We start from the raw sequence: 72,089 nt of genomic DNA on the forward strand, positions 1-72,089 counted from the left end.
GCAAAAGGAAACTCTCACATTACAAAAAGAATCATAAAATACAGTCTTGAAATATTTACAATTATTTATATTTATGTTTTTAAAGCATGTTCTCTGGCACCCTCTCTAATTGGAAACAAATCATGTTTAAATTTGCAATCAATTTTGGGAGAAAATATTTATCATATGGAAATATTTTTGAAACATCAAGATCTTTGGCACTTTTTCCCCAGCTAGAACATCTGTATAAAAATTAAAGAGACAGCAAGTAAGAATGACAATAGACTAAATGACTAAGTAGGTGCTGGCATTCAAATAAGCTTTTGGGTATTCAAATAAGCTCATCTTTGATATATTTTTTAATTGATTGGGGTAATATATTTTTTTCAACACCACCATTGTTTTCATGGACTGAGGACAGATAATTTCTAAAATCTATTATTGAAAACACCTGGATTGTTGGCATGACATGAGTAAAAGGCCTGTATATAAAAGGTGAGCTTTTGCTCTTACTACTCAGATTTTTCATGTTGGTACATATAGCTACAATATGGTAGCCTAATATGTGCAGAACTAAACAATCCATAATTGTTCTCAAGCTGATTTCATCATAAAGTAGGAGAGAACCAGTTAAAATAAATTCACCAGTTGCAATCAAACAAGGAATGGAGCTTCATCATATGCCCCCAAAACCTTGAAAAATAACAAACACCAAAGTAAAGGGAAAAAAACTTCATGCTTTTATAGGTAGCTTCTGGCCTCCATCCCACCCCAAAGAGAGACTATTAAGAAAAAAATATAAATTATTTTTAAAATCCTAAGTATTCGTACTAATAGCCTTCAATTCTGAGATAAGCTGACAAATGCTTCATGGAAAATTACAAAGAAAAAAACCGGTGAGAGTAGAAAACCCCTGGGAGCAGAAGTTCTCAGTGTTCACCTTAAGACCTCAGCTTTCACAGGAAGATCACACACAGCTTTTCATCTTTCAGGGCACTAGGCTGAGTGGAGGATGAAACTTTGTTACCATAAGAACCGAAAAGACCTCTAACTGGGATAGTTCTGACTGGTAAGAATTTAAGGATGATATGTATTTTGTTACTTATATTTTCCTATCAATGTTTACATTTTTGAATAATAAGCATATATCATTTTTATTATAACAATATCCATTTTTTAAAAACAGGAACATAAAAAGGTATAATGGGGAAATCAAAGGTATTTCTAAAATATATGCACAAGAAGATTTATCATATCAAGTGGTTATTGGCTCATTTGAACATTGACATTCTGGTACACTCATGGGTAATCAACACCATAGAGCACTCATGTCTCTCTAATGTTTACCCTTGCGTCATTATTAAAATAATCCTTTAAAAGTTCTTGGTTGACATACTCTCAAAGTGACCCCTTTATTCTCGAAGGTCTTATTTGGACAAATTTTCATCCATGAAGCACTTCTTAAGTTAATTGAAAAGGTAATTGGAGGCAAAAACCAACTTTAAAGGCTACTTGTGAGGATATTCCATAATTACAACATTAATTGGGTTGATTAAATCAACACGATTTTGAAAATTACCTTCACAAAGACAGTTCCTATGTCCACATATATTTTCTGAGAAGAAAAAGTGTCATTCCCTTACAAATAAAAATGCAAGAAATCTCTAAAAACATTAAAGACGGATTTTAAACATGAAAGCAATGCTACTAGGTATTTTAAATTAAATTTTTAAAAATAGAAACAAATACATCTTTTTTAAAATCGAAAGCCCAATAATTTTATGACTTGAATGAAATGTAAAGGGTATTTGAATTACATATTAAAACATTTGAAGTATTATATATTTACCAAGCCTACAGGGAAATCAAGCATAAGATGTTTTACATAAATGCTACTCCAGTCAAAAAACATTTTATAAATACTTTCTATGGGCAAATGCTATCATTGAGCCTGAGTTATTAGGATTTAATATCTTCCTTGTGGCTCAATAGGGAATAAAGCTAAACTTTTGGGCATTAAACAATATATCCTTTGATTTTTGTTTTTAGTCCTAGCACATCTTTTCACACATAAGATACCAGAAAATGGGTAGAAACATGAAAAAAAAAAAGAAAGAAATTATTTGGTTGGTTAGGAACTCTGTAGAATTCAACATGAGTAGAATGGCAAACTAGGAAGCTCCAAACTCTCCTTCCTTCATAGACACATTGAAAAAACAACCAGAAAGTATCTAAACCAACTTTGCAGGAGCTCTAAAAAACAAAGGTTTGTAGCAACCAAGCAAACCCTAATCAAGAAGTAAACATCTCCTAAATGGTAAGGAAGTTTGTAGTGTTTTTACTTTCCCATCCTCTCCCTGGCCCACAGGCCATCTTGGTCTAGAGCAGAAGCTGCCTAGTTCCCAGTTCCCCTCTTCCTTGAACCACAGGGAGCAGAACATACCTTATTGGCAAATTATTATATACATTGATTCTAACCTGGATGGCGAATATTTGAAGGACTGACATATTAGGCTCTATCTGACATAACTTAGAATGCAGGGAGGCAAAAGAGGTAGGCATTCCTCATAAAAGCTACAAGGGGCTATGAACCCACACATGCCTGGGATCAGAGATCAGGAGTGGAGACATGCAATGGGCCATCTAAGACCCAAAAGAGAAGCTGGGGTGAAACTCTTTGGGAAATCAGGAATTTCAAAAGCAGTGGCTTATATACATGGGGGATTTTAGAAAGTCACAGGTGCACGCCCAGGCAAGATGCATGCTCAGAAAAGTCCCGAGATGACCTCGAGCTTTCACCTCGGGGCGATCACTGGGTTCAGAGCAGGCTCAGCTCATCGATGAAGTGAAGGGCTATCCCTACACAAAGCCAGTTTGCATATACTAGGAGAGGTAGTTGTTTTTCTTTTCAGTCTTTTTTTTGGGGGGGAGTGTTTTTGTCTGTTTCAGTTCCTGGCACACAAGGAAATCTCCATCAAAGCATTTGCTTAACACAAGCTAAAGGAACAGAGACTTCAATGAGCACTTATAACAAGAATAATTGCTTCATAGTTTGAAGTTGTCTCAAAACAGATGGACTACTACAGCTTTTAACAAGTAAAAAGACAGAAAATCCTGGAGAATGGGGAAAATCTGATTTTTCAGAGTTAGCGCATTATAATCATCAAACGCCCAATTTGCAATAACAAAACAATAATCACAAGGTATACAAAGACCAGGAAAACATGACTTCAAAGGAACAAAATAAATTGACATAAATTGTCCCTGAGGAAGTCTAGACATCAGATTTACCAGACAAAATAATTTAAAATGACTGTTTTAAATATGCTTAAAGAGCTAAGGGAAAACATGGATGAAGAACTACAGTAAAGTAAATCAGGAAGATGACATATGAACAAAATGAGAATATCAACAAAGGAATAGAAATTATAAAAAGGAACCAAATAGAAGTTCTGTAGCTTAAAATGCAGTAACTGAAATGAAAAATTCAGTAGAATGTTTAAACAACAAATTTGAGCCCAAAGGAGAAAAAAATCAGCAAACTTAAAGATAGGACAATTGAAATTACTGAGTCTGAAGATTATTATCAAAATATTTTTTCTTATATAGACGAATTTCTTAGTACCTTTCTCAGTAGATAGTCTATATTTCTAGGAATTTACCTGGTTATGGACTGAATTTTGCCCCTCCATATTCATATGTTGAAGCTATAACCACCAACGTGGCTGTATTTAGAGATAGGAGCTTTAAAGAGATTATTAAGGTTAAATGAGGTCATTAGAGTGGGGCCCTAATACCATAGGACTGGTCAGGAAGAAGGCATCTGTAAGCCAGGGAAAGAAGCCTCCTTGCAACCCTGCTGGCATTGTGATCTTGGACTTCCAGCCTCCAGAACAATGAGAAAACAAATTTCTATTGTTTTAGCCACCCAGTCTGTGATATTTTTGTTATGGCAGTCTGAGTAGACTGATATAGACCTTAAATAGACTCTGGGGCTTGAACTTCAATGCATTATTTGCAAATTAGTAATTCATGGAGAAAAGTTATGTCAAATGTTGGTATCATCACCTTCTGCTTGCCTTCTCTATGGTCCCTCAAATATTCTCTGACTTGATACTCTTAAAACAAACGGTTTAAAAAATACTGATCTCTTTAGTTGTTCTAATTTTTCCATATCTAAGAGTTGGCCTGTGTCTTTGCCCATTTTGTGTTACTATAACACAATACTTAAGGCTGGGTAATTTATAAAGAAAAGAGGTTTATTAGGCTCACAATTATGTGAGGTCCAAGATTGGGCAGCGGCATCTGGTTAGGGCCTCATGCTGCTTTAACTCATGGTGGAAAGTGGAAGGGGAGTGGTTATATATAAAGAGATCACAGGGTGAGAGGAAGCAAGAGAGAGAAACCAAGGAAGCCAGATTCTTTTCAACAACCTCCTTTCTTGGACACTAATTCATTTCTGCAAGAGTGAGAATGCATTCCTAACGAATAGATTAATGCCCTCGTTAAACTATTCACAAAGGATTTGTTCCTATGACCCAAACACCTTCCATTAGGCCCCACCTTCCAATACTGTCACATTGGTAATCAAATTTCAGTATGAGTTCTGGCAGGAACAAACCACATCCAAACCACAGCAGTCTGCAACACCCTAGTTACCCATTACTGAAAGTAAAGATATCTACATTTTTTCAATATAAAATAGCAAGCAATGCCAAGGAAACTACCATTTTTCAAACTTCTAGAAAATAATAGATTTCAAGTTTCAGTTAAACAATAATCACTTGCTGAAATTATAGCTAAAGCACTATCAGCAAGAATTTTATATTTATGAATAAACGTGTATGTATTGAATATGTAAATGTTATTTTAACCAAAAAGTAAGAGTATATAGATATGAGGATTAGAGTAATGGAAGTATTTTCATGTGATGAAAATAAAGAGGCAGGAGAGATATAGACCATAGAAACACTTAACAAAAGAAAACTGACGTAGCTGTATTACTATCAAATTAGAATTTGAGGCAAAAAAATGTTATAAGAGATAAAGAGAAAAATCTTATAATGCTAAAATTATCAAATGAACAAGAAGATATGAAAATTTTAAAGTTGTATAAAATTGTCAAAAAAACAAGAAACAGGCAAATTCATAATCATTATAGGAGGTTTTAACACACCTCTCTCCATACAAATGTGTGATAGAATGAGCAAAATATGTGGCAAGAAAATACAAAACTTAAACAACTTGATTATTCAAATACACGTACCTAAAGGGCATCTATAAAACGACCACCTGTAAAAACTTTAGAATGCACACTCTATTCAAGTTTGAGGAACAATGACATAGAATACCCCATTTTTTGACAATTTCAAATAATGTTTACCGTAGTGATCTGAGAAGTTTTCTACATGAATTTTAGCATTGTAACCATTTAGGAACAAGAGAGGGACTGACTGGGCCTTCAGTTGGGGAGGTGTCTCCCCAACTAGTTGACTCTGGGATTTACTCTTCCCAGAAAAGGAAAAACGTCGTGAGTTGCTTGAAAAGAGTCAGAGATATTTTAGGTTAATAAAAGAAATTTGATCAAGGATTACTATGAAACATAAACTCTATCATGTAGAATATAGCATCATTGCTTAAAACAGAGCATCTTAAGCTGTATGCCATGCTACTTAGGCGACTACTCATCAAATAGGTTTTTTGTTTGTTTAGATTATTGGACCACAGATGCCAAAAATTTATGAAGACTGTGGTTCTAAATGTACCTTGCTAGTTTATGCCCCTTGATATATTTTTCAGATAGTCCAGATTCATACAAATGAGGGAATCTAGTAAGGTGTAAAACTGGGAATTGAAACCCAGTTTTGACTCTAGATCTGGTAATATTAAATATCCAAACAAATGCTGACATTTCCTGAACACTCACTCTATGTCAGGCAGTGTTTTAAGTATTTCACATGTACCAACTCAGTTAATTTTTGGATCAATCAGTGAGACAGGTACTGTTATTGTAGCTCATGTCTTTCTACTCATGAAAAGCCACCAGTGGGCTGTCATTTTATTCAGAGTAAAATCCCTGACAAGAAATTTACAAGAGTTGTTTGTCATTGCAAAAAAAAAAATACTTAGCAAACTTCCTCTGAGAAATTTCCAAGTTCAGAAATCATGACAATTTGCTGTTTAATATCACCATGAAAGAGCAGAAAGGGGCCTATCAGTTAAAAGTATCTCAAATAATGTAATACATTTGATGCCATTAATAATTGATCATTTTTTTTCTGACTCAGGGTTTGTAGTGAAATTAGTCAAATACATAATTCTACTTAAAAGAACTCCCCATTGATCCTTCAAAATACAGGGATTCTGGAACTGCCCAGGTTTGGGGGGGCGGGAAGTCTCCTTACCATAGAAGTATGAAATGAGAATGGACAATATCTGCATGTTTAATAAGTATTATTTTAGATAGAAAATATAGGGACAGGCTTTTTTTTTCAAAGTTATTTACATTGTTTTCTATCCTGAAAGCTTAACCTCATCAGTTTTAACATAGAGTTTTTAAAAAATAGGTCTTAGTTCTAAACTGGGATTTTCACTTAATGTTGGCAAGGTATGGAAAATAAATTAATTTTATCACAGAAACCATCTCAAGCACATTTATTTGATTCATGTTTGATATAAGCAGCAGCAGCAGGAAGAAAGCACTTATAAATATCTATCCACCACACATGAATTGCACTGAGCTTTTATGGTGTGTGAAATAAAGCATCTGGTTTTAAATGGAGAAGGGGAAAGGAAATAAAAGGAAACATCGTGTTAACTATAGATTAAGGTACAGACAATATAGTTAACAATAAATAAAATTGATTAATAATTACCACATCATACATTACTCATATTTGATACCTTCCAAAAATTATCTAAAATTTGTTATTTGGACATGTAAAGAAACTCAGAGGTAAATTTACTCTGTAGCAAAAGAATTTGGCAAATGACCTCACTCTTTTCATAGTAAATGCCAGTAAACACAATTGAGATAATTTATAATTTATAATAAAAGTTACATGAATTACCAAATTAAATCACCCTTAAATCTTTGTTATAATCTGCTTAATCATCAAGATCGTTCAGTATGTTTGTTTGACAAGCTCCTTGGAGCATGAATATTTATATTTTTTTACCTTTCTTACCAGCACGTAAAATTCTAAAACTATTGGTACAGGGATGAAAAGAAAACCTAAACTAAGAAATATAAGCATGTCAAAGCATGACATAAGGTTAGTAAGGACACGCAGGTCCTGTGTAAGGGAGATATTTTCCAAGCACTGTAACAAGAGTAGATTGACTTGGGGTGGAGAGAAAATATTCAAAGGTAATGTAAGCTGGCTGGAGGGCAAACATCAGATGTGAAATCAGATCAGACTCAGGGCTGTGAAGACATGTTAGAAGACAAGTTAGAGTCCCATTGTTGGAAGGAGGAACAAGATGCCAAGTATTGATCCTGGCAGCTTAGGTTCTCAAAAACACTTGCCGGTTCATGCTTTTTGATGTATTTTCTATGATATTCCAAAGTCATTCACATGCAGGCCTCCACTGTGGCATGCAAATAAGACATGTGGCAAGTGGCAAAGGCAGAATGCAAATTCAGTTCTAACTTGGGGAAACAGTAAAAATATGACAGAAGAAGGAGGGAGAAAGAGGAGGAAGGAGAGAAGGAAGGGGAGGAGAGGAAGGAGGGGCAGGAGGAGGAGAAAAAATGAGAAGAAAGTAAAAAGAAGAGAGGAAGGCAAAGAAAGAAGAAGAAAATATATGTACTAACTGATTTAGCCTATGGCGTATGCACTATTACAACTCAGGTCTCTCCTCTGCTCAAAAGCCTCCAGTAGGCTCTTACCTTATTCAAAATAAGGTCTGGCTTCCCACTGTGACCTCCCATAACTCTTCCCATGCTTCCTCTCTTCCACTCAAGTTCAGCTGCACTAGCTTTATTGAACATACCAAGCAAAATACCACCTCAGAGCCTTGTGTTAATTGTTTCCTTTCCCCCAGAATGTTCTTTCCTCTTCCTGCTCCGTATCCACATGGCTTGCCCCCTCACTTCTTTCAGGTCTCTACTCAAATGTCACCTTATTATAAGGTCCTTCTCTGACCACTATGAATAAAATAAAAATCTCCTGTCATTCCCTGTGCTCTTTACTGTGTTTTATTTTTCTTCATATTATTTATTGCTGCATGATATATTTTACATGTATTTGTACATTTTGCTTATTATCTGTCTCCCCTCCTTTCCTGGGATGTAATTCACAGGAGAACACAAATTTGGCTATTTGATTTGCTGCTATACCTAAAGGTATAGCAGCAAATCAAATAGCCAAAGCATCTAGAACTGTGCTTGGCAGGTGGTAGTTGACCAAGAAATGTTTGTCAATGTCTGAATGACTGAGTAACTGAAGGAATAGCCTCATTTTAGACAATGAACTGAAACACAGAGAAATTAAGCAGCTTATCCAGGTTACTTACCACATTAGTTAAATATTTTTCACCTGCCAGGCCAAACAATTGTTGTGCCTGTTCAGAACATAAATTTCATTAAACTTGAAGCTTATCCTTTGTTTGTGTGTATGTATTTTGTTTTCTTGTCCTTCTCTTTGGATCATTGTTCTTTTGTTGTTTTATCCTCATCTATCGAGATAATGATCTTATTCTACTGTTAGTGTTTGATGTACATGTTGAGGTGTAGATTGGAGATAGGAAGTTACTTTCTTTGGCTGGCTAAGATAATTGGTTTAATTAGATTACCTAGCAAACCTGGTCAGAAAAAAATTGGCTAGATTCAAAAGTTACAATGTCTTAAAGTGTTAGTAAAAGGTACCCTTACTAAAATAGCCTGTCTAAAAGAGGAAAATAAACAATATAACAGAAAGTAAGGGAAAAAACTCACAAGGCAACTACACCCTTTGTTTTGTTTACTTAAAACACCTGTGTTCTGACTCATTACATCTGACTTCATTTTCTCAGCCTGGAAGAGCCCTAAGTGAACAGCAGGGGTGCAAGTTCCCTATTTTAGTTCTCACCAGTGCCAGATTTCAAGGACTCAGATAACCCAGCCTCACAGAGAAAAGAAAAATATAAACACCTACAACAGTTTCACTACCACTTCTGTTATCAGTCTGCTGAAGCAGAGAGGGAAGAAAAGCCATTTTTACCCTTTAAAACTCCAAACAACTTTCCCTCAGGCTCGGCATTTTCACTTCTTCCTGTGTGCCATGTTCGCTCCCTCCTTTTCTCTCTCTCTATCTCTGGCTTTCTTTATTGGAGAAATAAATAAACTTTTGCTGTGTGAGAAATCTTTCTCAGCCTGCATATGGACTTCATACCCTTTCAGTTAGTAAAAAAATAGTATTAAAAAAAGAAGTTGGAGACAAGTCCTGGATCTGAAGATCTCAGGAACAGAGACCCCTCACTCTGACTCCTGATTATATGAAGGGGCACATATTCTTTGAAATTCAGGTACAATCTATGAATACAAGAGTGAGGCAAAGTCTAATTGTAATCTAAGAAAATTATATTTTTATTTCATTCTTTCCACCCACCTAAATGGGGCAAGGGGGTGTCAAGATAAAAAGTAAAATTTTTCATATTTTATGAAAAAATAAAGGCATATTTTCTACATCTGAACTTGTGATTGATGATATTATTGATAGCCTAAGTTAACAAATAAAATCTAACTCCTCCTAAATGGTATGTGATCTTTCTGGATCAAGAGGGTGAGGCGAGTGAGGCCTCCTTTGGAAGAATACAGCATTTCAAGATTCATTCTGAGGAAGAGATTCATGTTTAACTCTGAGGCACCACTTTCCTTATGGATCACATATAACCTCTTTCACCAATTTAGAATCACAGAACAAAAATGTGACTAACTCAATATGATTCCAAGACAATTCACATCCCTTTTTTTCTCTGTACCTTTTTTTCTCCTCTATGACTTAGAAGGAGAAATGCTTAAGCTATTTTTTGCATTTCCCCAAATAACCTCATATTACTATATCTGCTTTGACTTGTCTGTGATGATTCATATTAAGAAAAAAAAACTGAGAAATTTCAATGTACCAGGAATTTCTGTGAAATTGTCTTTTAGCCTGGAACCTGTCATATCATGTCACAGAAACTCATGTAAGCTATAAGCCATAATTTCAATGTCATGGCACAATTCTATAACCCATAATGCAATTTAACTATATGGACTCATATTACATATGTATAGGAAGTGAATTTATTAAGGTTAAAATGAAATTTATCTTTTAGCAAATTAAATGTATATACATTTATAGCACACAGCATACATTTTATCTTAAAGTATTTTGAAAATAAAACAATAAAATCAATACAAATTATGCAAGAATTCAGTAACAAAATATTTAGGTTCCTTGTGGAATTATATTGCATCTAATTAGCTTGGGCCAATAAAAAATACTGGTTCATAGTATCCATAGTGCATATTTTCCTCCCACTATGGTTCCCTTGTGCACAGGAGGCAGAGAAAAATTATAGAACAGGTAAGTTGCAGGTCTTTTTGCCTAAGTTTAGGGTTTTTTTTCAAATTGGCTTCTGAAGATCCTTCTACTTTTGATGAAGTTATATGTAATAACAACATGCTTCCTGGCACTGTCAATGATGTTTGTTCAATCCCAGGTGTCTGCTCCTCTTTGCTATTAAGCACAAGAGAGGTGTGAGTCACTGAAGGGTGTGTCCCCGACTCTCTTGTAGAAACTTGAAAAGGAGCCACAGACGGTGGGAGCCAGAGGCAAAGGCAGAACCACAGCTCTCCCACCTTGGGAACTCACGTGGAACTAACCTAGCTAAAACAAAACAAAACAAAACAAAGGACACAAACCAGTTTTTCTTGAAGGGAAATGTTTCTTCTTACCTCTAGTTCATTAATTTCCATTTGCTTCTTTGTTTGAATAGTAGGTAAGAACCTTTTCATATGTTCCAGAAAGATAGTTCCTTTTATTTTTCTATTAATTAATCTCTATTTCAAGTCCTTATTGAGCCCAAATGGTAGAAGATAAATCCCAGTCATTCCCACGTGATTTTATCTTCACCCAAAGCTTTTTGTGGTTGAATGTAAATATCACCTATTCCTATGGGGCAAGGAGAGTTCTGGGTAAGGGGAACATCCGGTGTTTGATCATTGACTTACACAGGTGGTCCCTGAGACAGCTCTTACTCTGGTCATGCTCACCTGGGAGCATTAGACCTGGAATGTCTATGTTAATTCTATGGTACACTTACAAGTATCTAATAAACACAGAAGGGCATAGTTGCTTAAATGGAATGGGAGTTGGGGAGTAAGAACAAATTAAACTAACAGAAAAAAAGAGCATGTTACAGATTTTTTTGTGTGTGGGTATTACAAGCTTATGCTTTGGGGGGAAAATTAATTTCTTCCCCACCCTTCCAGCTCTCCCCCACAGCCCATACTAAATCCTGCGACTTCTCTGTTCCCCACAAAGCATAACGTGGGGCAGCCAGCAGACGGAGGCAGGGGCTCCTCTTGAAACTCAGTAAGGACAGTCTGGGAGAAAGAGCATCTTATATAATGGCAAATATGATAGTTTTTAAGTAGATATGATGCTGCTACTTTTTTGGCGTATTTATTTTCAAGCAGGGGCTAGTATTTTAGTGCTGGCCCCTCTCTGTCATGAATGTAAAAAGTCTAAACAAAGACTCCCCAAGGATTGTTTAATGGCGTTACACAGAAAGTGTTCTGCCATAGCAACATAGCGTGTGTTTTTGGCAGACTACCCTCCAGAACTGTTTCTATTTCAAACAGCATGTGGACTAGTGTATAGGTCAGGTAGACAAAAAGAAAGATCCATTTGGGTAGTTCCGATCTGAACAACAGAGAGGTTAAAGCAAGCTTTCAACTCAAGTGTCAACTTTTTAGAAGATTTTACTCTTTTGAGTATGGATAATGTAATCAGAATTAGTATGGATAATGTAATCAGAATTATGCCCAAATTGATAAATTTCTGTCTAGAAAATATTTTCCAACTCAAATAAAGTTAAGCCATTTGGATTTTACAAATTCCTGTACAGCAAAGTTAAATTCCTATTTTTTCTTTTTATTATTTCATTAAAATAGTTTTAATAAGAATAAATATTTTTGTTTATATTTTGCAATGCAAAATTGATTCATTTGATCATTGGGCTGTTTATATAAAATTTTACCAACTAAAGCTTCCGGATTGTCAAGTTTTCTTGGTGGTCATTTACATTAGCCAATTTTTATATCTCTAAATTTTTGGCAAGAATATATGATGCTTCCACAAATAACATATTAGTACATATTGTTATACTTATTATCAGATCTATTTTTGCTTTATCTCATTTGATTTTTATGAAAGAAAATACTCATTTTAAATTTGATGAAAGACTAATAGTCAAATTGTTTCTGAGGAAAGTCTGAACAAGTCCTTTCAGATATTCTAAGATTTCTTTCCAAAGGAAATGGATGCACAAAAGTTTTTAATTTCAATGAAAGAAGCCAGACATAAGCCACATATTATATGATTCCATTTCTATGAATATCCAGAGAAGGCAAATCCATAAGGACAAATAGTAGATCAGTGGTTGCCAGGAACTAATGAGTAGGGAAATGAGGAGTGACTGCTTAAAAGTTTTCCTTTTGGGGTGATAAAAATGTTCTGGAACTAGACAGTGGTGATGGTTGCACAAAATTCTGAATGTATTAAAAGTTACTGAATTGTACACTTTAAAATGGTTAATTTTATGTTTTATGAATTTTACCACAATTTTTTTAAAGGTAAGGGAAAATGAAAGTTCTGAAGTTCCAACCTGTGGAATCAAAATAAACTGTCAGAATAGAAAGGCCTGCAAACTTAATACTAATACTACTTGCTTAAGTTTTCTGTCCATGAAACCAATCCTAACTGTAAATAATGTAAGAGTCAAAAAGAAGCTTTCTAGCTTGCTATTAACTTTTTTTGTAAATTAAAAATGTTATCAATGTTCCTTGTGGAAAATCAATATGGGTGAAAGCATAAATCATCTATAATTCCATTGTCTGGAAAGAATCTGTTTCGGGAATTTTTATATATATAAGCACAATTTTTTCCCTGAAGAGATTAGATATTGTTTTATGGTATATCCAACTACCTAATTTCACTGACTATATGCCTAACACTTACATTCTTCTACTACATGCAGGCAATGTTCTATGTGCTTTAAATATATTAATAACTGATTTAATCATCCCAACAATCCCATGAAGTTGGTATTGTTATTCTGATTTTAAAGATGAGAAAACTAAGAGAGGGAATAAGTAGTCTTTCTAAGGTCACACAGTAAGTGGCAGATCCAGGATTCACAGCCAAGCATGCCAGCTCTAGGGCTCATGCTTCTCAGCCATTAGGACCCAATAGTCAACCAAATCAATACTGCTGGACACTTGGAATTTGTCCAGTGTTTTGCTACTGCAAACAAATATCCAATGAACATTCTTGAAGCCACACACAAAAATAATGGTCACCATAAAATTCCTGGAACTAAAATTGTGGTACAGATATTAAAATTTAAGGCTTTTGATATAATTAATACATTTTTGAAATGGTCAGCCTTACATTTGTGGGAGAGTACACTCATACATAGGGAAAAGATCCTCTGTGAATTACACAGTGCCTTATTTGGTTGGATCATCTTGAGATTGGTGCTCAGGCATTATCTACCCTGTAAGTGGCAGAATCAAGACTGGAACATTGCCTGATTTTTTTTTTTTAACTTGTAATTCTTTCTCTTGACTACAATGCCCCTTAAAGCAAAACTTCTGTATCAGTGTACTATTTCTGCAATACTCAGCAGTTACAACCACCTTCTAATACCTTCTATACCTAATCAAAATTCAATATTAATTCAATGGGTGAGGAACTTGCTGCCTTGGGGCCATATGTGACCTCTGGATCCTGGAGTGCAGCCTTTGAGGGGCCACCCTTGGGGATCCAGAGGGCCACGTGTGCCCTTGAGGCTGCAGGTTCCCCACCCCACAGACCCATTCTCTAACATATCCCCCACTAATACAACAAAGACATTATTGAGGATTTCTATTTCCACGCCAGCCTTAAGCACAATTTTGCAATATGATCACCTTGGAATGATTTAATCTCTAAATACAGCAAAGACAAGAAACCAAGTTAACATTGTTTTATTACATCCTATATCTCTACATACGACTTTATACATCCAACTTTTATGTGTTTTAACCTGCCACGTTTCTTTACAAGCAAAGTAACTTCTTTTAATAGCAAAATTAAATTCTGTTTAAAACATTGCAAAACAAACTCCACTACATTTAGACAGTTAACTGCTACCTTATGAAAATAAGAAAAAACAACCTGTAAATTTACATAAAAAAATTGAAGATCATTCACTGGGGAAAAAAGAAAGTTTTAGAAAGATACTTCCTTGCACACTACAATAGCATAATTTTCACCTTACACATGTAAGGAAAGAATAATACTACATGTTTCAAAGTCAAATAAAATAGACAAATCTCTAAAATTTATAACACTTTTATTAGGCAGGAATGCAATTTGGGGCATACACACAGACCGGGTGGTCTTCAGAATGTTCGAAGAGCAAAGGGAAGAGTAGAGGTTTTATAAAAAGGGAAATGTCACATATTGTTCTTTGAGCAAGTTCACCGGCACTCCTAAGGTCGTGGGAGCTGGCAGGTTTTGACTGGCAGTGAGATAAACCACAGCAGGTTGTTTTGGTAGATAAAATTGGTTTCAGGTTACAGCAGGCAATTTCGGCAATGAAGCTTGCAGAGACTTACATTCTTGGAGCGAGCTGAGTTCTTTTTCTCCCTGGCTCCACTCTGTTTTAGTCGGATATGACAAGATTGACCCAATTCATATGATCACACTTTTACACATTAAAAATGATCCTATTAAACTAAGAAGACTTAAAAAGGAAAATTATCCTTTTAATAGTCTCAGTCTAAAAAAAGCTAGATTTTAGGGGCAAATTAGAAAATAGACAATGTACAATCAAATCAGAATTTCAGATACACACTTTAATTGAAGACCTCTTAGTGCCCAGAGGGCAAGGGCAGGAATACGGCCTTTCCCAAGAATGCCTGTTTGTTCTGCACACCCAGTTCAGGCCCGCCCTGCACATGCCTTTAGACTCAGCATGTGGTCAGCTCTCATCTCCTACATTCCTCACTCCACATAAGGTGAGGCATGGAGAAGGGGTTGGCTAATACTTCACCAAAATTGAATGGCAGCTGCCACTGGCCTGGGAAAAGAAGCAAAAGGCAGAGCTGGGCCTCAGGAAAATTATCACATCCCTTCTTGGCCTCTCTCCCTGCAGTGGAAGGCCTGGGTCTTCATGTTGCTCTCTGACTGCTCCAACACCCCGCTTGGGCTGCCTTCTCCCAAAGTTCCCTGTGTTCCAAAATAGAAACTCAATCTTTTTCTTTGCCACATTAAAAATGTCTATTTCTTCTATTATTTTAAAAATTCTTATAAGAAAGCAAACTGATAAAAATTAATTCACACTGAAGGATGACTGAAAATCTGGAGTATTTGCCACCTAAAGGAATCTGCTGAAGGTGTTATGGCCATGGTGGCAGCGAGCTGAAAGAAGGGGCCCTTGAGTCCTGGATTTCCTTGAATGATACCAATGCCACTCTAAAACAGGACAATGAGGAAAATGAAATTTTGTAGTTCCCAGGCCCTGATTAGAGCATGGTGTAGGCCAGACTTGGTAGCTCTCCCACGTAATCCCAGCAATTTAAGAGGCTGAGGTGGGAAGATAGCTTGAGGCCAGGAGTTCAAGACCAGCCTGGGCAACATAGCAAGACCCCATCTCTAAAAAAAAAAAAAAAAAATAGCCAGCACAGTAGCACGCACCTGTAGTCCCAACTACTCACGAGGCTGAAGCAGGAGGATCGCTTGAGCCTAGGAGTTCGAGACTGCAGTGAGCTATGATCACACCCCTGCAGTCCAGCCTGGGTGACAGAGTGAGACTCTGTCTCAAAAAAAAAAAGAAAAGAAAAGAAAAGAAAAGAAATGGAAAAAAAAAAACCCAACAAACAAACAAAAAGAACACTGTGTAAGCAGTAATGGGTTTGTGGGCTTGGGTCTGAGAACAATCACTCCCCACACGACACTTTCAGCAAGATTTGCCCCTCAACTCCCTCTAGCTCTCTGAGAGGACATGATTATTTGGCTGTAAATTTAAAAAGTGTTGGTCAATAAAAAAGAGAGAGAAAATGGTAATAGAAGATATAATTTCAGCAGAAATAGGTTTAAAAAAGTTTTTAGTATTAGGTCCCAAGAAAAATACCTCACCTCTGGAATCTTACAACCAGAAAGCAGGGAGCCCTACTTGTGGCAGGTATTTTCAGTTTGCTACTAATTTGTGGGTACAAAAATAAATCTTTAAAAAAGCTGCAAAGCAAATCTACTGTTCCACGTGATTCCCTCTTTTCTTCCCACAGAAACCAGAAAAGTTTAATTTGTTTACAAGTTTAAACAAATTACATGAATGGACATGAATTATTTCCTGATATGCTCAGTTATCATGCAGTATGTAAGAACTAGGCCTAAGAAACTCTCTTTTTTAAACCTTGAATCCCTACTTTAGGACAAACCATACCCTAGCCTCATTTTAAGTTATTACCATTTTCCTCTTTCTTTTCATTTTAAATGTTGCATCCATCAATAATTTTATACACATACATATTCATTTCAAACTATATTCCTACAGGAAATTGCCACTCCATGGGCTAGCTCAATAAATTTTGCCTCTAAAGTCAAATGAAGAATTTAGGAATGGGGTAGGAAGAGGGCTGATATCAATTTTTCATGAGCTACAATATTTTTAGTTTAATTTAGTCTTAATTGTTTCTCTCCCAAAACTTTCTTCAAACAGTGATACTTATTATTTCTTATCTATTTTTTTAAACTATCAGTTGAAATGAGTATATAATAATGTGATATTAGCCTAGCTTAGCTATTGTTGGACCAGTATTTACTCAACATAGTTATTTGGAAAATATCTGTAAATAACAGCAGATCCTTTATAGACCTTAATTCCAATGCCGCAGTATGAGACTGTCTATGTTAACATTTTGTACTTCTTTAACAAGATAAGCAACAAATTGCTTTAAAATTATAAATTGGTGAGTAGCATAATTCAGAGTTGACAAAATATTCATTATATATATATGCTGTAATTTAACTTCACAATATTATTTTGGGAAACCACCAAAATGTCTGGGAAAGACTTAATTGTAGCACTCTGATACTATCTCTTGGTGCATGCTTCTACTAACGTCATAAATTTGGGTTCCAAATTATTTAAAAAATCAAGGCTGTCTTCTTCCTGTTTTTCACTACAGCAGCCTACAGAACCAGCTGGAGATCCTCTTCCTTCATAGTTATATGTAAGGACATAATCTTGAGATGGCACATGTTGTTCATTCTGATTGCATAGATGTAATTTCTGTAAAATTAAAAAAAATGAATTGCATTATTGTTTTCAACAACTTAAGCATATGAACATAAAATGTATTTTTTATTTACCTTTCATGTTTAATTTTTAACCAGTGTGTCCTCTAATGGATTCCTACACACAAAAAATGCACATGATTGGTCTCTATCATAATCATATCAAGTCAGTATATTTTACATTTCTAGTAATCCATATAAATAAAAAATTATGTATACAAATGTTCTCTTTAAGTACATTCAAGTTATTATTAAATGTTTATGCTTAAATTTTATATCTAGGAAGTCAGGCTAGTCTACAAAACAGAGACAAAAGGCATAATGCTTAGGAATTTGAAATTGGATGTCCAACAGTCCTGGTTTTGAGTCAAGGCTCCGGCTTTTCCAACTAGCTATATGACTTTGTGCAAGTTACTAAACATCTTTAAGTCTCACTCTTCTCAAATCTAAAATGGGAATGCAGACAGTGACCATCTCACAGGATTATTCTGGAAATTAATGATGACATAATAATGCATAAAATGTGTTTATTATGCCCAGCACATATTAAATGTACAATAAATGGTAACTAAAATTGCTAATATGTGTAGTTATAAAGTAGGTAAGAATTACCACATTCGCTTTGGAATCAAGTTTCCAAGATAGCCAAAATATGGCAAAATATTGAGATGCACAAAATAATTTAGTGAACTTGAAAGTGATCAACATAACCCACCCTGCAAAAACTGGGCTTTTGTAATGAAGAGGCCGAGCATTTGCCCACATCTACCCTGTCTGCCACTGGCCTGTCTGCCAACTTGTCAAACTTCTGTGCCACCTCCCTTGCCTCACCTGAGCGTCCTCACCTGAGAATTCTCTAGCTACACTGGAGGTCATTTGCACAGCTTAAGTTACCAAGTGTCTTTTTTCACGACCTTGACAGCTTTACCTCCCATTACCTGGTGTGCACATTGAAGGGCACTCCTAAGAGTGTGACTTAAGCTTCTCTCCATCTCAATCTGATCTTACATGAATACTGACTGTTTAAAAATAGAAAAAGGATTAACATTGGAATTTTACCCCCCAAAAAATGCTATGGATATATGATAAGCTACAGCCCTATCACAGATTATTGCCCATCTGTAGTCCATGCAAGCATTAAGGGCTTCTGGCCCAGTGTTTGTGCTACAATGGCACTGGGATCCTTTGATAAGAGAGGTGAAAATTTAGAAACAGAAGTATATCTAATCCAGTGGTTCTCTAACCTAACTGCACATTTGAATGTGAAGAGAAATTTTTAAAAAGAAAAAAGCCAAACCAATTAAATTAGAATCTTTCAGAGTAGAGTCAAGGCATTCGTATTTTTTAAAAACTTCCAGGGGATTTTGCTGTGGGATGAGAATTCTTTATTTAATCCCCACTTTCTTTCACATTCTTGCTTTCCTCTGAATCAAAATACTTTATATTTGTATGATGCTTTGCATATTAAAAATATTTCATATAATGGTGACTGTAGTTAATAATAGTGTATTGTACATTTCAAAATTGATGAGAATATATTTCAAATGTTCTCATCACAATAAATAAGTATTTGAGGTGATAGATATGTTAATAAGCTTGACTTAATCATTCTACATTGTATCCATATACCATAACATCGCTTTGTACCTCATAAATATATACAATTATGATGTCATTTGCAATAAAATAAAAAAATTATATGTTATATGGAATCTCTAAAACTGTATACAGATGTTTGTGTTTTCACAGAGAAATACAGATTTGATTTGGAAAGTTTGTGATAATTTTTTTCACATTCTTCTGTATCATATTCTTCTATATTTATAAGGTAAAGGCACATTTAAAAAGGAAACTTTAGTGAAAGACATTAGAAACCTTCAATTTTTATGAGATTTTAGAAATTAAGTGAAATATGACAGATGAAATAAAATCTCTTTTAAATTAGTAATGTAACAAAATCAAAGAGCATAGAAAAATGACCAGAGCAAGCAAGAGAGGGCACATTGAAAAATCTAGAAAAGCAGTTTCTGAAAATGTATGATAATTTCAATTTCCTATTGTTCTGCCCTTGGATATTGAAACTTTAGATCAAAACACCTAAGAAAACTCACCTCACAGAGATGAGGCTGAGTGAAACTGTGCCACTCCGAGTAGTTGTATCTGCAGTTGTCCACCTCCGTGTGACCTCCCCTGCAGGAGTCCAGGGTGTGATGGTGCCCAGCTCCCCGGCAGGATTCCAAGGTCTGGTGTCCTCCTCTCACCATTTCAATGGACTCCTGTCCTCCATTTCTGGTTCCTGACCCCATAGTACCACAAAAACCTTGGCTACAGTTGTTGGCAGTGTGGGTCGTGAATCCATTGGCAGAACACTGAAAAAATAAAATAAAACCATTCATGTTGAGAGGAAATGGATGGCAACTAACTACAAGAAGGCAAAGGAAAGAGAACATTTATTCAACCTTTTATTCATTCATTCTTTCATGCATTCAACAGACACTTAACAGTTTCTAGTTATGTGCCCAGATGCCTCTTAGTTCTGTGCTGTTATCACAAAATACTTGAGGCTGGGTAATTTATAAAGGACAGAGACTTATTTCTTACAGTTCTGGAGACTGGAAGCCCATGACTGAGGGGCCCACATCTGGCAGCAAGGGCCCATGCTGTGTCATCTCATGGCAGAAGGTAGAAGGGCAAGAGAGAAGAGAGTGACAGCAAGAGCAAGAGAGTGAGAGAGCGAGAGAGAGAGGAGCAAGAGGTGGCCAAACTCACTTTCATAACAAACTCTCACAATAAGAAACCACTCCCACAATAAGGACATTAATCCATTTATGAGAGCAGAGCCCTCATGACCTAATCACGTCTTAAAAGTCCCACCTCTCAACCCTGTTGCATTGGGGATTAAGTTTCCAGGGCATGAACTTTGGTGGACACATTCAAATTATAGCAGATGCAAAAGCACAGGGATACAAAGACAGGCATGGTCCCTCATGGCTCCAAGAAGTGCTTATTCCGATGAGGCAGAAGAAGAGATAATTATTTTAAGAAAGTGATTGCTATATCGGTGAGCACAGAATGCTATAGGAGCAGAGGTAGAGCATTAAAATTCAAACCCTGAGACGGTAAGTGGAGTAGGCTGGGACAGCCCTGAGCTGAGGGACTGAAGACCAGGAAAAGAGGGAGGAAGCATGCAATGCCTGCAGGACGGTCTGGAGGCAAAGGCAAGCGAGGCACTTCGAGGTCTTCAACTTTAATCAGTGGAGAATGGCTATCACAGAGGGGACAGACAGAGAGAGAGAGAGAGAGAGAAAGAGAGAGAGAGAGAGAAGAGGCTGAAGAGGTTATAAAAGATCAGAGGATATAAAGATATATATACCATGCTAACAAATTAAGACTTTATCATGAAGATTATGAGGACCATGAAGCATTTTAACTTATTACAGACAGGAACACATTTTCAAAATGTCATTCTCAGTGGTCATGTGGAAGAAAGATTTAGTGTCATGGAGCTCAGATGAGGTCACTAAATTATTCCAGGTAAGAAATGATGAAAAGCTACGCCAAGGCAGAAGCAGTGATGACTGAAAGAAGTGGAGGGGCTCCACAGAGAGTCTACTGGTAGCCAGAGGAATGAGGCAGCAAAGGGCAGAGTCAGGAATTATTCTTTTGTGTTCTACTTTGGCAACAAGATAGACAGTGCAAATCACTAAAATAGGGAAGAAAGATGTGTTTGTGGGCAAGAGAAGGGTGAGAAATTCAATTTTGGACGTGATAAACTTGAGAAACACATAGGATGTCCCAGATGAGTATATGAGTATGTACATTTGGAGCTCAAGTGAAAGAGCAGTCACTACCAAATAGGTGATAGTGGAAGCCACGGGAACAGATAAGATATCCAGAGAAAACTATAAAGAAAAAAAAAAAAAACACGAGAAAAATCATGTTTTGAGGGGCACATAAGGAGAAACACAGCTGTGACAGAAGTGATCTGAACAGACACTGAGATAACAGAGGGACCAAAGAGGCAGGATGGAAGTCATGCAGAGAAAACACAGTAAGGAGACAGTGGTCCATGATGTTAAAAGAAAATCAGAGCAAGATAAAAACAGGTTCAAATAAAGTAAGAGCCTATTGGATTCAAGCCTGTTAGAGTGGCCACTGGTGATCTTTGTCAAAGGAATTTCCAAGGAGTCCTGAGTGAACAGGAAATAATGTTATAGAGAATTGTTCTTTCAAAAAGTTCAGTTCCAAAGAAAAAGAGAGATATGGAGCAAACTAGAGGATGACAAAGAGTCGAGGAAATGCCTGAAAATGAAAAGGACTTCATTAAATATTAACTTAATATTGGAACTTCAGTCCAACCCTCTGGGCCATAGGACAGAAGTTTAGTTATAGCGGTCATCTCAGCCTGTCCGTTTTCATTATAAATCATTATGTTACTTTCATGACAAGAACTTCCATTATATTCAGGTTCCATTGTGCCATCCTCCTATCAATTTAAATTTTTTCTATTGAAAATGCAGAATCTCTAACTAAACTGGAAGATTTTTCAAGTTCAGATGATTTCCTGAACCTGAAATAGATCTACAAAAGTCATATGTACTATCTCATCCCCTTAGAAAATATCAGAAAATAGAATTGAAAAGTAGCCATGTGGTGGCAGTGCTACCCTATATTTTCACTTAGGTTGCTGATAAAGTAAAATTCTATTTTAAAAAATCCTGATTATTAAATCTCCTTGATAGTATAATTTTGCCATAATGAATACATTTTCAGAGATAATATTTCTAAGCTAATGAAAGGGGAATTGAAAATAAACCAAACCGATGCCAAGCCCACAGAACTAGCTTTCACACTCTCTCTATTCTCTGTTCTTTCCTGCCTACATCCATTTCCTGCATTCCCCAAAGTATATTCTTGCTGAGTATCAACAACTCCTTGTCCATGTCAGCAATTTCCAGACTTCCTTTTCCAGATTTTTCACCCAACTCCTAACCCCATATGAATACCTTCAGTTGAAACTCAGACCCAAAACTAAAATCATCATCACCTTTACTCATTGTATTAAAGTGAGTTTATATATTCATCATGAAATTTTGTTATGGTTTGGAAAAACTTGCCTAATATGATCATCTTATATAAATTAATAATTCAAAAAAAAAATTCCAGGTCCTTTTTAGAAGTATTCCTAACAGAGAAGAGGTGAACCTGGTGAAGTGACCAATCAATACTATCAGCTCTAGCACCAAATGACAAAGAACAAATAAAGTCACTCTTCCAATTTTTATATATAAATTAAGAACTTACTATGAATCAAGGACTATCAAGGGACTAAACCTATTTTCTGATTGGAGAGACAATCGCAGGGTTCCACACGCAGACATGTCAAGCACAGATGTGGTATGATTTTGCGTGATGGTGGGGAGGAGTTGAAAGAGAGAAATAGGGAATAAGAAAGACATCTTCACCCTGAGATACAGAAAAGGACTCATATGTAGTCATTGTCCCTGGCTATAGCCTCTGCCACTTCTACTCTGCCTTTTATGTTGTTCCTCAAGTTCAGTCAGTCAACAACCTTATCGTTTATATCTTTAAAATATTTCTTATTCATCCCTATCTCACTAATACAATTACCATCACCCTGGTAGAATTATCTCATGCTCCAATTGTCAAGAGGTCCTAAATCTTCATCTTCCCCAACCCTAACATCTTCCTATTCTTATTAATCCCCCTACTGACTCAGCGTCACCCTGCTTGCATTAGACCACTCTCTTGCAGAAAAGCCTTGCCTGGCTCTCCCTTATCAAGAGAATAAATCCAACATCTTTCGTGCAGCGTAGGAAGGTCCCATCTCCCACTTCTTGCTAATATCCTCTCCTCTAATGCCTGACATAAATTTCAAGCTTCTGTTCCAACACATGATTCCTTCCATTCTTAACCAATTTATATATTATTTGTTAGTCCCTAAACTTTGCTATCTCCTTTCTTATTCATTAGGCTGCTTTCTTCCTCGTTAGCTATTCCATCATCTCTTCACTTTCAAACCCTCCTTATCCTTTAAGTTACAGAAGTGAGCTATGCCTCTTTCCCCAGGCTTCCTCCAAACTCCATGAGTGTGCTTGTGTACCCTAAGTATCTTTGAATTCTGACAGTGCTTTATCATTGTTGGTTTATTGTCATGTTCCTATTTCTCTTCTCCATAAAAGTAGATTCTATTTCTCATAAATGAATTTAAACCTTTTTGAGGAGAGAACATGCCTTCTAAGTGCTTTTCTTATATGTATTTTTCACAAAACAGGAAGCATAGAACCAAGCATTTCAGAGGTCCCAAAAAATATATAAGGAAAGAGTAGAAGAAATCTTCCAAACCCCTCCCCCATTTTTTTACATATATCTTTTTGACATTTTCCTAGTTATCTTGAGAAATTTTAGAAAGTTTTTTTTCTATTATAAATGGTCAAAGAGTTAGATAAACAAATACTCTCTGGAAATACACAATGTAGAGAGCAGCCAAAAAAATTATTGTTAAAATAAATTCACAAAATCAAAGAACAAGTTTTAAATCATAACACTAGAGAGTAGAAAAAATATAACTAAAAGAATACATCTGGGTTAAGAAGTTTAATAAATTACCACTACATAAACAATTGAATATTGACAGAATATTTATTCCTACAAAATCTGACCCAATTGAAAATATAAATTAACTCCTAAATTTTGAAATAAGTTCATGAGGATGAGTTAAAGAAATTATGGAAGATACAGATAAATATTCATTAAAAAATTACTTACCACTCTATCATCTCCAGGTGCTTCTGTGTTTGAGATAATTAAGTTTTGCTGTGCTAAATCTTCAGGAAGACGCTTGGTTTTTTTTGTACCAATAACTCCACATACTAAAGTTAGCAATACAGCTGGGTAAAAGAAAAAAAATCTTAATTTAATCATCCATAGAATAAAATAATCATCCTTTATTTCTTATGACCTAAGGGTCACCAGAGGGAAATAAAGCCACCAAGCTTTCCTATGAATTATCTTGGCCTTTCCAAATTAACACACCACAGTTTTGCTTATATTTTACAATGTGAAGCAATCTATATATTTTTTGTCATATCTTTCTCCATTAAGAGTGTGAATTCTTCCCATAATGGAAAAGTCCTTAGAATCATGAGTTAAGTAATACAAAAAAAAAAAAAAAAAATCACTGACATTTATTTAAGACAAAGACTTTGAAAAGTTTTACTGATTCCCAGAAGGATGATTTGTCTATACGAAAACATGAAAAAAACAGACTTTATTTCCTAGACTAATTTCCAAGTATCTTAATTGAACCTACTTAGTATCTTGCCTTTTCAGAATTTTTATTTCCATCATAATTGTGGAAAATAGAAAATATATGATAATTAAACCAACCTTTTATGACAACAATTCTTCCCAATGATCTAAAAGACCCTATAACATACACCCCCAAATCCAGCCCACTACATATTTTTGTATGGTCCATGAGCTAAGACTGGATTTTAAATGGTTGAAAAAAAATCAAAAGAAGAAAAATAGTTCATGACATGAGAAAATGACATGAAATTCAAATTTTTGCATCCATATATAAAGTTCTATTGTAACACATCCGTACAGTGCCCGTCATTTACATAATTTCTATGGCTGCTTTCTTATTTCAAGGGCAGATTTGATAGATTACAATGAAAAACATGTGACCTGCAAAGCTTAAAATAGATACCACCTGGTCCTTTACAGAAAAAGTGCCCCAACCCTTGCCTACTCTATATGGCCCAGCGCTACTTTTCTGGTTCCATTTCCTAATCCTCTTCCCCTCACCCACTACTCTCTAGCCACACTGATCTCCCCGCCATTCCTTGATTTCTCCAGATATAATCCCCCCAAATCAGGGCCTTTGCATTGACTTCCCTCTCTGACTGAAACCTGGCTCTTCCCCCAGGTATTCCACATGCCCGACTCACCTCTTCCCCAAATCACCAAGATATGCCTGACTCGCCTCTTCCCCAAATCACCAAAGATAACCGTCTCATGTCAATTATCTATTGACTGGCACCAATACTCTAACGCTGCAGTTCCCAACTCCTGGGCCAAGGACCGGTACTGATCTGTGGCCTCTTAGGGACCGGCCACAGAGATCCGCTTCCCCCTTGCCTCTCCCCACCAAATCCCCTCCCCCTCCCCCTCCTACCCCCAGTCCCTCTCCCCTCCTTTCCGCCACCCCTCACACAACCACCTCAACCCCCCCACCGGCCAGTGCAAAAATTATCTTTCATGAAACTTAGAAACTGGGGCCACACAGCAGGAGGTGTGAGTGGTGGCCAAGCGAGGGAAGCTTCATCTGTATTTACAGCCGCTCCCCATTGCTGGTATCAGGGCCTGAGCTCTGCCCCCGCCCCATCCCCACTGTGGAAAAATTATCTTCCAAGAAACCGGTCCCTGGTGCCAAAGAGGTTGGGGACTGCTGCTCTAACACACACTCCACAGCACTACAGATCCTAATTTTTTTTTTTCCTCCATAACATTGAATTTATTTATCCATTTACTATCACAATGAAGATTGCTTATTTTTGTTTGGTTTTTTTTAAAATTATGTTTATTTTGTTCACTCTTGAATTCCAAGCACCTGGAAGAGTTTCTGGCCTACAGTAGGCATTCAATATATATTTGTTTTGTTGAGTTGATGAAAAATAATGGACACATTAGAAATTTACCATGCACTGTTCTAAGCACTTCACATGCATTAACTCAATCCTCAGCGCTACCCCATACAGTAGGCTACTATTAATACAATTATCCCCTTTTACAAGTGAGGAAACTTGAAGCACAGTTAAGTAACTTGCCCCAAGTCCTGTGGCCTGCAAGGGATGAAGCTGAGGTTCACAGCCAGGCAGTCTGGTTTCTGAGTCTTGCTGTTAAGTTCTACTCCTGTCACAAAACAAAGCTAGTCTAGGCTGGAGGGCTGAAGAGGAATAAATATGGCATCACTGGGAACAACACAAGTGGCAAGAAGGAGGGTCACAGAATTTAAAATTGGAAAGATATATCCAAGAAGAGGCATTGCTATGAAGTGAACATCTCCCATAAGTGTGTGACCGGATGGTGAGAAAACAATGAAATGGATGTGGCTTTTCGGAGACTTTCATATAGCAGAAGTTTTAGATTGCTCTATTTAGCCCTAAAAGGGATAGCACTGGAACCAAGAAATAAAACCTATTCATTTGACAGATTCAGTACAATCTAAGGAATTTTCAACAATTCTGCCCAAGTATAAAATCTTATATCACAAGAAGGATCATGTTCCCTTCCACAGAAAATATTCAAACAGAATTCATATAATATTAATAACACAAAATGAACTTGTAAAGGGACTCACACCTGTGGATGCTTGGGCCGGTTTCCTTTGAAAAGACCCTTTTCTGCACCCAGATATTTTATTATACATTTTGACTTCAAGCAAGTGAGAGTACTTACAAAATAGTAGTGCTATTCCCAGTAGTATCGCAAGGATTGCCCATTTTCCAAGTACGACTCCTGCACTCCTTGAAGCCAAGCGACACTGACTTGGATGAGTACAATCACACAGATTAACTCTCAAGATTTTTGTGGCAGATTGACCTGCTCTATCTTTTACAGTAACAGGAATTGTATATTCTTGAAATTGAGCATTTTTCTGATATGAAAGACGGGCAGCTGTATCTGAAAGAAGATTTAAACATTTTATTTTTCAGTGATCATTTATTCCTCCCTTAGCATCTATTTCACCATGCGTGCACTACTCTCAAGGAACTGCCTGTCACAAGAAAATAAAGAGAAAGGGGGGACTATGTTCAACCTTTTCAAGCACTGATAATTACCTTATATGAGTTGCCCCTTGTAACTCTTTAGAAGAGAGCCCTAAAGAAACAATTTGGCACTGGAATGACCCAGTAGTATTTGGCAGTAGTTAATATTTTTTATTCTATACAAACTAATAATGCTAGGTTGGCTCTTAATATACAATTAAAGCATTTCTCTCTAGTACCATTTTATAAACTCATAAAGAATTAACACCTTCAGGTTTGCAAAAAGGGTGCCTGAAGTTCACATTCTCTTATCCATTGACTTTCTAGTATCTGTCCGTTATTCTTATGGATAAGGTAATTTTTCAAAGCACAATAGATTCTTTATGATTAATGCCTTGCATCTGGAAGTAAACTCAATACCAGAAAGCTAATTAATGTCACTCAGGCTAGTTATAGGGCTTACACAAAAAACAGATATATCTATATCATAACTGTGATAGTCAATTTCCCCCAATAGTCTTGATACCTTATTTTAATGACCCTCTTATCAACTGGCCAAAAGCTCCACAGACCTTCAATGACAATTACAACATCCATGAGTTTTTATAATAGACAAAGTAAAATGGCAACGTAGCACAATGTACATCCTGGAAGTCATCTGGAATTTCTAAGCCTTGATTAACTGCACTAGTGTAGCTGTAAGAACTTCAAAGATTTTGGCTGCACCTCATACCTGAAAGCTCCTCAGGGGAATATGAATTATGACTTGGGTTTACTTAGGACCCTTCAAGACCACATTATGTCTAAGTGAGATCCTACAGGTCCCTCTCCTCCCTCAAGACCACAAGCAGACCCATAGTCAGGTCTTAGTTATTCACAGTAGTTCATCAGCCTCTGAGCTTCCTTCACTCAATTCTGCCCTCTTCAAATTGTCCTCCTGACTGTCACCAATGCCACCTTTCAAAGACATAGATCTGGGAATGGCACTGCCTTACTTGCACATTCCCCATGCATAGCTACTGTCACCTACTGTGCGAAGGTCGGTCTCCCCAGCCCAGCACATAGGCCTTTCACCACCAGCTGCCACCCTTCTTCCCACCCAAACTCTTGCATTTCTTACTAAAACCTTCGAAATTCTAATGAAACTGATATACTTATTCCCCTAGTATGTTTCTTCTTCTTTTATGCATATTATTAGTCGATTATTGATTAAACAAACATTTATTAAGCAGTTAGTATCTAATAAGCACTAGGCTAGGTGCTGGAAATGTAAAGACAGGTTACATGTTCTGAGAAACTCATGTATTAGAGGAGAGAGGTAATGAGATGATAACAAAACATGAAAGGTGCTATAACACAGGTAACAAAAGGTCAAGGTGCCACTCCTTCCACGTCAAGAAAAACTTCAGAAGTTGGGCATCTTAGCTGGGGTTGTGTCTATCTTGTTCATCTCTATGTAAAGCCTCAGGATCTGGAACAGTGCCCAATAGATAGTAGGTGCTCATAAATATTATGAATTAATATCAAGCTGAGAAATGGGGGGAAAAAAGATATTTTAAGTAGAAGGGGCAGTACACACAAAAGTCCAGTTGCATGAAGAGCATGACATGGTAACAAAACAACAGAGTGGAGTGTGAATGAAATATAGATACCATATCCCCTGGAAACTGCTATTGTAGGAAGCAGTCCCTGAAAGCTCCAATGCCTGATCCCTTCCCATATCCCACCAAGCTCACTTCCAGAAACTTCATAGAGTGTTTGTCCCATGCACCCAGAGTCCTCACTTCCAAAGTCAGCTTACAATACAATTTACACTGCACATCTTCTGGTCTCTCCTCACCACACTGGTATTACTTTAACAACACAATGAAAAAAGTATAAAATTGCCCAATATTGTAACAAAACTTTTTTGTCTTTGTTGTAAATGTAAATTTTGCCTCATAAAAATTACTATTTCTTTCATTTTATACACAATCTATAACACTGCCCCCATATAATATTTGTAAGAAGGTTAATTTAACCTCCTAAAATATATCAATGAGAATCAATTTGACTTTATGCTTTATGTAAGTGAACAAGTAAATTCATTCTCTAGTTATTTCAGAGCATATAAAGCATTATTTTTGATTAAATACCATTAACTTTGGTGAGGGTCCATAGTCTGTTGATTTCTGGAGAGGGGTTTGACAAACTGAAATAAAATGGAGCTCCGTGGACAGGTTCATCGGGATCAACAGCTGAAATGTCAGTGTACCCCATCTTTGGTTTGCAAATCGTCAGATAATCTTGAAGTATTTCTGGTGCATTATCATTCACGTCTTCAATGTTCACAGCAAGTGTTCCAGTACATGATCTGCCATCTAAGAAGAAATGGATAAGTTTAAGTGTTATTTTTAAATTGTTTCACAGTTTCTTAAAGAAAAGAAAGCCAATTATATTCTATATGTGATGTGTTTTTTAATAAACTTTGATTATTAGAAGAAATAGTAAATAAATAAGCATATAGATGGCTAAACGAAATCAGGTAATCTAAAATGATTACTGCTGTTGACAATATCAGATACAATTGCCAATCTACATTTGACCAGAATTACTACCAAATAATAAAAATAAATCCTTGGGTTCCTGGTGCGGATATTAATGAGCAGTAAAGTCGCTGTGTAAAAGTTATTCTAATCCTGATACACGTTCAAACCACTTAGGAAGTTTTTTTAAATATATGACACCCAGGCTCCACAATCCGAGATTCTGATACACTTAGTCTAAGGCAATGTCTATAGATTGATAGTTTTATTTTAATATGAAGCCGGGGTTGAGAAATTCTAGGCTACTTTAAGGAACAGAACTCAAGGAAAAGATCATTTTGACCTAATAATGAGCTGAACTATTTAAAGGGTCAATTTAAAGTGACACAAAGAGATGTGGAGGAGTCTGATGGACCATTTTATCTAGTTCGAGATTTGTCCCCTGTCACAGAGACATATGAGCATTTAAGGTCCTGTCATGCTAGGGATATAAAGATAAATAAAACATGGCTTATTGTCACCAAGTAGCTTCACCTTGTTAGACAATTAAGACAGACAGAAACAGAGTTTTTAAAGTCATTTCAAAGAATTGCATATACTTATCACAAGAATAATTCTGCATAAGAATAATGGCATTTTATTCACCAAGTCCTTTATAAAATACCAGATTAAAACTTTTTTTTTTTTTTTTACCTTGGTCTATTGCCAGGACTGTAATATTATATAAGCCATGTTTGGTAGGTATGGCCTCCCTGTCCAGGATTTTGGAGGTTGTGATTGACCCTGAAATTTCATCAATGGCGAGCCACCCTTTAGGATCATGCAATATTTTATACCTGTTAATGAAAAATAAAAATAGTCTTTAGCATTATACAATGTTTTGAAATAAGTCACTATCTCAGTTATTACAAATACATTATTAGTATGTGGTTATAGATTTCTTTGTACCTTAAACCATTGCTACTTTTAGTTTCAGGGTCATATGCCTTATAGCCTTTGATATTTGACCCCACTGCTAAGTTTTCTTTAATCTGCAAATATTGGGCCTGAGGGCTGCATTCAGGCCCCTCGTCCAGATCCCTCACGTGGACCGTAACCAAGGCTCTGTTCATGGCTGTCACTCTGGGTACATCTCTAGTCAAGGGAACTTCATTGCTTACTCCAATTTCCAGGTTCACTTGATGGTTTTCTTCATAATTCAGTGGCTTTAAAATAAAGTACATGTATATCAGCTTCAGCGTAAAAGACATTTGGCATTTCAAATAGCAAGTGAACTTTTGCCAATACAAACAGTGCTGCATAAATTCTATGTTCACATTTTGTTAATATTGACCTTTATCCCTTCTAAAAAGAGAGCTGATCCCGTGCTAAGTCTTTAGCAAGAGCAGTCCAAATGTTTCTGCAGATTGTTTTATAGAGTTGTGGAAATATTTTCTACTTCACTCTTACTAAGGAAAATTATCCTGATCCCGGCAATGATGTAAACAGATGAAAGTGTTCTTAAAGCCTTGCTTAGAGCACAGCCTGACAGGCTGGCCTGAGTATCATCCAACTAGGAGAAGGCACTGTTGTTTGACTTGCTATTTACTAGTGACCATGACCCAGGTGTTTTATAACCCTTGTAAGGTTAGATGATGATTTTGACAAAACTGAAAAGGTGCAGTGATTTTATTTTCTGTCTGATAGAAAATATATTTCAAATGTCTATTTTTAATTGCCCTATAAGGTATCTAATTGAACCATCTCATTTCAGCTTTTCCTTTTATCAAAATCCAACCAGAGTCTCATTTCTTCTTAGGAATCTGCTTTGTCTTTTTGCTGGTTCCTTCAGGAATGAGCTAAATAAAATTTTTAACCATGCTCCCTACCTGTTTTTATGAAAATTACACTTTTGACCATTTGAAGATTCTACCTTGGCATTGTCTATAGTTTATCCAATGAAACTTTCACAGTGGATACACAAGGAGTAAGAAAAATCGAATGTGCTTAATTTTAATCATCATTCAGCATATAGCACTACTCTAAATAGCGAGGATAAACTCATTGAATCCTCACACCATTATGAGATAGGTATTGTCATCAACTTTGTTTTACAGAGCAGGAAACTGAAGAAGAAGGAGATAAACTGATTTTACTTAAGGCCAAAATATATTCATTTGAGTTTGAAGCCAGGTAATCTGGCCTGACTTCATTTCCTTAACCACCACGCTAGAATCCTTCTGCTGTACTGTGCTGCAAAAATGGGCTCACCAGCCTCTAAAGATTTTAAATCAATCTTTGATTAAAACTGATTCTTTGACAGCAAATCAAGCAAAGCACTATAAGCACTTTTGGTTTGATTTGGTTTCTGCTTATCAAAACAGTCAGTGGCTAAACATTGAACAAAGTCAAAACTGGTGAAAAAAGAAAGTGTTTTAAACATTTTCCCACACCTAGGTATTTACAGATTGAGATACTAATATCATGAGTCCACTAAGAAGTCAAGAAAATTCCTTTAGAATCCACAAAATGTACGGGAAACTCTTTTAATTTTTATGAATAGCCCAGAAACTGGAGTGTCAGGAGGGGGAAAAGATATTAATATCTGTTCATTTGATGCTGCTGAACACGGCTTCACAAATTACATGTGTTGGTGTGATCATGCAGCGCAACTGTTGGTGATGAGAAATGGATGGAAATTTAAGGAACAGCGGCTGCACTGGAGGAGGTGCAACTATTCGATCCAGAGCTACTTGCTAAAGCCTTAGAGTTTCTTTGTGCAATTTTTCAAGGCTTAGGAAGGATATTGCCTTAGTGACTTAAAACTCTGCAAGACTAAAAATCTAGTGAGATGAAATCCCAATGATTAATGAAAGCATGTGAATTCTCTTCCACCTCAGGGTATGCTTTTGTTTCATCACTTGAAAAAAAAATTGTTCAAAAGTATTCCAGATCTGCACCGAGATTTTAACAACTTCCTAGAAAGATGTGTAATTGTGGAGATGGAACTGAGGACTCTCCAGGTTGAGAATGACTGAGAATAATATCATCCCCACTCGAGGCCATGTGCACCACTGCTGCTGCTAAAATGGACAGCAAACACTGAGTTGGAAAGATCACCCACGACTCAGCTAAAGACTGTATTTGCTCATGCTCTATGGCTTCAGAAAAGTTACCTATTGTGGAAAATTATACCACTAGTCCAAAGAACATAGTATAACTTTTTAAAGTAAAATAATAACATCCTACAGTTTACCAAGTGCTTTTACTTTCATTATTATATTTGAATAACTATTAGGGAAGCAGAGAGTATTATTTCCATCTCACAGTTAATACAGAGACTAACTTTCTGAAACCACCCAGCTATTGAAAACAATTTAACATAGTGCTTGAAGAGCACATACTTGTAATCAAAGAGACCTAGGTGCAAATTCTGTCTATACTACATTCTAGCTGTGTGACTTCAGAAAATTTCTTAATCTCTCTGAGACTAAGATATCTCTTCAGTAAAATTGTTGTAAGAATGACAGTTAACACTATGGCATAGAGTAAGTGCTTTACACTATAGTTCTTAGTAATCTCTCAAGTTGTCACACAGGCAAATGAAGAGAATAAATGATGTGTGTTTTGTTAACAGCCAATATAATGAAATAATAAGAGACATCAATTAACAAGATAATGTTTGCAAGCTTTATTCAGCTAAAAGAAGTATACCTGAGCAATTCTTGGTTCAGCCTACTAATTACTTAATCCTTTTAGGGTTTAAAGGAAGGAATTAATATGCACACCTCTCTTGAACATAATTTTTTTTTTGAAACCGAGTCTCCCTCTGTTGCCCCAGCTGAAGTGCAGTGGTGTCATCATAGCTCAAATTCCTGGGTTCAAGCAATTCTCCTGCCTCAGCCTCCCAGGTAGCTGGGACTACAGGTGTGTGCCAACATGCCTGGCTAATTTTTTCTACTGAACATAATTCTGACTAACAAGAAAAAACAACCAGGGTATTGTAAAAGAAGGATTCCTTTAGAGTTATCAACATAATGATGTCATTCTTTAACCAATATGTGAAAGGTTAATCATTAGGTACATAGCCTACATGACTGAAGATGGATTTCAAATGCCCTGATTATACAGTGTTTGATTCTAAAATAAAAGGTGATTCACTGATGCTAGAAAGTACCTAAAGATATAACTTAACTACGCAATCACAACTCTTTCTCAAGGAAACGAATAAGATACCTTCAAAGACCAGTGAAGCTACCAAAGGAGCTCTGTGATGAATTCAGATTTTCTAAGGGTTTGGATAAAATATGAAAAGGAAGACATAACATAGCAAATGCAAATTTAGTTCACCAAAGTGTTAGCAAATAATACGAGTGACTCAAAGAAAAAAGGTAAGATTACCAAAGGAGCTAATAATGACAAAAGGAAGATATAATTTAAAAAGTAAACTCATAAAAGTAAAAATTAATTCAAGTTCCAATAACAGAAGGTCCTCTTGGGCAAATGAAATTAAGGATTTATCTAGCTAAGAAACACAAGAATGGAAAAGAGGAGACATGAGGGACCCAAAGATACAAAGGAGAAGGAAGGGGAACAGCACAGGGATTATGAGTAAGGTTCTGTATTAGACAGATCTGAGTTTGGATCCTGGCTGTATGAACAGCACTATCTGCCTGAATGGTTTGGACATTCAACCACCTGAACATGGGGGTATAAATCACCCATCCCAGCTGCATGAACTGCAGCATGTTACTTCTCTAACTCACCCTCCACATTTGGAAATGGGAAGAAAGAAAGTAACAACCACACCGGCTGTGGTGAAGGTTAAAATTTTTAAATTCAATGTGGTTGGGATTTTTTGGACACTGTTTCAGAGCATGGAAAAGAGGAAAATAAATTTGCTTTATTTGTATGGAGCAAGCATAAATTGATAGTAAAAACTTAACAGCAGCTGTGCAAAAAAAAAAAAAAAAAAAAAACCCTACAGACAAATCCATTTGTAGATACAGCTATAAATCCAAAACAGAAATTAGAAACAAAAGGCAACAGGAAAGAACATTAAAAAAATAATGCAATATAGCTAGTACTTTTTTTCCCAAGAATGCAAAGATTGTCCGACATTAGAAAATGTATCAATATAATTCACTATATTAATTGATATAACATTGTTCTGCACCCAATTAAGTAATAAGTTAAAAGTATTGGAAAGAAGGAGGTAAAATTATCTCTATTTGCACATGTATTGCATGCATGATCTGTGTCTACATAGAATATCAAAAGAATCAATTCAAATAAAATTACAAACAACCAGAGATGTTAATAGGTTTGTTGAATACAAAATGAATATACATAAATCAGCAACTTTCACATATACAAACAACAACTAGTTAGAAGCCATAGTAAAAAGCCCCATTTCAATATAAATAAAATTTCTATAAATAAATTTATTAGGTAATGTGCATAATATAAATGAATTAACTTTATAACACCTGAAAAAATAAAATTATGATCTAGGGTATGACTTAATATGAGAAAAATATTAATTCTCTTTAACTTTTTCTAAAAATTAATATAATCCCAAAAACATCATGAAGAGTATTTTTTCATGTAGAAGCTAATATGAAAGTTCATATGGAAAAGCAAACAAGCAAAATATTCATAGGGAAAAAATCCAAAAAGGAAGAGCATTAGGTAAGGGTGGGATGGAACATTACAAATGCTAAAATACAAGTTATGGATTTTGTATTCTTATAGAGCAGCAATATAAGATAGAATATATATGCTAATTAATAAACAATAAATTAATGGTACAAAAGAGAATGTCAAGAACAAACTCAAATACAAATCTATCTTAGTATATGATAAGAGGAGTATGTCAAATCAATGAGAGAAATGTATTATTCAACGAATCGTGTTGGGACAGCTAGAAAAACTAAACTTGGATTCATATGGATAAATTCCATATAAACCAAAGGTTTAAATGAATAGCTAGATAATAAAACAATAACAAACTAGAAAAATTTCTGGTAAAATTCTTTCATAATATCAATGCCATGATAACAACACAAACCTCACAACCATAAAAGAAGTATTTAACAAATTTTGACCTTGAACAGCAAGCCCTGCCCACAAAAAAATTCCTAGAAGTCAAAAACCACCACCAACAAACATATAAAACAATAAAGGGTAAAAATATTTGCAACAATATTCCCTAGTATAAAACTCCTACAAATAGATAATAGACAAGAAGAACAAAACATAGAAAAGGCTAACAGGTAGGATAAGAGAGCTTAAAGATATAAAATATATTGTTTCTTACTATAAGATAAATGCTCAACTACACCAAAACATTATTTTCCTTTTGCTCTCTGACTTATACCAAAATTTGGTAATTTCATTGGCAAGTATTGTCACAACAGGTATGTTTGTACGTTTCTGCTGAAAATGTCGACAGGCACCACCACCATGGAAGACAATTAGGCAATAAGTCTACTACATAAAAACAGCCATGTCCTTGACTAAGCAATTCCATTTCTAGAAATTTATCCTACATATAAATTGTAGTGTATATTCATTGTAGCATATTTTGAAATAATAAAAAGATTAGAATTTCCATTGATATGGCCTAAATTTCCATGTGTACATAACTAGTTGAAAAATATTTTACATCCACACCATGGATATTACACTGTAATATCTGAAATATATAGCTGTAAGAAAATAATGAAAATATTTACATATTTAATACTAATGTGTAATGACTTCAAAGATAAGTTGTTGAATGAAGAGAAGTGCAGAACACGGAGTATAGAATATCCATTGACATGTTCTAGACTTCCATAGAGAGAAGGTCAGTCTCAAATGGACATAGCAGCCTTTTCAAAAGAATTATTCCTGTTCTGAATAGCACTGGAGGAAGAATAAGAACCAAACATGGGCTATAAGGAAAAGAACTTGGGCACAATAGAAGTAAGAACTTCTGAGAATCAGAGCTCTGTAAATACGAAATAAGCTACCAATGAGAACATGGAGATCTTTATAATAGAAGATGTTCAAGTATAAGCTATGTGTTAGTAACTGGCAATAAAATTATAGAAGACAGGCAGGCATTAGATACAAACAGTGGGTTAAATAGATTTTAAATTCTCTTCCAACTTACAGAGTCTATGATCTGAAACTATTTAGTTGATTAAACCATTAGTTGAATAAAATCTGTTAACTCGCGAAGTTGTCAATTATTCAATATTATTGTACCTTTACAACACATAGAACACCTTCATTAGTTTCTTTATCTGTACTGATTTTGAAATTTCCGTTTTCATTTCCCTTTAAAATGGTGAAATTGGCTCTCCAGTTGGCAGTTTTAATTAAATCCTTATCTTCTACAGGTATTCGTAAGATTTCCACATTGAATGCATTTTCCTCTACCGATGCTTCATACTGAAACAGAAAGAGCTCACTGAAAATTTACTTTATAACGAGAACTTTTTCAAATAAAGCGAAATGTTTCTTCTGCTTCAAAAGTACTTATCATTTTATATAGATTATTTCAAAACTGTGAATCATAGATGCTATTGTTTCATTAAGGGTTATCTTTTAAATAAAAGAAGAACTTCATTACAAATGCTCTAATATTACGGGCCTTTAACAAAAGAGATAATGCAAGTACTAATATGAATAAATAAAATAGATTTATATATCATCTGTTTAAACTTTAATTTCAATCATAAAATAAACATAAAAATCCCAAAGTATGACAAATATTTTATTAATTCAGATTAATAACAAATGATAAGAAATAAAGCAGAGATAGATTTTGGTATTATATACTTACAGCATTTTGTCTGAAAGTGGGTGCATTATCATTCGAATCTTTTACTGTTATGATACAAGTTGATGTACTTGTCAATCCAAAAAATTGACCATCCATGTCTTGTACTTTCATTATCAATGAGTACTTGTCTACAACCTGAAAACAAAGCAAATATTTAACTAGTCTTGAAAATTTTTGTTTATATTTATAAATAAAACCTCAATTGCATCCTCTTCTATTTGTGTGGATCCGTGCTTTTATTTGATTTCCATATTGCACATACTCTAGGAATTTGGTAAAGAAGGAAAAGCTGAAAAGGTAGGCAGAGGTTAAATACAAAGAGCTATACCAAGAATTTATACTTAAGCTTTAAGTAACAGATAATAGGGAAAGGTTTTATGGAAGTCATAAGGGAAGCACAAAATTAGAACATTTGAATTTCAGGAAGAATATCCTTTTTGGGGGTGGAGACAGGGTCTTGCTCTGTTACCCAGGTTAGAGTGTAATAGTGTGTCGTATTTCACTACAATCTCAAATTTCTGAGTTCAAGCGATTCTCCTGCCTCAGCCACCTGAGTAGCTGGGACTACAGACACATGTTAACACACTCCAATAATTTTTCATTTTTTGTAGAGATGGGGCCTCACTATGTTGCCCAGGCTGAACTCAAACTCCTGGTTTCAAGTGATCCTCCCACCTCAGCCTCCTAAAGTGCCGGGATTATGGGCTTGAGCCACTGTGCCCAGCCTAGAAAGAATATTCTTAAAGAAGTTTTCATGTAACTTGGAGTGAGTTAATCTGAGAATCAGAGCAACCAGTCAAACAGCCCCTGAGATAGTCTAAGACAAGGGTTCCAAATCTGAGGCTGTAACAATAAAGACAGAGAAAGGGTGACAATGAAGTTACTTGGGAGTCAGAATGGAGTAGGATTTGATAATGAATTCTATATGCAAGTTAAGAGAGAAAGAGCGGGTTGAGAATGATGCTCAGGTGTCCCACTTGGAGAGATAGGGAGACAGGGGTATCACCACCCAGTTAGAGAAAATGCAGGAGAGACAAGTCTCTGAGGAAGTGAACAGTACTGGGGTTGGCAAAGAGGAGTGAAAATAATGAGTTTTGTTTTGCATGTGTTGAATTTTATATACCTAAGGCAAATCTAAGGAGTACCGTCCAGAAGGCACTGGGTAGATGGCCTCATACTTAAGGGAGAGATTGTGGCCAGAAATATCTATCTGCAAGTCATCAGTATGTAAATGGTGCCATTGAAATTATAGCAGGAATCAGATTATTCAGGAAAGTTACAGGGTGGGAAGAGCTGAAGATATAAGGAACGACAGCATTTCAAGCATGGGGCAAATAAGAAGACTACGCAAAGGCCACTTAGAAGGAAATATCGGAGAAGCAGGAGGAAAATCAGAAATATAAGGGAAGAGAGAATTTCAACAAACGTCAACAATAGACAGGGATTTAAGTTAATTGTTGGATGCGGCAATGGAGTTTTGCAGATGGTGTGGTGATATTGAACTGAAGTTATTAATTTGTGGAACAATCACACCTTTGCTGCCTTTCTTTTACCCTACTGTTCTGTAGCCGCTCCTTTTGTTCTTTTATTTTTCTTCATTTTCTGTTTCCCTCTTTCTTCTCTTACTCCTCGCTTTACTTGATCTCCTTTTCACATTGAAAACCAGTATTCCCACTTTGAAACACTCCTTCCACAGTCTTCAAAACTCTCTGATACCCTATTTTTGCTTCTGCTTCCTCTAAATTCATTGTTTCTTTATCTCCCATGTTCATTTCTTTACTCCTGGTATCATTCCCCACCCCTCTACACATGTACCCTCGCCAAGAAAGCAGGCCTAAGTTTGAACCCAAAAGTGTATCGGTGTAACCTTAATTTTTCTAAACCTCATTTTTTACTCTGTTGATTAAAACCTGTTAACTTGACAGTTGTCAATTATTCACTTGATTATCACATCATCTCTACATACTCTACAGATACAAAAACACATTCATATCCCTTCAAACTTTCCCATTTATTATTATCCTTATGTTTATAATATAAAATAAAATGCTCTGACTCAACAAAAAGAAATAACTATAATTAAAACCTTTGTCTACTTTTGATTCTTTTTCATAGATTCCCACCAGCACTCCCTTTTTCTTTGGCATCAAATTCCCTTGATTTCTTCTGTGCAATATCCCTCCCAGTCATACCAACCCTTCATTTACGGTATTCTAGTTGTAGTGGGAAACACTAGAGTGTTCTATAAAGCTATTTTCTTCATGTGAAATCAATTCATCTGCTTTTGTCAATAGTGCATGGCTCTGAGTTAAATGGAGGCTGACAAAATGAGCAGAACAAAAACAGCAAAAAAGATTAGCAGATTCAGCGCAATAATTTGACTTGAGCAAATCAATCAGTCTTCTGACTGTCAGACTTCTCCTCTATAAATTGGATGTAACACCTATCTTGTCAAACAAGGACATTCTAAAAATCAAATAAAATTATGCATAAAGAAGTTGAACATAAAGTGCTTTATACATGATATGCTATTATTATCACCCAAAAAATGTTACATATTTTAAATAATCCATCAAGTTTATTTCAACTAATCCTTTCCCAACTAAAAGCACATGTATCTGTAATAATTGGATAGGAATCAGGGTATGATCTATACTCAAGCAACAAGCAAAACTAATTGTCCTACGTGAGAATTGAAATCTTTGCTGAACTGGAACCAACTTGCCACATATAAAAAAATAAAAATATTCAATGACAATTTTTATAGGAAATATCTTTTTTCTTTTTTTCTTACTCCTTCTAAATACTGATTCGTCTGTATTTCTATGTCTTGTGCCTACTCTTAGGCCATAGGAAAAATGCCAGGAATTCTTAACATCTTATGGCTAAAATAAAATTAAAAACTCAATCCACCAAATAGCAAATTAGAGTCAATGGGAGAGGGGGTGCTCAATTCCCCATGAAATGAAGCGCCACAGAGTGTGCAAGCTACCTCTCTGTCCAAATAATGAGAGATGATGGTGATCACGCCTGTGCTGGGATGCACGGAAAAGAGCCCAGGTGATCTTGGCGTTTGCTCCAAAATGCTGTACTTCAGGCGTGTGTGCATCGTGTCTGGTTCATCTCTGTCTGTGGCACAAACCATCCCCACTGTAGTACCTACACATTAAAAAAAAAAAAAAAAAAAAAGAGCCTTTAATTTCCTGAATTGAAAAATATATTTAGAAGTATGTACATCTCTAAAGTTTCAACAATGACGGTGAAAACTTAATGTAAAATATATTTCTTACCAGAGGTGTTACATCTTTAGATAGTACTGATGAATGTGACTTCAAACTTACACAAAATACTTTGATGCTGAAAATTAAGGTATACTTTTATTTTGCTCACCATTTAAAATGTTTGCTAGTAAATGACTAAAAAAAATTAGTTAAATGGCAATCAAAAACAATTTTAATACAACTTTCCACACATTGCAATAACAAACCTAGGTGGAGGAATAAACCATGGCTCCTAAGTAATTCAGATTTTTTTCATGGGATTCTTGATTAATGGCTATATCAAGACCAACTTGGGGGAATACAGTAAGTACACAGATGGTCAAATTGACCTTTAGTAGCCTAGTCTCTCCTTTCTATGATCTTTTTTGCTAGTCCCTGATTTGACTTATTCCCTCCACCAACTTAGTATCACAGCCTTAACTGGTCTGAACCTACTGACGTAATGTGTTTAAAGTACCCTGGGTTAATCTGGGCATCAAAGTGTTTGTCCTTTATTTTTCTCTGTTACTATTAAAGAGTACAAAATCCTCAAAAAAGAGTCTGAAACCAGTTACCCCTTTTTGAAGAAGGGAAAACATAACAAGAGTCATAAATTGTGAGGCTAAAAACATTATAGCTTATAAAACGTAATTAATTCCTTTTATGGGTAAGAAAATTCAAAGAGACTTCCCTGAGTTCCCACAGTGAATTAATAACAGACCCTACATCAAAAACTAAGTTTCCTACACTATTATAATCATTTTTACTATTTACAGGTATCCTATAACATCATGTTATAAACCCCCACTATGCACAATAAAATTTATTCAAAAAGAAAACAAAACTAGGTTTCTTAAACTCCAAACCTATGATTTTTTTATTTTTTAATTGTACCAGGTGAGTAATAAACAAGTTAACATCAATGACATTAAATTTGCAAAGTAAAATATAAAGGTGAAAAGCAGACAGAATAATGCAGCCAAGATCTAAGTGACTACTGGCAACTTCAATAGGCAAGTTAGCAAAGTCATCCCTTATGATTGAGTCCATGTCCTTTCAACTTTATCGTGAGTGGTTATTCCCATGTTGCAAGTCTCAGAAGCCATCCTGAATGCCACATTTAAGGGCCAGGTAAAATGAAATACTTTGGTTTTCCACATGTGAGAGCAAGTGTTTAGGATGAACAATATGTGATATAGGTCTCTCTGAAGTGATTCCAGCATTCATTCGAAATTGGAAGTAGTGAAGTAGTAGTTTTAAGAGAGGAGAATATAAATTTTTAGAGCTTGAAATAATTGTATCCTCAGTGAATGTCATTTAACACCTTCCTAAACAAAACCTCATAAAAATATGTATGCTCATTTTAATTTTTTTTGCTCATTCTACCCTGCATGGCACGTATTGATTGGAATTGGGACTTAATATTATATTTGCTGATAAGTAAATACCAGCTGAGTGTTATCTCAGGATGATCTGGCCTTGAGTATGAAAAAGCTCAGTGTCTCAAAAAGTGTACACAAACATATTTAAAATGATACATTTTATTCTTAAAAGCAGACTTACCAAGTCTACTACTTTCTGAAACTTCAAAATTATAAACTGCTTCCGTGAAAACAGGTTTGTTGTCATTCTCATCCTCTACTCTGATGGGCAGGGGAAGAGGTAAATCTGCTGAGTACCCGTCTGCAGTTGAGGCATAGGCGATCAACTGCAAAACAGGAAAAAGCAAGGTCAGTAGCCTGTTAGTATCAGATTCTAGAAAAAGAGAATAAGATGCTTTATCTACTACCTTCTTTGCAAGTCTTTGCAATAATAAACCACATGAAAGATTTTTATTCAATGCTTTTGAAATTATCAAAGCATCGAATGGAGAAACACTTTAACTACTGCAAACAGCATCCAGTATTTGGTAGAAGTGGCTACTTGAAAAAAAACTTCAGAGTACAGAAGTAAGGGATGACTCCATCCATTAGACTGAGGAATTAAATGTGAACATAGAAATTTGCACTATAGTTTTTATTTTCTCCACAATCAGAAAGTTACATTGGGGAGAACAATTAAACCCACTGCAATGGGAAAAATCCCTACTATGTCATCTAAATAAGTCAATTCCCAATCTTGTCATTACCAAGCCCTTTTATTGTTTTACCCAAGAGACCACATATTTGTAAGCAGTTTTTCTAACAAAATACACTTACTGATTGCCCCATTGGTAATTAATTAAAGGCAATGTAATGTCAAATACAATGTATTTCTATTCAGCACATTATTAGAACACTGAATTCAACATTTTCTAACCAAAAGCAAAGAATGTCACACGGGAGACATCAGTCATGTTTGCTTATGCAGCATCTCTTCCCTCTTCTTCTGGGAACAGAATCCCTCTTTCGAATGAAGAATCATCCCCATGAACCACAAGAATGGCACGTGACCCCACGGCATTTACCATATTACACTGAAAATTGTTCGAGTTTCTCCCCATTGACTGTAAGCTCATCCATAACCGAATTCTGGCTTAGTAACCCTTATTTAGGTTTGGTCTCTCATTTTTGCTTCCTTATCTAGTTCTCAGACATGATCAGAGAATCATACACGTGAAAAAAAAGACAAAAATGGTAGAGCAGTAGAGAAAGAGGAGCCTTCCAATCAACTACGGACAAGTCTTGGAGAGAGGAAAATGTATCAGTGACCAGAAAGAGAGAGAGAATATTTCATAAGCAAAATCAATTGACGGGAAATTTACTGAAATTTACATTCAAATACAATTGAATCTCTTTGCTTCATTTCAGGCTTACCTAACAGCAGTTGAGATAAAGAGCCGACCAAGTATCCCAAAACATTGCACACTCTACTTTCCTTTGACTCTAAGATACCTTCTAAGCAGAGAGTGCAAGCAGACAGGAAAGAGTAGATGGAGTGAGTATCAGAAGAAACACAGTTTAATAATTTAAAGTCAGGTATATCAGTAAAACTCCTACATCAAAAATATCATATTCTTCACGATCCACGGGCTTGGTGCAAAACAGATTTCCAGTGTCTCGTTCTATATAAAACAAATTTAAAGGTTCTTGGTCAACTCCACGCCCACTTATTGAGTAGAAGATGGTGTAGTTCTGTGCTGCATCAGATTGAACCTAAAGGGGAAAAAAAGTATGCAAAAAAATTACAATTAAATTCAGTTAAAATGATATTTTTAAATGCAGTTGATGCATTTATGTATGTATTTTTTTATTTTAAGGAGATGATTTCAATAGAAAAGAATAATAACACCCATTATTGCCAAGAGTAAGGCAAATAGGGACTCTCACATACGAATGAGAGGAATGCCAATTAGAACGTACTAGAGAGAGAAACTGACAAAAATTAAAAGAATGAGCTATAATAAGGATAAACAGGAAAGGCTCTTCCTGGCAGAGGAAATAGCAAGCACAAGGGAGCAGGCCAGGGTTGTGCCTGGAATATTCAAGGAGTAGTAAGAAAGCCACTGTGATTTGAGGAGAAAGAGAAAGGGAGAAAGAAATAGGAGATGAAGATGTAGTAAGATAATAGGGACCAGGTCGTGCAGAATCCAAGGATGTTGACTCTTTCTTGGAGTCATATGGGAAACCATGGGAGACTTTAATTTACAGAAGAATAACATCATCTGATTTATATTTTCAAAGAGTAATACTTGCTGTTTTGTTAAGACTAGATTTTGGTGGGTGGGTAAAGAATAAAACAGAAAGACCACTTAGTTACTGCAAAACTACAAGGAAGAGATGATAGTTGGTTAGACTAACATAGTAGCAATAGGGGTGGTGAGAAGTGGCTGGATTCTAGATATAATTTAAAGGTACAGCTATTAGAATTTGCTGATGGGTTGGATGTATGGTGGAAAGATAGAAGTCAAGGATAATGTGACAGAGGGTGCTAATATTTCTTAATACCTATTCTGGCCACCTTCTTGAGGATTAGAATTTATAACTGAGCATAAGGTTGCCCAGAAAAAAAGGCATTTCTCAGTCATCTTTGAGATTAGGCACAGCCACATGAAAAGGTCAGGTCAATGGGATGTGAACAAAATAATACGTGCAAGATCCGGACTGTGCTCTAGAAGGTGAGGGAGTGTGTTTCCCCTCTTGGACACAGTGAAGAGCCACCTCAAATGTGCAGAGCTGACCAAGCTAAAAAATAAAGACCCCTGGGTCCCTGGTGTTTTCTCAAATTAGAACCTTTTACTAGATCACACTTTTATATGACAGTCACTGTCTTGCTTAAGTCACTCTTATTTGGGACCTTGTAAAATGTAGCTATACCAACTCCTGTAATAACACAGGAATTAAAAGTTTAGCTATGAGAAGAATAGATGGATAGGGTAAATTGGGGCTCAACTTCCATTTTATTTTCCTTCTACCATGTCCACTGTCCTTTCATAGGGTAGATACTAGAAAGATTCAAACAAAAACAAATGAAAAACCCTAAATCTTGCAGAATCTCTTGAAACCAGAGTTCTGAATTTAAATATGGACATTCAAATGTGCTTGCACATGATTTGGAAGCCATAAGTGAGGCAGATGTCTTGTTTGTGCTGCTTCTGCTGTTTTTGCTGGCATTATAGTTTGATGCATTTGTTTTCTTTTCTCTCCTTTGCTTTTTCTATCTTTCCTTTTTTTCCTGCAAAGGCAGAAGTACCTCTAATTATTCATGAACTTTGTGGGTGTTAAGAGACAGGGTATGAATCAATCTTTTTCCTGATATTGGTTAGAGTCATCCAGAGATTGTTCTGAAGTTGCATGAGGAGGAACAGCTTCCTGCCTGTGGTGTTTTCCTGACTGTGCCAGCGGCACTTTGGTTCTAGAATCAGCATCTTCTCCACCACGGAGAAAGTAGTATGTCCCTCGGTTGTGGGTTCTGTGGTGTAGCTAGCTTGAGGACTTCTTTCTGAAAGTTCAACTAAAGTTTGTTTCTTCAGCCCTCCCAACAATTCTGTAAACTCTTTAATACATGCACTAAATCCCTATCTGTTAACTACTTGGAGAGAAGTATGCTTTCTACAACTAAAACCTTATGAAACAGACTTCAATGCCCAAATAGTTAGATGGATTAAACTGCCACTAACTGAAAGGGGAGGATGTTTTTAGGAGAAAAATCAAGCATTTTATTTATATACGTTAAGTTTGAAATTCCATTAAACTTCCAAGTAGAAATATTCATTAGGCAGTTTGGGCTGGAAATGTGAAGTTTTAAGTATGCAGTATATAAAGAGTACTTAGAGCCATGAGATTGGATGAGATCAACAAGAGCATGGATGTCAATAAATAAAAGACAAGATTAATTACCCAAACCCTGGAGTTCTCCAAAGTTTAGAGACTGGGATGGGGGGCAAGGGTGGTAGATGAGGAAGAACATACTAAGGAGTGAGTGGTCAGTGAGGTATGTGGAAAACTAGGTGAATGGTGTTCTAGAAGCCAAGTGAAAAAAATATTTCCAGGAGGAGGGAAAGGTCAGCTATGTTCAATGTACGTATGTCAAGGAAATGAGGACTAAGAGGTGGTGACTAGTTTAGCAATGCAAAGGCTAAAATCAGCTATGATTAGTATAACTTTGGCAATCAAAAAATCACTTCTTAATATGCCTCATCAGTGTTTGAGTATGATATTCATGAAGAAGAAACAAGTGTCTAGCACTGGATAGAATAAAAAATAAGCGTGAAAGACTCTTCTGGAAGGACAGTTAAAAACTTAAACAAGTAGCACACAGGTCATGCCATCAATGTTAAATAGCAATCACAGTAACAGAAATTTAAGGGGAACAAAAAGGCAAGCACAAGGCCATAGCCCTACTTCAGTATGTGAAAAGTAAACCTGATCATGACATTAACCTGATTAAAAATATCTCCTGGTTTTTAGGGCAAAGTTAAACTTCTGAGCAGAACATGCATAGCCCATAATGGTTTGACCCCTACCTGCCTCTTCTGCCCCACCTCCCTGCTCCACCCCATATCATATTTAGGAAGACTAAGCTACCCAGAGCTCCTCTAGGGAGCCATGCTTGCTCTCACCTCTGTACTTCCCTCTTCTTCCATAATTATTTACCTGCACAAAATTTCCCCATCCTTCAGGACTGAACTCAGATGTCTCCTCCTCTAAGGCTTTTCTTGCTTTGTACCACCTTATCTCAGGGTTTGGTGTTCATCCCATGTGTTATCAGATCTGCATCTCTGTCAGAGTCATAGCACTCATCACTGAGTGTTCTAATCATTAGCCTACTTCTATCTCCTTCACTCAGCCAATAAACCGCATGACAGCAAGGCCATGACTAAATTTATTTCTATCTTTAGAAGCCAGAGCAGTGCCTTCCATAGGATATCGTAGATGCTCAACAACTATTTGCTAAAGGAATAAACAAAAATCACTCAATGGCTTTAGAGTCTTTCTCATATTATTAGTTTTTTAGTGATTTTCTTTCTCACTGTACTCGCTTTTATTATACCTCATGAACATCTTCAGTCAGATCAGTTTATTTTTAAATGTTTAAAGAGTTATTAAACTGGAACAAAACAGACTCTTAGAATTAAAGCACTCTCAACCAGAAGGAATGTAAACCTACTTGCTGAAGAAACAAAGGGAAGGGGCCCAAGGAATTTTCTTGCATTGAGCAAGGAATAGGTGCCCATCTCCTCTTGGCACGCCTGAGAACAGTTTCTTTAGTTTGTCTTTTCTTCAATACCTGAATTTAGAGAAAGAAAAAAAATGAATAAACAAAAGCAGCACAGTGTACTTTGTTGTAAAATAACAGACAGCCCATAAACCTAATGCCTCCCTGCAGGCCTAGCCTCAGGAATTTCCATGCTGAAGCTAGCCCAGTAAATAGTCTTTTTGCATTAGAAAGGTAAGAAAGAATATATCCAGATTGTAAACATTTCCTAGATTAGATAACTTCCTTTTGTTTACCTTTCTAATACTCCCCATACTTTCAGGTTAGGAAAATCATCACTGTACTCTCAGTTCTTCTTGCTTTGTCCCAAATAAAGATGGAGAACACTTCCACTCTCTAACAATCTCTAGACAGCACATACTTGTTCTTTCTGTTAAAACCTCACACTCTCAGGTGAACCAGAGAAAGAAAATGCAAGTCCTTCACTGCCCTAGTGCTCCATCTGCTCTGTCCAATATGGCAGCCACCAGCCACCACCAGCCATGTGATATTTAAATATAAATTTACTAGAATTAAATAAAATGAAAAGTTCAATCCTTCAGTTGCACTAGCCACATGCTAAGTGCTCAACAGCCATTAACCTTGGACTACCATATCAGACAGTGCAGATTCTAGAACATTTCTATCATTGCAAAAAGTTCCATTGGACTTTTTTGTGATGTCCATTTATTTCATATTACAAGGGAGACATTTTGTTTCATAAAAATTAATTAACAAAAAATTGTATTAAACATGATTAGTAAAATGCTAAGCAGTTGTTTAAATTTGCTTTATCATTAAGAGAGTTAACATAAATTAGGTGTAATCCAGTCTAAACTTTTCATCATTTTGTGACTACTTTCATAACAACATTCTTCACAATAAATTGTTTGCACTAAAAAAAATTCTGAATGCTATGACAGAGGGGTAACCAAACTGACACTGGTGCACAAAAGCCATTAGTTAGAATTTAGAGGTGGAAGAAGCCTTCACAAGGGAAGTATCATTTACATTTAACAAAGTAAAACCAAAGCCAATGTTTACACTGTGTTAGGAGAGACGCAAGAGAGGAAGAGAGGAAGAGAGAAGAGGGGAGGAAAAAGGGGGAAGGGGACAGGAGGGGAGGACAGAAATATCATATGTATCCTTTGGTCTTTGCATTTTTAATGACAGCATTTTAATGAAAAGAAAAATATGCCTGAAAATATTCAATGCACTTTGAATACCTTCTTCTCATGTTCCAGGAGAACAGTAATCTCTTTGTGAGTCTGTTTCTTTGTGTCAGAAAGTTGTATAGTGAAGGATCTTTTCTTATCAGACAACACAAGAGCACTGGCTGTGTACACTGACCCGTCATCTAGAACTCTGAAACCAGGATCACTTGACTGGATGAGGTCTGCGGATCTGAGGCACTCTTTCAAATTAACTGCAAGTAAAAATCTTCAAGTTAAAAGGTAGAAACGCATGCAAACAAACAAACAAAAAAAACAAGTGTTAAAATAATTTAGAAAATCTTCTTCAAAATCATTAAGTGGAATGAAATAAACCCTCACTTTGCATTTTCCAAACATCTTAACCTGTCTTTCTACATTATTAAAAAATTATAATTTTCTTTCAGTTAAAAATAATAATTCTTGATTATATATTTCTATTAAATAAGGTGTTCCAAACCTTGAATGCTTCTAATAGGCTTATAAAAATGATCTTCTAATTAAAGAGGTGGGCACATTGCAGTCATGAAAAAGCTGAGCTACACACCCACAAACACACCTGAATAAACAAACAGAAAAGGTTCCTTAACAATACAGCTTGAGCCTTTTAAGATACATCTATCTTCAGCCAAAAGTCATACATCTGAGCTCAAAGAGCGATCAAGTAATAAAAATATGTCTGTTTTAAAAAGACTGTTTTGAAATTTCTCACCTCTGCCGACCATTTTGTCTACCTGTAGTTTAGAAGGTACATTAAATATCACGTTTTTGCAAGCTTCACCAGCAACACTGAAGACCTAGAATTTAAAAGTCCACATTAATACAATACAGAATAAAGAGCAAAAACCATGTGATTGGGGGGCAGGAAGGGCAATATACGTAACCTAAACTTTTGTACCCCCATAATATGCTGAAATAAAAAAAAATGTGATCATCTCAATAGATGCAAAACAAGCAATTGACAAAGTCCAACATCCATTTACAATAAACTCTCAACAAATTATGAATAGAAGGGAACTAGCTCAGCATGTATAAAGGGCACCCATGAAAAACTTACGACCAACTTCCCACTCAATGGAGAAAAGCAGAATGCTTTCCTGTAACATCAGGAAGAAGGCAATGATGTCTGTTACCACTTCTATTCAACATTGTACTGGAGCATCTAGCTAGAGCAATTACACAAGAAAATAAAATCAAAGGCACCCAGATTGGAAAGAAAAAAGTAAAATTGTCTCTATTCACAGATTACATAAACTTGTACATAGAAAATCCTCAGGAATCCACTGAAAAATTTATCAAAATGCATAAATGAGTTCAGCAAGGCTACAGGATGTAAGGTAAATGTGCAAAACTTAATCACATTCCTGTACACTAGCAATGAAAAATCTGAAAACAAAACTAAGCAAACAATTGCATTTGCAATAGTATCAAGAAGAATAAAATACTTCAGAATAAATATAGCCAAAGAACAAGATTGTACAGTGAAAATCATAAAACATTGCTGAAAGAAATTTAAAAAGACCCAGGTAAATGAAGAGATATCCCATCTTCATAGATCAGAATATATAGTCCCCAAATTCATCTACAAATTTAATACAATATCTATCAAGATCCCAGCTAACTTTTTTAAAGAAATTGAAAATTAATCTTCATGCAAATACAAGGAACTTGAAAAAGAAAAAAAAAAGTTGGACATATATTTCCCAATTTCAAAACTTACTACAAAGCTGCAATAATCAGAGCAGTACTGGCATAAGGATAACTATATAAATAAATGGAATATAACTAAAATCCCAGAAATAGACCTTTACGTTCATGGTTAGCTTCCAGAAAGTTCAAGGGAAATAAACAGTCTTTTCAACAAATGGTGCTGGGACAACTAGATATCTTCATACAGAAAAGTGAGTTTGGACCCCTAACTCACATCATACACAAAAACTAACTCAAAATTGACCACAAACATAAATGTAAGAACTAAAACTGTGTGTAGAAAAACTTTAAGAGTAAATCTTGACTATCTTGGGTTAGGCAACGATTTCTTATATATGACACCAAAACATAATGATAAAGAAGAATTAATAAGTAGGACTTAACCAAAATTAAAAATTCTTGCTCTCCTAAAGATACCATGAAGAAAGGGAAAATACAATACAAAGAATGGGAGAAAATACTTTCAAATCATATAACAATAAAGGACTTGTATCCGAAATGTATAAATAACTCTTACAACTCAAAAAAAAGACAAATAACACCAAAAAATGGGCAAAGGATTTGAATAGATATTATCAAAAAAAGATATGAAAATGGTCAATAAGCAGATGAAAAGATGCCCAACATCATTAGGCATAAGAGAAATGCCGTTTGCATCCTGCCAAGCTGCGTTATATTCTGTACTGTGTACAATAAAGAAGTTTGCTTTTCGTTTAAAAAAAAAAACAATAAATACAGTTTTCCCACTTATTTTGAAATGATCACAGTTTTTCTCTATTAATATAGCACTATGTTAAAGCACAATAATAGATTTTCTAATGTCAAATCATCTTTCTTGGAATAAACCTTACATGCACATCATGATTTTTTAAATACATTATTGGTTTGGTTTGCTGCAATTTATTTCAGTATTTTGTATATGTCCATAAGTGAGATCAGGCTACTATTTTCCAACTTCATACAATCCTCATGAGTTAAGAAGAGTTCCGTTTTTTTCTGTTCTTTGAAACAATTTATATAAGGTAGAGATTATCTGTTCCATATAATTTTGAAAGAATTCACCTATCATGAGTCTGAGACTGGAGGATGTAAAGGAGTGTGTGTGTGTGTGTGTGTGTGTGTGTGTGTGTGTGTGTGTGTGTGTAGACATCTGGTTTCCAGCTGTATTTCTTTAATGGTTATAAATCTATTTAGATGTTGTCTACCTCCTCAAGTCAATGTCAGTAACCTGTATTTTGTAGGAAACTGCTTGTTTTGCATTTTAAAATTAACTGGCATTAACTACTACTAATATTACTTTTTCAACATTTGTATTCTCCATTACTGTGCCTCCTTTTTATTCCTTATATTGCTTTATCTATGCCTTCTCTACTTTTTGCTTGCTCAATCATAGCTGGGTTTGTCTATACTTTCAAAGAAGAGCTTTTGGTTTTGTTGATCCTATTGCTTTCTTCTTCTTTTTAAATGTTCTTTGTAAAATATAATACACAAGATTAAATATAATATATATGCATATGTTAATAAATAATAAAATGAACATTAGGGTACTCAACCTTCAAAGTTAGGAAATAGAACAATACCAATATTTTCAAAGTCCCCATATATCAAAGTCCCTTTTACCCAATTGCATTTCCCTCCCTTCTTCAACTCCCAAAATTCAGGTAACCACTAACGGATGATTTTTATGTTAATCATTTCTTTCCCTGCCTCTGCTTATTTTTATCCCATGTGTATATATCCCTAAAGAAGACAGTTTTATTTTACTACTTTTTGCCTTTTAAATATATGTAGTCATATGCTAATTTCATGCAATTTGCTCTCTTTGCTCAATATTATGTTTGTGAAATGCATCCATACTACTGCCTCAGCTGTGTATGTATATACTGTATATAATATATACTCAGTATATAGCAACAGTTCATTCATTTTTATTGTTGTATAAGGCATCATTGGAAAGAATGAACAATGAATTCATTAATATAATTTTTGAAAGAAGTAATGTTCATACATAGATTTTAGTTATGATATGCTTCTTGAAACTATAATTTGCTACAATATTTTTGTGGGGGTTGGAGTATTATTGAAAATAAAATCAAGTAAAAAATGTAAAGGCATTATTATATTAATGATGATGAGCTAATAAGCTTTAAAAGTATTTTTAAAATAACTTCTATATAGAAGAGTGGCCATACTTTAAAGTAAAATGTAACAAATTAAGTGTTTAAAAATGATTGCCTACTGCAGCCTGGGAAAAAATAAATTGCTTTGCTATATTTTATAGCAGTATGCAAATTTTATTAATTATATGACATAAAGCTTATCAGAAAAATCATTAAATCCCTGATAGAAAAATCTAATGCCAAAGAAAGAGTGAAAATTAAGGGGTTATTTGCAATCGTTTCACTTTTATGTTGTTGTTTGATTTTATAGTGAATACACAAAAGTGGGCTTTCTAAAATAGCACCCTTCTTCAATAGAGGAAAAAGAAGCTGAAGAGTGGAGATTTATGGAGAGTTTGAAATACAAAGGAGAATTCTTGACTGAGCACAATAATTACAGAATTTTAAATTCTATCTCTCCTGTGGACACTTGCCTTCTACAAAATGGAAACATTACCTTTCAAATTCTTACTACCCCGAAAGTATATTGCAAGATTTACCTCTCTGTATTCCCAATACTTAGATAATCCTAATAAATTTCCTTCTACCCAAAGACATTGTAAGATGGGAATTCTGGTTAGATAGAAAGTATGATTAATCATAGGTCAGTAAGGATGCCATATATGGAACAGAACTGCCATGGGCATTACAACAGGACCAAAAAATGTGCAAGGGCTTACATTTATTTACTTATTCAGAAGTTGCCTAAGGGTCTAGCTGTATCACAATATGAACATCAACAATTTCCTTTTAAAAAGGTAGCTGATCAAGCATCAGTCTAAATATGCATATACTAAAACTCTGACTTCCTTAAATTTGTAGTTCTAAAATAAACTAGTTCTCATTTACTTCATTTGCCTTAATCTTTTTTCACAAATGTAAAAGTCAATAGAAATTACTGTACTCCCTTTTATTTTAAAAAGATGAATATATCTAATGTTATCAAGAGAAAAAAAGTATTTCTGGTAGGGAATCACATTATTCTCATTAATTAATTCTATAAAATCAGAAAAGATAGTATGTCCATTTATAAATGTAGGCTGCAGGTAGACTTCATATACTCCAGAGAAGAAAAGTACAGATTTGAGGGGAGTTATTCCAAATGTTAGTTATTTTGCAAGAAGAGCTCTTTTAACAAAACGGTGGGTTAGCTGTGTCCAAGTACACATCATTTACAACATAAAATAGATAACATAATTCCTGAGGTGGATTTGATAAAAACAGTATTAACTCATATTAAAAAGGATCTCATTCTTTCTAGCAGGCAGAAGACCACTCACTAATGCAAATTAGTTTTCACCAGCCCTAACAATTTTTGTTACATTAGGAGCACAAAACACTTTCAGAGATATTCAAAAAACTTAAAATAATAGGGAGATGGTCTTGTATGCTTCTTTTCTTGTTTCCCCTACTCTTTTCTTTTCTCTGTGCAGGTGGTTACTGGAAACTGTATTTGCAGTTTAGAGTGTGGCTGGGGACGAGGGTGGGAAAGAGATTCAGGAAGAGAAAAGTGCAAATTGGGAAGATTCCTTAACCCAAGGGACAGCTCAGTGGGAAGGCTAACACATTCCAAGTCTCAGATTTGTGTTAAGGAATTGCTTTGAAAAGCCCTCTCCTTAGAACAAGCAATGTTTTTAAGAGATCCATTAAAGTGTATAAAATAAAAAGTGTTTCTGAAGTGCAAGGTCATTAATATTATACTGAAAAGTTGAGAGTCATACGAGTCAAAAGGAAAGAAATACAGACATGAGATAGTCACTGCAGGTCTTAATTTGCACATCTGGACGGAAACTGGAAGTGTTTGTAAAATGACAATTGCAGATGAAAGAAACTGTCAGGCTATTACACTCTCCAGCATTTACGTTTCCAGATACACCATTTAATCCAAACTTTATAAAATTCTTTTTAAAAAAGAATCTAAATGAGTATGTCATAGATGAGAGCTGAAGCCTTGTCGCTTTAGATTTACTGGCACCTTCTTGCCTTGCCACACCCCTACACCCCGACACCCCGACACCCCCAGCCCGCGCCCAGACAGCTCCTCATCTTCCACGCCCTCCCCTCGAGCGAGTACGGGAAATCTCGACAACACAGCAGTTTCTTCTTCCCGTTCCCTTATCTCACAAAACACCAAATTCATTTTTTTTTTACGTAGAAAAGCTGGAAATGCTTTCAAATATATCACAAAAGAACACGTTTGTGAGCAGTCCCCGCTTATTGAGTCATTTCATCAGCTCAGGTATTTTGTTGAAGCAGTTCCAGGGCAGATGGATGCGCTTACTTGTACAATTCTTTGTCCATAAGTGTCTCGTAGATCGTAACTGCCAACCCCATGTTCTTTTTTTTTTTCATCCTCATATTCTTAACTCTCTGATTCAAAGAGAGGACAAAGCTTGGAGACACTCGCCCTGGGCCAGGAAGCCGGAAGAATCCGTGTAGTCAGCGCCGACCCACCCCCCCAAGGCGGACACAGACCTCTCTAGGGGGCCCACAGGACCCCAGGCCCGTCCGTGGATGCCGGGAAGTCGCGAGTCGGTGGTTTCTTTTTACTTGTCCTGAGTGAGACCCTGGTCGAGTCTGCTTCGTGTTTAACCGCGCCTTCGGAGTTCCCGTTTTTTGTTTTTTTCTTGGAATCTCCCAGGTTCTCCAAGAATGTCCCTAACTTCCTCTCCAGGCGTATCTGCGGGGCAGGTGTCTGGGCACTGGAGACCCCCGGCGGGGCTCTGGGCCCGCGCACTCCTCCCTCGAGCCACACCCGACAGAAATCCAGCCCACCCCACCCCGCCCACCATCCGCAGCATCCCGACCCTGTCCCCTACCCCACCCTGCCTCACCGCCCGCCCGCACAGCAGGACGCCAAGCCACCCCTGAACCGGCCTTCCCGCTCCTTCGCGCCCCGGGCGCAGCCCGCCCCCGGCCGGGTGGCTGGCGGGGGTGGACGGCGTGGCCAAGCTCCTGAAAATAACCTTTAGGGGAGACAGAGCCGCGCAACTCGCTTCTCACGGGCAACCCCGGGCTGGGACCCAGGCGCACGGCCCGACCGCTCCGCTCGCTAACGAGCCCAGCCGGGATCCACTGGGACCCCATCTCCCGTCTGTCGTTTCGCTCGCTCAGGGATCCTAAATAACTGACCGACAAGCACTCTTCGCCCCCCATCACCGTCACCAGCCCAGCCCCGCAGCCAGGGGAGGCGCAGGATCCCAGCCCTGCCCACCCCCGACGGACGACGCCCACCCGAGCGCAGCGAAGCCCGGGCGCGACTCAATTCAGACAGTCGAACGCGGTTTGTCGCGTCCCAGAACAAAACGCTGAATCCCGAGTCATCCCTCAAAGACGCCTTTTGTTTCCTCACCCTCCAGGCTCGAACTTGGGACTCGAACCTGCCTCGCAGGATTAAGCTGAGCTGCAGATGTCACCTTTCAGCCCGCTACGTCCCCTACCCCACCCTACAGCGACCTGGGCGGATCAGCGCCCCCTTCCCCACCCCAGATCCGTCTGAGAGGGGGCCGGTGGCTCACCAAGAGGGTCAGCGGCAGCTGCCTGCAGAGGGCTCCGCGCGGGGAGCTCCGGGGCCCGGCGGCGGCCATCGGGGCGCGGGGCAGGGAAGGAGAGCCCGGGGCTGCGGAGAGAGACCCGCGCAGGGTGAGGGGCGCGGGAGGAGCTTCTCTAGCTGCTGCTCGTCTTTAAGTCGCTTTGGCCTCTCTCAGGCTTGCCTGCCCGGGAGCGTCTTCGCTCCCGAGACGGGATTGGACCCAGGAGACGCCGAGAGGCCCCTCCTTGTTATTTCTCAAGTTTTATCACCGCTGGGGAGCTGCCCGAGCCTGCCCCTCCGCTCCCCAGCGGCCTCCGGGGCGCTCGCTCTCGGGAAAGCGGTCCCGGGCCCCCCCTCTGCCGCCTGTCCCACGCCCCTCGCGTGCCCCGCGGCGCTGCCACCCAGCCCGGCCCTCAATGCGGCCCTCGCCGCCCAGATTGTCTCTGGGGCGTCCCCGTCGCCGGCGCAGCGCGGCGCGTACCCACTGCAGAGCCCAATCTGCCTGCAGGGATCCCTGCCCCAACACGGGCCCTCCTGGGTGCCAAGAAAACCCTTGTCATTGGATCAGCGGATACGCCCTTCAACTTCGGAACAAATTCTGGGCGATGGCTCCAGGTTAAAACAAAATACACGTCCTGTATTCTCTCCAGATTTGACACAAATGATAAAATAAACGACGGGAAGAAAATTATTCCCAAGTGGCATGAATAAACTGGCATTTGGCATGACGGAAATTAAAACCAAGTAAAAAAATTCTGATCTGATCATTTTTACACACCCAAAGTATGTATGATTACACTCAGAGCTTTACTTGATGCCAATTTTGTGGAGTTATATAAGCCTTCTAAGAAAGAATTTGTTATGAGATGTTGGCTTAGTACTTACATGGTAATTATACTAAAATGAAATTTTTCAGGTTGCAGTGAAAGGAATATCTACCATGCAAAACCTACTCTGAAATGAGGCTTACAAATTCAGTATCATTCAACAAACACTTATCAGGGCCCAAAGTCAACCAAATATTGTACAAAGGGATGGAGCAAAGGAAAAGGACAAAACCCAGTTCTTGCCCAAAACAATTCAAAGTCTAGGAGGAAAGAAAGGCAATCACTCTAGCACATTATGATAGATTTTTAATAGGGATATACTTTATAATGCTAGGGAGTCCATATTCCCTTATTTCTCTCTAAACTGAATTTTATGTTGTCTAAATCCCCATGGATTCAAGAGGAAATCCCTCTCAGATATTTGTTGCTGCTCCTCAAAGTCCATTCAAAAGTTTTGAGGTCAGGACTTTCAGACAGTCCAGTTTAAACAGGAGAGAGTGTTATGGCCTTCATTCATCCCATTTTGGTCACCTCTAATAGACTAAGCCATGTGTTCCTTAAAGGCTGGGCTTCCCTGAAACTCGTGAAGCTTTGCTCTCAGGATTCAGGCACTGTACCTTGAATTTCCCAATTCAAATCTCTAAAGCACCCAAGGCACTCTTTACTGGAGGTCTCTGTATGGAAGAGCCCTTCCATTCTCAGAGAAAGTTCTCCAAACTCCACTCCAGGGTTTTCACCTCCCATCCTCAACCCTCACTGCAACCAGGGCCTCAGGGGAAGCTTCTCACAGTCTCTTTCAGCCCCAGCCAGTGTTTACAAACACAAATAGAAGGCGCTTTCCTGAAACTTTGATGAGGAAAAGAAATGCTAACACCAATCTCCCTCCCTCATTTCAAATTCACTGTCAACAGTAAAGGGTTGAAGAATTAGAGTAAAGGGGAGAGGTGTTAAGAAATTTTAGAGGAGAGGATGTAACTCAGCTGAAGAAAGCTGTAAAGAAGTAAAGATGGTTGAAATAAAAACAGAGAAAAGAGAAGGATGGGAGAATGTTCCTGGGAAAATGCAACAGCAACAGGACATGAGAAGCTCTAGAGAGACTTGTGAGAGCTTCCCACATTAAGGAAGCAGAAAGGAGTTGGCTCAGAATGGCTGGATGGAAAAACTCCTGTGGCTGGGAATTAGATTAGAAAGATGGCTCATGGCAAACCATGATGACAGGCTGAATTTTGTTCTGGAAGAAATAGAGAACCATCCATTCAATGTAAAAGGGGTTACTAACTAATGTTACAGAATTGTCACTTTTGGTGAGTTTGTATATTATTAATGTACCCGTTTATGCTTTAATATAGCTTTCCCTGATACTTAGGGAATAAAAGTCTTTGAAGTGTTTTTCTTTAAGTATTCTTAGTTTTTATGTGATTTCAACTTTATCTTCAGATTAATTAGAGTCTAATGTTATTATGACTGACCTCCAAATGACTAAAAATCTATAAAGTCGCTATGCTCTGGTTGTTTGGGTTGTGCTGTGCAGTGAAGGATATTGGTAAGCCTACTGACTGTATGACAATTTCTCTGAGCTTCCATTTTTAGCTTCTACAAAAAAAAAGTTGTAATAGTCTATTCTAGAAATACTGTAAGAAAACAAATCGGGGATATTTCTAATTTGCATTGCAAAATCTAGGTATACTATGAATATTAATAATAATTGCATGTAGTATTAGTAATGATTTTGGAATTTCCTGTTTTGTTATAACATTTGTTTGTCCACCATGAGTCTATGAGTCTAAGTCCTAATAAAAAGCAATGTATTTTTAATTTAAAAGAGAATCTTTATGGGAAATTATAATTACTACATAAATATGACTTGGTAATAAATTGCTTATATTTTTCCTATGCATATTATAATTTAAAGTAAGTTTGTTGAAGATACATAAGATATATTTAAAATATGAGCTTCAGTTTGAATAGAGCTAGAACTGGATGCCTTCTATAATAAAATCTATTTTAAATCATCATGAGACATTATAAAGGACAAAGAGCTTTTCTAAAAAGTCTTTATTTAATACCTTATTGAACTGCAAAGTCAGTTGGAAGTCAGTGCTAAAAGGATAATGAACCAAATGGGAAAGCCAGTTATTATTTTTCCTTGTTACGTTCTTAGCTTGAAGGGGAAGAACAGCAAAAACAAAGGATCAAAAATGGGAAGTGGTTTTAGACAAAAGAACAAAACTTCAAGAATTCAGGTGAATTGTATAATAACATTTTCAGCAAAAAGCAAGCTTAGGATAATTAAGAAGAGTTCTTTGTTTGTGCTACACCTAGGAGGAATCTCTGGCCGTGGAAAGGGCAACTGGTCTTAAGAGGTGGGAGCTGCCCCTTGGCCCACTGAGCCAGGCTGCCTTGCACAACTCAGCGTGAACAGGTGTTGGTCTCACACACCCACTCATCTCAGTGGCTTACATGGACGGTGACATGGCAAGTGTGGATTTCCCCAAACACTCCTGTAAAATACTGCCAGGACAACTGTGTAATGTTGGAAACAAATCTGCTAGCAAGGGCAGAGAAATTTATGAAAAGAAGCTTAAATTAAAAGCAAGTAAAAGATTGGTTTAAGTAATTCTTCTTGTGGCACAAAAATGAATTCTGCCAAGGGGTGAAAGTTTAAGTCAAAAGGAATCAGTAAATATTGTATTGCTGCTCAGTACAGAAGCCATCCCAGAATCCCTGTCTGCCTCCTCTTTTATCTTCCTGGCAAACACCCACTGCCCAGCGCTAATTCCACTCCCATGGCAACGTACTCCAGGCAGCAATGAGAACCTTAAGTCTAGACCAAAATGATCCCTGGGCTCCTAGAACAGAGGTTTTCCCTCCCTGCTATTCTGTGTTGGGTCCCCTCCGGTCCTCACTTCTCATTCTAGGATTCATTTCTCCCCAGAATGATTGACAGTGAGATTATCCATTAGGAGAAAACTCACTCCCATCCACGGAGGTGTGGCCTTTCACTATAACCTTGGCAACAACCATTCAAAAGTCTGACATTTGTACCTCTTTCAAATTCAGAATTATCTGGTGTAAGTAACCACCATGACAAGAGTTCAATCCAGATAGGGCGTGCCAAGCTCAGAAAGGTTCCCTTTCAGCTTCTCCTTATTAATGAATGAGTCAAGAACGGTTACAATGGGGTTACTCTTCCTCCACTAAATTCTTCAGACTCCCTTCCAAATATCCTCTTCTGCAAAGTCTTTTTAAGGAGGGAGGAGCAGTCTTCCAGTGACTTCTTACTGAGCTGGAAGGAATGGTAATTTCCATATAAAAAACAAAGCCCTATTGTGTGAGTGATAACTTCTTATAGTAACTGAACAGAAGCCCTGATACAGGGTAAAGTTTTTGTTACACTTATCTCAGGATCATCCGATAATTCTTCACTTGGGTTTCCTTCAGAGTGAAAAATCTCTTCCCACTGGATGAGGCTGTAGTCTCTCCTGTAAGTTGTCATGTCTCCTGGAGCTCATTGTGCACATCTGTCTGTTCAAAAGGCATTGCTCAAGCATGAAAGTTACAGGTGTGAGTGGGCTGACTTCCACATCTCATGTGTCATTTATCCCATCATCACTCCCTGATTCACTGCCCCACCAGCCTTCTCTTTTCCCAGAAGTTCAGATTGCCCATCCCTCAACTTCAGCCTGGGGAAGTGGCATATTCCTCAGCTCAGACTCCCATCAACTAGCTCAGTAGCTCAGGGGTAGAGAAGCAGCTCTTCCCATCAGCTCCTTATGAGCAGCCCATCATTAATTCAACATTCATTCATTTACTATTTTACTTATTAATAATTATGTATTAATTTTATTTACCCCAAGATTTATTAATCTTGATTTGTCTTTTCAGCCTGCCCAGTTTCCCAAACCCTTCTGTCACTAGATGAGGGAGTAGCTCTCCACCGATTAGCTCTTTAGGGTTCCCTGAGCCGGCTCAATGCCACAATGAATAACCAGTTCTTTTCTTGCATGGTTTTCAACCATCATACCCGCCTTTGTCTTTCAGTGTTAAAATAAGCTACATCCCTCCCTAACTGATAAGCATTAGTGTTAACTTGCACATATCTTTGTAGGGTTATACCAGATCCCCATTTCTATAAACAACCCTAATATAGAAGTCCTGCCTGAACACTTAAAAACAAAACAAAACAAAACAAAACAAAACTGAGGAACTAGAAATATTCCCAGTAGGCATATAGGCATGTATCAGAAGAGCTATTTTCTTGCCCCTTCCTAGTAAAATTGCAGTGTTCTCGAAATGTTCAATAGAATTGGCTGCTTCTCTTAGTTTCCAAGTTCTGTGTAGATGGTGGTCAAGGAAAAAGTCCTGGACTACTATAATACTTCCCTTTTAAAATAAGACTCTCTGACCCAAATCTCCCTGACAGGTCCCCTAAGTATTATAATAAATAATTTTTATAAGCCTCAGAATAAATGATTCTAAACTTAAAGAAAGACATCAGCCAGAAGAACCTCTCTATTTCTTACTGAAGACAATACTGAGTAGTGATCAGATAGTGTATGGACAGTTTCTCAACCCTCAAATGATGAATTATGTGACCTTGACTGCTGTCCTGTCCCAAAGGTCTACACAGAGCTTGAAGACCTCAGCCTGTTCCCACTCCTTGCATCCTAGGATGGGTGGACAAAACAAAATTGAGAATGGAAGAGCACTGTGAGCATGACCTCAACATCTCTTCTCCTTTATGGTGACCTGGCTTTCTGTGATATTCCCAAGATAACTGACACCAACGCTGGCCAGTCTCAACTCTTCCTTTCTCATTTGGCACACTGAGAGTTGGGCTTTCTCATTCCAGAGAGACACTGGAAAGTGACAAGCACAGACCTGTTCATGGGACATAATGTAAAATAAAGAATATCTTATTTCCCACCATATTCCCTTATTATAACATACAGATTATTCTTAGAATAAGGTGGTCTAAGCTTTGCTTTGCCAGCCTTTCCCCATGACCATTTTCCAGACTCATCTATTCACAGAAGAAAGCATTAGGGAAATTAGGCCAGGAATAGGCCAGATTTTTCTACCAAGATCATCCAAGGTCCTCTAGTCTATTCCTTCTCTTGATCTGTTTTTTTTTTTTAATTTTGAACAAATCAGGGACATTTTTTTAAATTCACAATAAAGCTTTGTATTTGGCCATTGTTGAGGCAAAATGAAAGAGATCGTTATGGCAACAACATAATATTAGTAAAATGAAGAGACTTACTCCAAAAATAACAAGGATCGAAGTTGACTGGACCTGGGTACTCTAAGACCATCAACTTAGAGACTCTAACTGAAGTTTTAAATTGTCTGTTGACTTTTTTGACATAATTGCCTTGGGATAAGTCCATATATTTTTCAAATCTCTGGTCTCTCCATCTTGAAAAAAATAATAATTTTGAAAAATAATTTTCCTTTTCCATTTGATCCACTTTGGTGATTCGTACACTTGAATAGGTCCCAATTTACCTTGGCCAGTTGGTCAAAGATTGACCTTTTTTTAATTTATTGAGTTATAATTTATATGCATTAAAATTTACAAACCAAAAATATACAGCTCAATGAGTTTTGACAAATGTGCACACCTATGTCACCATCATTCAAACCAAAATATAGAACATGTCCTTCACCCCACTCAACATCCATCCCTACCTTGGGGCAACCTGTGTTCTGCTTCCTGTCACTAAAGAGTATTTTTGACTTCCCTAGAATTTCACAAAAATGGTGTCACACATTTGCATTAGTTATCTGTTGCTGTATTACTTTTTATCAGTTGGACATCACTTTTGCATTACTCCAAAATTTAGTGGCTTAAAAGAAGGACTTCTTATCTCACAGTTCCTGTGGAATCCAGGCAGAGCTTAGCTAACTATCTCCACCTCATAGGCTCTCCTAAAGGCTGAAATTGAGGTGTTTAGCTGGTGCTGCAATCAACTCTAGGTTGAACTGGGTTAAAGATCTGTTTAAGCTCACTCTTGTGGCATTTGGCAGGCCTCTGCTCTTTGATGACTGTCAACCTGCAATATCAGCAGTTTTTGGCCATATGGGCCTCCCTAGGGCAGCAGGCAACGTGGATGCCTGGCTTCCTTCAGAACAAATAAGAAGGATAGGGTTCCCAAGATGGAAGCCACTGTCTTTTTGTAACTCGATATCAGAAGTGACACCCTGTCACCTCTGCTAAATTCTGTTGGCTAGAAGCAATTCACTAGGAGCTGTCTGCAGTCAAGGAAAGGCCATTACATAGGGTGTAAACACTGGGAGGCAGAGATCATTGGACATCATCTTAGAGGCTAAGATGGTGTGGACACTTTTGTGCCTGATTTTCTTCATTCAACATGTTTTCTATTCATTCCATATGGTTAAATGTATCAGAAGCTCGCCCCTTTTATTGTTGAGTAATATTGTATTGTATGCATTTACTAAAACATGTTCAATTCTTCTCTTTTGTGTTGATCCTAGTGTTTAGTTATTATGAATAAAGCTGCTATGAACAGCTGTGTACAAGTTATGTTGTGGGCATAAGCTTTCATTTCTTTTGTGTATGTCTCCAGCAGTAGACCTGGTCATAGGGCAGATGCTAAGCTTAACTTTACTAAAAACTGCCAGGCTAATTCCTCACCAACAATATATGTGAGTTATACGTGTTCTATATCTTTGCTAACTCATTTTGTTGGTCTTATAGTTTTAGCCATTGTGGGTATCTCACTGTGGTTTAAATTTGCATCACCCTAGCGATGTCATTATTTCATTGTGTTTTGAATTTGCTTTTCCCTGATGACCATTGATGTTGAGCAATTTTTGGTGTGTTTATTTGCCATTTGTCAGTACAATTGAGTTGTTTGTCTTTTTAATATAATTTTGTAACAATAATATTATTAACTTTAATTTATTAGTATTTATAAATTTTTCATATCTCTATTAAAAGAAATTCAAATTTTTTACACTTTGAATGGAATTATCTTTTATTTTTTAAAGCATAATTCAGGACCCTCTTTTTCCTCCTCCTTTTTGTAGGAACCGTTGAAGTCCTTGCTTCAAAGTTTGAATTTACAGGTAGAAAGAGGAAGGCAAAAGTATCTTCTCTAGTGAATTATTATCTAAACTTTAGAACAAAAGTTTGCTTTAAAGTTTTTTTTTGGATACCAATATGAAATTTATTGTCATGGAAGAGAAAGACCCAGCTCAGCAAATGCCTCTAAGGTGTGGGAAGTTTCAGCTGCAACTGGGCCAGAACTGACTAAGGTTTGTTACCTCCACGAGTGAAGCCACAAATTTAGGAGCATTATCACCAAGAAGAGTAGTTTTTAACTCAGGCTGCATGATGGTGTCTCCTGGGGAGCTTTTAATACACACCAACACCCAGGGCCACCTCAGACCTCACAATTACATCAGAATCTTTGGGGAGAGGAGCTTTATTTTTTGTATGTTTTGTATTATTTAAAAGCTTCCTGGGTACTCTAATGTGCAGATCAGGGATGATTCTTGCTCTGGATAAGTGGTTCTCAAAATGTGGTTGCTTGTGTACCACTAGGAACTTGAAGGTTCTTTACTTACCCTGAAATACTATGATGACAAAGACACCAAACCCATGAAATGATGAGACCAATTCTGGAAGAATTCAGGCCTCTGGGTTTTTGTAGGAAGCAGTTTCCTAAATAGCCCTTTTTAAAAACTAGTTTTATTTTGATTTAGAAGTAACATCTCCATGCCTCATTTCTTAGCCTTTTTGCAGCACTTATATAATCTGTCTAATCTGTATTTTAATAAGAGAGGCTTAGGTCTACTTATGCATGTTTCATCAGGTCATTTCATGGAAGGCATTACAAAATATATTGTAGTTTCTGCCCTTGCTGTTGCCTGGATGGTTGTTACCTATACTCTGTTACTCTTACTTTCGAAGTCTCTCCCTTGATTTAAGTAAATTCCAGTAGAAACCTACATCAAGGAAGTACTTCTCCCACATACTCATTCAAGTCCAGATGTTTCCTACTCTTGGTGAAATATTTGTCACTGGAAAGACTTCAATGGTTCAACTTTCCCATGCCAATCAAAAGAATGTTTATTCTAACTCTTGGGTCTTGATGTTTTACATGATTTCCAGATAAACTGTATATGCTACTAAGATTTTCCTCTGCTTGCAATAGACACAATTCTTACAGTTGACTTTGATGTCCACAGCCATTGGCAAAAAAAAAAATAATACTCATTATTTTGGTATTCTTTTCCTACTTGGATAACCAAACCAACCCAACTGCCCTAGCCCTACCCTCTACGTACACCCCAACACATTTGAAATACAATATCTTTGACTTGGAGAAAGTTTGGAAATCAGTATCTTACTAATATTAATACTTAACTACCATATCACTCATATTTAATTAACATGAATATAAAAAATTGGGTGGATATGTATATAGTCTGCTCTAACTCCTTATTTTGTTGAAGAAATATATACTCAAAGAAGGGATTTATGTGATTTACCTTAAGATTCAGAGAAGAGTTCTTAGAAGGCTGACATAAAACCCAGAATAAGACACTTAGTCCTTTCATTTAAAGAAAATTTTTAGAGACACATTAATCTTTTAATTAAAACCAAAAAATTGGCTGGGCGCGGTGGCTCACGCCTGTAATCCTAACACTTTGGGAGGCCGAGGCGGGTGGTGATCGCTCGAGGTCAGGAGTTCGAGACCAGCCTGAGTGAGACCCCGACTCTACTAAAAATAGAAAGAAATGATCTGGCCAACTAAAAATATATATAGAAAAAAATTAGCCGGGCATGGTGGCACATGCCTGTAGTCCCAGCTACTCGGGAGGCTGAGGCAGTAGGATCACTTAAGCCCAGGAGTTTGAGGTTGCTGTGAGCAAGGCTGATGCCACAGCACTCACTCTAGCCAGGGCAACAAAGTGACACTCTGTCTCAAAAAAATAAAAAAAATAAAAATAAATAAAATAAACCAAAATAGTTGAAACTGAGAGTGGTCTTTTTTTTTTTCCTGCTTAAACTCAAACTATATTGGCAGGGTTTAAAGTATTAATGCTATTCTTGGAAGAAATAGTATGCCTAATTATAATTGTAGAAAATGTAGTTGTATCTGCAAGTTAAATCCTGTTTTGGTCTCTAGGAAACCATCCAAATTCTTACACTGTTCTAGAACTTATTGTTTGAGGACTTGTGAGCAATCAGTGAACCATATAAAGAATAAAAAAATATATATTTTTATTATATAGAAGTGTTTTATAATGGTATTTATTCTCATAAGAATTCTATATGTGTTATACAATAAAGTGGAATTTAAATTACTGATTATATAAAAACTTTTTGTGAGATAAGAGTTGCATGAACATTATTAAATATAACTGGTGTTTTCTTTTCCCTTCCTTCCTTTCTTCCTTTTTCTTCCTTCCTTCCTTCCTTCCTTCCTTCCTTCCTTCCTTCCTTCCTTCCTTCCTTCCTCCCTCCCTCCCTCCCTCCCTCTCTCTCTCTCTCTCTTTCTTTCTTTTTCTTTCTTTCTTTTCTTTCTTCTCTCTCTCTCCAAACTTCAATAAACATGGTACTCATCAAAATAATTTTCTGTGGAAATAAAGAAATGGAGGGTGTGTTTCACATTTGGGATGATACAGCACAGGATAGGGTAAGCACTCTAGGAACATGTAATATTGATAAAATTGAGCTAATAAAGGGGAAGACAGAAATGAGAGCTAGGGGTTACTCAAAAAACACAATAAACTTTCTAGAATACCTAGACAGTTTGAAAATACTTCAGTCTCCCTTGACACAGGGAATGGGACTCAGCCCATTTCATTTGAGTCAGAGTAATAATAGGATTAACACAGTGAAAACCTGGGAGAGGAAGCTCTGGGCATTCTTCTCTAGTCACTAATAATCATCTTTATCACACTAGTAATACCGGAGCATATGAAATTAACATTTTTAAGATAACCGCATAGTTTTCCTCACTACATCTCTCTTTTTCTGTATAAAGGTCTGTTTAGGTGAGTTGATTCAGGCTTAGTGGAGCTCAAAGGCTGACTTATTCCAGTTTGAGGGCCAGTCTCGATTTGGTGTGATTTCTAAGAGAAGCTCAAATGTTTTAAAAACATAATGCAATTACTAGATTTCTTCTTGAGCAGGAAAACATCAAGGAGTTACTATACCTATCTCATAGCAAAGCTTCTGAAAGTCTCTGCATTCAGCCACAGAAAGCAAACATGGCTATCTTGGGAGGGGGTACGGGGTGGAGAATGCCTTGGGGGGTATCAGAGTCACCTGTTCCACCCGGTATTGGCCTTTCTAGTCTTATCTGTCTCTGGAGATTTGACATCTTGATTTCTTTTTAATATATGCTACAGAATTTGCATGCATCTTATTTGCTGCCAAATAAGATGTGGTAAAATGTTAATTTTTATTGACTGTTTACCAATGTGGCTTGGTCCTGTATGTATTCCCGCCTTAAAACTATACCTCCAGTTCACATCCAAGTGGTGAGTAGGAACCACGGAGAACAATGTATATTCTTAAATATATGCTCAATTTACAAAAATTGTGAAATTTTACTAATCAATGTATTTCAACTCCGGTACATTTCTAGCATTTTGCTTAATGTATCTTTTATATGAAAAAGCAAACTTAAAGTACTCAAGTTTAATAAATCCCCAATAATCACATAAACCCAGTTACTAAACCCTTATCAGTGGTTGTCAACCTTTAGAGTACGTAAAAGTAATCTAGGAAACCTATTAAAAAGTGAAGTTTTTTACTTTTTAATAAGCTCCCCCCCCACTACCACCACCATTAGCCTGTCATTCCCGTGGCTCTGATTCAATAGGGGATCTTTATTTTAACAAACACCAAGGTGGTTCTGATGCAGATGGTCTGTGAACCACACACTAAAAAAATATACAAACAAATATTTCAGCAAGTTCACCCTAATATTTGTTAACCGAAAAGAAATGAACATCCTGCTCCTTCCTTTCTTCTGAATCCTAACAAAATAACTAAAAGAGAAAGAAAAGAGGCAACCAGCAAAAACAACTCTAACCTCTTAACTATGCCAATTTTCTGTACATGAGAGTATAGTCACCAAGGGGACACAGAGTGGCACAAAACAGCCCTTGCCATTTTCCATGCTCCAACTATCACTCCAAACAGAGGGACTCTGTGAGAACCTCTTTTTTAGTCTTTCACACATCCCTAGAATTTAGGACATATCAAATGGCTTTAAAAGTAAAGAATATACCCAAAAGCCACAACACAGTAAAATTCCCCTAAAACAAGATTGGGGATTGTTTTAAAATAAAATGAGATCAAATTGTTCTGTTTATCCACACTAACTAGTTCTATCAAACCACTAGCTTTCTGTTTATTTCCTGTTTTTTAGCATCATGTTGTTTTGTTTTACATTAAGACTCTACATGGTATCCCTAAAATTTAAGATGTCTTAAGTTTAAAATGCAGCTGCTTGAGGCATTTATTTGCTCAATTAAAAAAAATTAAGCAACAGTGATATAAGTTGTTCCTTAGCTATTCTTGGAGTAAAGGACAGAGGTACAGGTGGAGAGAGACGATCTTTTTTGAAAGGAAGATCAGATCTCACTTTCTAAGTCTTCAGACTTAGAAACCAAGGATTTATGGAGAGAAAATAATAAAGAAAGCAAACAAATGATCCTCTCCCCACAAAAAACCAAAACACAAAAAGCCAGCCACATAGCTGTCTTGCTCTTTACTAAACCTGGCCACTATTAGCTCCATTCCCTTACATCGTGGTCAGAGACCAGCACGTCCAGGCTCCACCTTTTTCGTGCTACCTTCCAAGCGACCTTATCAGCTCACAGTACACTATAGTCATTGCCTCAAAGACTCACTGCTACACATTTCTTCTCCTTTCCTCTGGTCTTTGTCTGAAGATATTCTCTTCCAGTGCACACACGAGTACTGTGGTGTCCCATCACGGAATGTTCTCCCAGTCTAACTTGGAGGAAGCTCTTAGATCTGTGCCTTCTGGTATCTCAATATACTCCTCGAGTTGAGGCATGACTTAACAACAGTTTATAAATAGTCAATGGGGCTTTGGCAAACTCATAAGAATCAGTTTCTGATTTCCTAAAACAAGTTCTTAGTTACTTTTCCTCTAAGGGTTAGAAAGTGGCTCTTTAGTTAAAAAAAGAAGTTTCAGGCCAGACGCGGTGGCTCATGCCTGTGATCCTAGCACTCTGGAAGGCCAAGGCGGGAGGATCGCTCGAGGTCAGGAGTTCGAGACCAGCCTGAGCAAGAGCGAGACCCCATCTCTACTAAAAAATAGAAAGAAATTAACCAGACAACTAAAAATATATAGAAAAAATTAGCCGGGCATGGTGGCGCATGCCTGTAGTCCCAGCTACTCGGGAGGCTGAGGCAGAAGGATTGCTTGAGCCCAGAAGTTTGAGGTTGCTGTGAGCTAGGCTGACACCACGGCACTCTAGCCAGGGCAACAGAGCAAGACTGTGTCTCAAAAAAAAAAAAAACAAAAGAAGTTTCACTACAGTACTGGAACACAGTGATGATGAGTTGACAGTTACAAATACAATTTTCACATTGGCCAGTAAGTTTCACGTTGAGAAAAAAATGATTCTTTAGAAAATGCTGTAATCCAGTCTTGGTCAAGTACCTAATATGTATATGAATTCGTTCATCCATCCATCCATCCATACAACAAACATATGCAGTGTCTACTGCTCTATAGGTTGGGCCCACGGTGGTAAAGAAGACAGACAAGAATCTTTGCTCTGTGGTGCAATTATTGGTGGTCACAAGCAAGTGTGTGCAATAACTGCTGGTAGGAGGAGTTGAGCTGACCGGAACCACAATACTCGCAGTACATCTGTTGTCTACCACCCTACCACCGGCACTATCCCAAGAGAGAAGCAGAAGGAAGGGATTCCAAAACTTCGATGCTTCACCTTCTTCTACTAAGTGTGAATGCAAATGTTTGATGTTCTATTCATTCAATGTCTCTATATTGAAAGAAGAATCCCATGTAGAATCTAATATATATCATGTCTATAATGGGAAATTTATGCCAAGAGAAAATAATGTAGTATGCTAAGAATCGAGAAACTTAATCTGTAGTCTTCCCTTTTTTTTCTCTTTGTGACCTGGGCAATACAATTTGATTAATCAAAATGTATTAATGGCCAGAATTTTATGGGCATGCAATTGTGAATGCCCTTCTTTGTCCTCAGTGAGCTTCCCGCAGGAGAGAAAACAGACACACACACACACACACACACACACACATATACATATATACAAGCCTCTAAGTGAAAATTTTATAGCAATGTGCTGCAGACACACAAATGTCTAGGAGACAGTATTTGAACTAGATCTTCAAAAAAGTAATATTTTACAAAGGAAGAAATAGACAATAAATGAGCAAAGACATTGCAAAAAGGGGACTATCATGGGCAAGGCACATATAGAGTATGTGTTTGGGACACAGACCAATACAGAAGGCTGACTCAGGATGATTTATCATTTTTTGATTTTATGATGGTCCCAAAGCAATATGCATCCCATATGATCCTCCACTTAAGATGAGGCTAGTCTGATAAACCCATTGTAGGTTGAAAATATTTTAAGTGGAAAATGCTCTTTCTATTTAACAATGTTTTCAATTTATGATGGGTTTATCGGGAAGTAACCCTGTCATATGTCAAGGAGCATCTGTATTTGATTGTGATTTTGTGTATAGCATTTATCCTTTAAAACCACAGAAAACAGGCAGGAAAATGCCGGATCCTATCTGTTCTTTGACAGCAGTTGAAAGGAGGGAAGAGGGAAGAAATGGGAGGCACAAACACCACTGGGGTTGAGTGATGCGAGGGTTTGATGTGGGTACTGGTGGGCAGAACTGGGAGAGGGTGAAACTGATCTGGGTACTGGCTGGGTGAAAAGGGAGGGGAGTGGGGAACAGCAGAGGTAGGTTACACCTTGTCTTCATAACCATTTGGCTTGGGAGTAGAGGAAGCACATTCCATGCACTAGAGTCCTACAGATTTTTGCATCATCTGGAACTTATTTTACATGTACTAAGCACTTACTATGTGCCTGGCAATGGGTGACGTGTTTTACAGGCGTTAGCTCACTCCTTACTCATATCCACCATGACTTGTCCTGCGTTGCAGTATGTGGGAGAGGAGAGTGGCTGACTCACTGTGTACTTTCTCATAGGAGCAGAGTCTTTACAGCCTATAATAAGAAGGCCATACATGACTGCACTGGGAAGGCATCAAGTGATTATAGTTAAAATAAATTATTTAGTGAATGAAATTGGGTTCAAAATTCTCAAAAGGTTTGGCAATTTTGGGCAGCAAATAGGGTTGCTTGCAAAGAAAAGAGAAGAATCAATTATTCTCTTGTTTCAAGTCAAAGTAATTAGGAGGAGGACACTACATAGGAAATTCGGGAGGGCCTGATTTGATGTGGTAGTATATGTTTGTTCTTTTGCATAATGAGTTTAAAGTGCTGGAAGGTTAACAGGGGTCTCACAGAAAAGCTGAATTAAGAACCGTAGGTCTACATAGTTACCATGTAACCTCTTAGGGCTTTGTGTATTTAAGGAGGTTGAAAATAGGATGATTCCAGGCATTTAGAAGGGAAAGCATTTTATTCTCAGGATGGCACTATAGGTGTTGACCAGAGCAAAGTCAGATGTCAATACTGCAATCTAAAGCCCAGGGAAAGGGATGGAGACAGAAATTCACGGGGCAGCCCGTAGTCAAAGTCAGACTTTGCACAACAGAATTGGGACCCAAGATCAAAACCAGTCTTAAGATGGGAATCAAGAAAAGAATAGCAGAAAATGATTACAGGGAGCCCTCGAATGCAAACTACGCCGACCTAGTAGCAGATCTCTGCTGCCTTCCTCCTGCTAAAGAGGCACCATCCATTTCTTAGGGGAAAATCCTTAAGATTTTGCTTCCTTGAGGGAAAATATGGCTGATTAAGAATTTTACCTGACTTTTCAATTAAGTCTGAAAGTATTTATCA

General features: G+C 36.9%; 1 protein-coding gene across 2 annotated transcripts; it reads right to left on the reverse strand.

The window, feature by feature from the left end:
• Positions 1-17,240: 17,240 nt before the first annotated feature.
• Positions 17,241-56,317, reverse strand: DSC3 (desmocollin 3). Of its 2 annotated transcripts, none has more exons than XM_045527345.1 (16): positions 56,185-56,317; positions 49,510-49,594; positions 48,813-49,012; positions 47,500-47,619; positions 43,890-44,045; positions 42,475-42,619; positions 40,644-40,810; positions 37,652-37,786; positions 37,072-37,257; positions 30,787-31,043; positions 30,532-30,674; positions 29,449-29,673; positions 27,003-27,227; positions 24,306-24,427; positions 19,628-19,885; positions 17,241-17,511 (listed from the first exon to the last, which is right to left on the reverse strand). In XM_045527345.1, exons 1-16 carry the CDS (start codon positions 56,251-56,253, stop codon positions 17,314-17,316), a joined length of 2,691 nt encoding a protein of 896 aa, XP_045383301.1. In that variant the 5' UTR covers positions 56,254-56,317; the 3' UTR covers positions 17,241-17,313. The 2 variants fall into 2 exon arrangements, with proteins under 2 accessions (XP_045383301.1, XP_045383302.1); XM_045527346.1 differs by lacking the exon at positions 17,241-17,511 and adding an exon at positions 17,608-17,634 and having other exon boundaries at positions 56,185-56,253.
• Between the last annotated feature and the right edge of the window lie 15,772 nt (positions 56,318-72,089).

Source organism: Lemur catta, chromosome 16 (assembly GCF_020740605.2).
Source record: "Lemur catta isolate mLemCat1 chromosome 16, mLemCat1.pri, whole genome shotgun sequence".
Lineage (NCBI taxonomy): Eukaryota > Metazoa > Chordata > Mammalia > Primates > Lemuridae > Lemur > Lemur catta.

Coding starts and splice junctions, on each gene's coding strand:
- DSC3 (XM_045527345.1), bottom strand. CDS start 56,253: ATGGCCGCCGCCGGGCCCCGGAGCTCCCCGCGCGGAGCCCTCTGCAGG. Junction 42,620..43,889: donor AAGAATATGATATTTTTGAT/GTAGGAGTTTTA, acceptor CCTGTTTTGCAG/TTGATCGCCTATGCCTCAAC. Junction 40,811..42,474: donor TTCAGAAAGTAGTAGACTTG/GTAAGTCTGCTT, acceptor TTTAATGTGTAG/GTACTACAGTGGGGATGGTT.